The sequence below is a fragment of the Chenopodium quinoa genome, unplaced genomic scaffold (genome assembly GCF_001683475.1).
Source record: "Chenopodium quinoa cultivar QQ74 unplaced genomic scaffold, ASM168347v1, whole genome shotgun sequence".
NCBI lineage: Eukaryota > Viridiplantae > Streptophyta > Magnoliopsida > Caryophyllales > Amaranthaceae > Chenopodium > Chenopodium quinoa.
The window spans coordinates 886,819-955,054 of record NW_018744072.1 but is presented as its reverse complement, the minus strand read 5'-3'; the positions used below and the strand labels follow the sequence as shown (position 1 = coordinate 955,054).

At 40.5% G+C, this 68,236-nt stretch overlaps 1 protein-coding gene and 1 long non-coding RNA gene across 3 annotated transcripts in view; both read left to right on the top strand.

The window, feature by feature from the left end:
• LOC110691285 overlaps positions 1-3,144 on the top strand; it is a 6,717-nt gene extending 3,573 nt beyond the window's left edge. The window contains exon 6 of the mRNA XM_021868207.1: positions 3,031-3,144. Within this exon, the coding sequence (XP_021723899.1) occupies positions 3,031-3,144 (114 nt within the window). The remainder of the gene's footprint in view (positions 1-3,030) is intronic.
• A 22,307-nt stretch (positions 3,145-25,451) lies between these two features.
• Positions 25,452-29,840, top strand: LOC110691203. Of its 2 annotated transcripts, XR_002505254.1 has the most exons (4): positions 25,452-27,145; positions 27,310-28,144; positions 28,238-28,601; positions 28,694-29,840. It is a non-coding gene; the product is annotated as an uncharacterized LOC110691203 (long non-coding RNA). The 2 variants fall into 2 exon arrangements; XR_002505253.1 differs by having other exon boundaries at positions 28,238-29,840.
• The last annotated feature ends 38,396 nt before the right edge of the window (positions 29,841-68,236 follow it).

Genomic DNA, 68,236 nt, shown 5'->3' with positions numbered 1-68,236 from the left:
TGAAGTGTTGTACATGTACCTAGCCGCCTCGGATCATGCCCTCAGTGCCGTTCTCCTAGCTGAGCGAGACGGCACACAGCTCCCGGTCTACTTCATAAGTTATGTCCTCCGGAATGCAGAGCTCCGGTATCCCACGGTTGAAAAGTTTGGCCTCGCTCTATTTATGGCTGTCAAGAAGTTAAAACCATACTTCTTGGCACATCCTGTGGTGGTCTATACCGACCAACCCCTCAAGCGGCCAATGACAACGCTGGACTCATCCGGTAGGCTTCTGAAATGGGCAATCGCCATCCAAAGCTTAGAAATCACCTTCGAGCCTAGAAAGGCAGTGAAGGGTCAGGCGTTTGCCGATTTTATTGTGGAAATGACAAGGCCACCCCAGCCGGATAGCACAGATCAGGTCTGGAAGGTGTATGTAGACGGGAGCTCTACAATGAACGGCTGTGGTGCAGGCGTAATTTTCAAATCCCCGGAAGGGGATACTTATGAATATGCACTACGGTTCAAATTTCAAGCCTCGAATAACGAGGTAGAATACGAAGCCCTGCTAGCCGGTATCCGCATGTGTAAGGCAGCAGGGGCAAGAAAGATTGACGCCTGCTCAGATTCTCAATTGATTGTTAGCCAATTCAATGGTGACTTCGAAGCCACCCATCCGGCAATGATCAAATATTTGCAGGCGGTCAGAGAAGAAGCCGGGACACTTGACGAATTCAAGCTGAGTCAGGTGCCCCGGTCAGAAAACAACCAGGCGGATGCGTTGTCCAAACTGGCCTCATCCGCCACATCTGATACGCCTAGGTCAGTCTTCTGGGAAGTCATGGAAAAAAGAAGTATTGAACATGATCCCATTGGAGTTCTAGACCGAAGCTCTACCTGGATGGACCCCATCCGGAATTTTCTAGCACACGGCATCCTGCCGGATGCTCCTACTGAGGCGACCTTGTTGAAAAAAACGGGCAGCCAGCTTTGAAATGTTCCAAGGGGAACTCTTCAGGAAAGGATATCTCCAGCCGCTCTTAAAATGCGTAACCCCTGAACAGGGAAAAGAGGTCTTGGAAGATCTGCACTCAGGCTTTTGTGCATCGCACATAGGCGGCAGGTCCCTAGCCAAGAGAAGCCAGGCGGCAGGGATACTTTTGGCCTACTCTTGAAATCAGATGCCATGGATTTGGTGAAGAGGTGTGACAAGTGCCAGAAATTTGGCCGGCTCATCCACCGTCCGGCAACAGATCTGACGGCTATCTACAACCTGGTTCCATTTGCAAAGTGGGGCATGGATATCTTAGGACCATACACGCCAGCCTCAGGCGGGCGTAGGTACATCTTAGTGGCTGTAGACTACTTCACCAAATGGGTGGAAGCAGAGGCGGTCAAGGGCATAAAAACAAAGGACGTCATCTCCTTCATATGGAGAAACATTATCACCCGGTTTGGGGTGCCTATGTCCATGGTCTTTGACAACGGTCCTCAGTTTGAAACTTCGATACTCAAGAGTTGGCTAGGGGATCAAGGAATCGCCCACTGCTTTGCATCCGTAGGCCGTCCTCAAGCAAACGGTCAAGTTGAGGCCTTCAACAAATTCATCTCAGACGGCATAAAAAAGAAGATAGAAAAGGCTGGTGGTCTATGGGCAGATGAATTGCCACATGTTCTATGGGCCATCAAAACAACTGAGAAAGGGACAACCGGTGAAACTCCATTCCTCATGACATACAGCACTGAAGCTGTCCTGCCAATTGAATTGTATGAGCCAACACTTCGAGTCATGCTTTATGACGAAGAGGCTAATTGGGAGGCCATGCGGCTAGCATTGGACTCTCTCCCGGAGCGTAGGGGCAATGCTGCCTTGCGTCATGAGATATACCGTCTGAGAATGACGAGAGCCCACAACAAACGGGTGCACAAGCGGCCTCTAAAGGTGGGTGACTTTGTTTTGAGGAAAAATGGAGGCAACCGGTAGGGCAAATGAGCAAGGAAAACTAACCCCAAATTGGGAAGGGCCCTACCGGATTACTGAAGAAGTCAGAGGTGGCACCTACCGCCTGGAAACTCCAGACGGTAGACAGCTACCCAGAACTTGGAATGTAGATAACTTAAAAAAGTACTACTTTTGATAAATTGTAATAGAGTATTAATAAAAACTTTATTCTCAATTTGTATCATGTCGCAGCTGTGCAATGCGCAGCCGGCATTTATTGGTTTAAATACTTGTATATATAATTGTTTGTAATTGTGCAAAGCACAACCGGATACTCGTCCAGATCCTTCAAAGACCCATGCGTAATACGCAACCGGGCACTTATAAAACTAAACCGTCTGTCCAAAAAGACAGACATCCGGCGATCTGAATTTGGCTTCAGTCGTCAAAGAGAACATCTCCCATCCGGGTGGTACATTGTTCTAGGATCATAACTCAACACCCAGTTGAATGATTCCCCAAATCCAAGATGCAGCCGTCTATTACCCAAAGGTAATACAGACGACGCTTTAAATCTTGGAGCCCCAACGTAGCCAGCTTTCAAAGAAAGTCCTACAGGGGCATGCGCATAAAATGCCTCAACACTTTAAACCGTCTGTCCAAAAAGGCAGGCATCCGGCGATCTGAATTTGGCTTCAATCGTCGAAGAGAGCATCTCCCATCCGGGTGGTACATTGTTCTAAGAGATCATAACTCAGCGCCAGTTGAATGATCCTTCGAATTCAAGATACAGGCGCCTATTACCCAAAGGTGATACAGGCGGTGTCTAAAATCTTGAAGCCTTACAGGGCAGCGAATAAAAAAAACAAAATATAAAGTTGAAAAGGGACAGACAGCCAGTCTGTATCAAAGTAGTACATCGTCTTGTATATATAATTGTTTGTACTCAGAGTTACATGGTCTTGTTGATGTTCTTTTATAAGTTAATCTTTGTCTCGTATACTCCTCTTACTCATATATCCGTCTTGTACTCAAGTGTACATCGTCTTTACTCAAGTGTCATTCGTCTTTACTAGATAGTAATTCTTGTATATATAATCTTTGTATAGTTTCCGGTCTTTACTCAGTGTACATCGTCCTGTATAATAGTAATCCTGTTGTATAAGTGTACATCCGCTTTTCATAGTACTCCGGTCTTGTACTCAATAGAAGTCTTGACGTAGTACATCCGGCTTGGCTCGAAGTAGTAATCCGCTACAGCCATAAACAATAACTATGCACAAACCCTAGCCGTCTCATTTGAAGACCCTATAGGCGGTGTTTAACGCTCAGCCCCTGTAGCCGGTCTTTACTTAAAGACCCTACAGGCGGTAGTTTACCAAAGGCCCTGTAGCCGATTTTTACTCAAAGACCCTACAGGCGGTAATTTACAAACAGCCCCTGTAGCCGGTCTTCCTTTGAAGACCCTACAGGCGGTGTTCTAGCCAAAGGCCCCTGCAGCCGGTTTTCATCTGAGGACCCTACAGGCGGATCTATGCATTACCAATGTAAACGGCTTCGCACCCGGCAAATGCTTTTATGCAGCCGGTTATCAATATGGACGGCTGCCTCCTCCAAGTTGGAACAACTTGAAGCATGCACCCGTCCAGGGGCAGACGTACCCAACAGTTGTAAAATTTTTGCAAAAAATTGAAAGAATTGAAAGCAAAGATAACTTGAGAAAACCGGTTGTACCGGTTAATATATATCAATAAATGTTACCCGGATCAAGGTCCGGTAAAAACAAAGTTGAAATATTACATGGCATACAAGCCAGGGATGAAACAAAAAGATAAAAAGAAAAAATTACTGCTGCTGCTGCGAAGGTTGAGGTTGCTCAGGCTGGTCAACAGACGGCTGGCTATCGCCGGCTGGGGGAGCTTCAATGGCCTGGCCTTGGGTTTCAGCACCCTTAGCCAGCACTTCTTCTTCTTCTTCCTCCTCCAGCTCCGCCGCACCCATTCGTCAAAAGGTGCCGGCTGGTCCAACCCGAGAACTTGGGCGTCGTATACTTCACTCGCGTATCTATAACGCAAGTCGAAGCACGCGTACTTCGTCCCGGGTAGAGCATTCCCCACGCCATCTTCATCCGGGCCTCACAGTCCCGTTCATTCTCATCGATCAGGCGGGTCTGCTCAGCCTCCAGCTTGCCCCTGAAGACCTCTTGAGCTTCAGCAAGCTCTTTCTTGGCCTTGGCCGCCTCCTCCTTCAGCTCGTCATAGCCCTTTTGAGCATCCGTCAATTTCTGGACGTCTGCCTCAAGGGACTTAATTTTCAGCTCGGCATTAGATGCCTTTTTCTCGAACTCGGCTGCTTTCTTATTAGCAGCCTCAGCAGCAGCCGTAACATTTTGGAGAAGTTCCTCCTGTTTCATCTCCCGGGCTTTAGATTCAACTTGATACATAATAGAATTATACTGATGGACGTCTACTAAGTCGGCTGCCCTTCGTTGGGCATCCCTTACCTCCTCTTGCTTGCGGCGGAGAGGGCCCTGGAGCCCATCAATCCGTAACATCAACTGCAACCCAGCCGGCAAAAAATAGAGTTAGTATCCGGTTAAATGAAAACTTACTTGAAAGCAACTCAGCTGGCACTTACCTCAGCCGCAAGAGATTGCAGTTGGTCAATGTTGACCTGCCCTACACCCGGGATTGCCTCCCTTTCAGACCGGGTGAGGTTCCGGACCATTCTCTTGGCATAATTTTGCAAGTCAGGCCAACGAGAAGTTTCTGCATTAACAGATTGACCGGTTAAGTAACGGGCATAAGCACCGCCTATATTTTGCCGGCTGGCTGCAGAATCGCCCGACTGAGTAGCCTGGGACTTGACTCTGGCAGGTCCAAGCGGCCAGGGGTGTTCAAAGGGCGAGGCCATACCTTGAGATTGGGGCTGAGGGGTTGAAACACCCCCAGCCGCATTTGAGCCGGATGCTACAGCAAGCACCCGGCCAGAAAGAGCCTCCGGCTCCTCAGTTTCATTGCCTCCCGTCTGGGAGCCAGGAGTTAAGCCCCGAAGGCTTTTCCCTCCAGAAGTAGATCGCTGCTGTTGAGCAGGCGGTCTGGCCCCAGAGGCAGGAGGAGGAATGGGGTTGGTTCTTTGGCGGGAAGAGGCCAGCTGAAGGAGAGCCTCGCCGGGCCTCTTGGTCATCTGCCGGAGGGACCTGGGAACCCCCCTGCTCCCAGACTGCAAAGGAAAAGAGTTACAAATATTAGCAAGTTGATATGCATCCGGAGTAAAGGGCCTGAGCTACAACTCATGCAACCGGCAAAAAATGAGAGAACGCATCCGGTACTTACCCCTTCGTTCCGGGCTGCAACTTGAGCCCTCTTTTTGTCGAGCTTTTCCATGCGGAGCTCAGCCGCTGGTTTAGCCGGTGTCATATCCGGGGAAACCATCTCTCTACCTTGTTCTGCAAAACAAAAGAAAAAGGTTAGAACAGTCAAAGGATAATACAGGCGATGAAAAGGCCGGTTGTCTATGACGTACGTTTGGTAAACATCGTACTCAGACCGCAGGCGGAGAGAAACGCCTCGTCTCCAAACCAGTCCGGATGAGGGACCCAAAATTTGGGCACGATGATATGGGTCCCGTCACCAAGGGGCATGGTTGTTTTCTTGAAGAGCCCCGGCTCCATGATTTGATCCCAGGCCTCTCCCGGTATCTTTGGGAGGGCGCACTTCCTTCCAAGAAGCAACGACTGCTTATTATAGGTGCGCAGCCTCCGGTTCTATTGGAGAGACGGTGATGACACCAGATAAAATTTGCTCTTCCAACTTGACCACTTGGACGGCTTGTCCAGGGTCATCATGTATTCCGGATGCGTGGTCAGGGTATACCACGCATTCCAGCCGCCTGGGGCACGGCTCATGTAGTGCATATGTGCAAACGCCTCCCAGTTAGGCGTTACATCCTGCATCTCGCAGGCGGCAATATATCCTAAAATATTCACCCAAGAGTTGGGTGTAAGTTGCCAAACGCCTAAGTCATTCCCCCTCAGTATGGCTTTAATTGCTCGATGCAGGGGGAACCGGAGACCAGCTTTGAAGGCCGCCCCATAGCAGCCGAAATAGTTGTCTGCGTGGTCCCGGTTGTCATCCCAGATAACTGTTGCCTCAGCCGGCGGCACAACCAGATCCCAGCCGGGCCCTATTGGTTTCTTTGCCAGGAAAGCCGGCAAAGTGGCGGTTAAGGTGACGATGTCCCTGGCGCTCATTGACGCTTCATAGGGATTATTCATAGACGGCCATTTGAAGGCCTCTTTGTCAACCTCTTGAACATCCGGCTCTCCGGATGTTGTGGCGAAAGAGGAAGAGGCGGATCTTTGAGCAGTATCCTCCTCGCCAGACTCAGACATCTCCTATATCCTATCACTTGGGGTACTGGGTACACCCGGTTGGTCATAGGGGACGTCTTCAACCGGAGGTCCGGCTGAATCCTCAGACTGGTAATCCGGATCAACCGCCGTCCATCTTGTTTGGGCCATTCTGTCCTGCACAAGAGCAGAGATGGTCAGATTTCTATCACAAGAATGGACCAAACACCTCCAGGCGGCATCCCCAGTCCTAGACTCAGCCGTACTTGGTGACCGGTTGACATCAGTTCTAGGTTGGGCCAAGTGTGTGTTGGGTGAGTCCATTTAACTACCTAGTCAGCCGGAAAATTGACAAGAGAATGAAAGGATTACAGGCGGTACCTTGATACTGATGTAATTGAAAGTTGAAGGTTGATTGGAAGCACAGCAGACGGTCTCAGATACCTGCAAAAAGGATCCAAGTGATCAAGATTCAAAAACTCACCCAAAACACCCCATCCGGTTTGGTCAACGTTTTGGTCAGACTTACCCAAAAACACCCCATCCGGTTTAGTCAACGTTTTTGGTCAAACTTACCCAAAAACACCCCATCCGTTTAGTCAACGTTTTTGGTCAAACTCACCCAAAAACACCCCATCCGGTTTGGTCAACGTTTTTGGTCAAACTTACCCAAAACACCCCATCCGGTTTAGTCAACGTTTTTGGTCAAACTCACCAAAAACACCCCATCCGGTTTAGTCAACGTTTTTGGTCAAACTCACCCAAAAACACCCCATCCGGTTTAGTCAACGTTTTTGGTCAAACTCACCCAAAAACACCCCATCCGGTTTAGTCAACGTTTTTGGTCAAACTTACCCAAAAACACCCCATCCGGTTTAGTCAACGTTTTTGGTCAAACTTACCCAAAAACACCCCATCCGGTTTGGTCAACGTTTTTGGTCAAACTTACCCAAAAACACCCCATCCGGTTTAGTCAACGTTTTTGGTCAAACTTACCCAAAAACACCCCATCCGGTTTGGTCAACGTTTTTGGTCAAACTTACCAAAAAATCTTTATCCGTTTTTGTCAATACCAAAACACCCATCCGGTTTGGTCAACGTTTTGGTCAAACTTACTCAAAAGCCCCCCAGACGGCTAAAACCGGATGGGGGTGTATTGAATGCTTTTGAGAAAATTACAAATAACTCAAAAGCCCCCCAGACGGTTAAAACCGGATGGGGGTGTATTGAATGCTTTTGAGAAAATTACAAATAACTCAAAAGCCCCCCAGACGGTTATAACCGGATGGGGGTGTATTGAATGCTTTTGAGAAAATTACAAATAACTCAAAAGCCCCCCAGACGGTTAAAACCAGATGGGGGTCTATTGAATGCTTTTGAGAAAATTACAAATAACTCAAAAGCCCCCAGACGGTTAAAACCGGATGGGGGTGTACTGAGCTTTTGAGAAAAAATTACAATGGCTCAAAAGCACCCCAGACGGTTAAAACCGGATGGGGGTCTATTGAATGCTTTTGAGAAAATTACAAATAACTCAAAAGCCCCCAGACGGTTAAAACCGGATGGGGGTGTATTGAATGCTTTTGAGAAAATTACAAATAACTCAAAGCCCCCTAGACGGTTAAAACCGGATGGGGGTGTATTGAATGCTCTTTGAAAAAATTCAGAATCCCCCAAATGTCCTCAGATGGTTAAAACCGGTTGGGGGTATATTGGGGAGCCTTGGAAAAAATAGGGTCATTCAAAGATCCCTCGGCCTGTCATAACCGGATGGGGTCCTTTGGTAGCTTTGAAGAGGCAACCCACAAATCCCTCAACGGCACCCCAGGCGGATTATACCGGATGGGGGTCTGTTGAACAGATGTGATAAATTTTCCAAAGATTGCCGGTTGTGCAAAAATACATAAATCCGGTTGCTATCCTAATCTATGGCAAGCTAACCCTCCCCGGTTAAGTATGCAACAGGGAATTGAAATTTACCTCAGCCGGAAGAGTGCGGGTGCTCTGATTCTGGAATTGATGCAAAGCCGGATGTGAAAAGCAAGGAACGATTGTTGATTTCTCTCAGCCGGTATCAGAGCTCTCTTGATTTTTTGGAAGTTTTCAAATGTTGCAAATGATTGAGGAGGGGTTCCTTATATAGGGGTCAGGGAAGGCGAATCGCCAACTCCCTGATTCAAAATTCAAAAGTTGGGAGGATGACGAACCGTCAGCCCCCTTCCAAAAAAAAAAAAAAAAAAGTGGCGGGAAGGAGACCAACCGTCCCCTTCCCTCATAGTGACAATTGTCACAGCAGCGTGGCATGGCAGGCCATGTCACAGATGCCACGTGGCACGCCACGTGTCATCTGTGAGGGGCAAATGATTAGGGTAAAAAAAAAACCTAGCCACGTGGCCCAATCAGAGGGCGCCACGTGTCAGCCCCCAGAAAGGGCAAGTGGGAGCCAATCCCAGGCTGACACGTGGCACGTCTTAATTGGTGGGAATACAGTTCCCCAACCCTATAAATAGAGGAAAATACCTCATTTATTGGGCATTCACAAATTCCAAAACACAAAACACAACTATCAACAAGCATTTATTCTCTCTGAATTAGAGAGAAAATCATTTATTTCCGCACTATTCACTTCGTACGAATCCTAACTTGATCGTCGGAGGCGGAACTCCACCCAACCGGAGTTTCGTTGTTTTGCAGGTACACAGCCGGTCAGCAAGCCATTCTCGGAATTGTAACTCTCCCGCAGGACACATAAAAAACCCCGAAACATCTTCTACTTCAAAGGCAAAAATGTCTTTGAATTCTTTTAATAAATTGTGCAAGTCTGCACCCAAGCTCGCCAGAGTAGCCGTCCCAACCTTAACAGTTCGTTATGGCCGTGTGTCGTCCAGAGTAATATCAATGTGTTCACCAGCTGGCTGGGGACGGAGCTCATCCAACTGGTCCCTGGTCAGTGATTGCTATTGTTTTTCTTTTTCGACGGCCAACAACTAGTCGGCCTTTCTCTTTTTTTCCGCCTGGTGTAGGAGCAGACGCAGCTTCTTTGACCTTATCTAGGTTTACCAGTTCGTCACCCTGGCCGGATGCAGCCACAATGGGCTTTACATTAGAGAGATAACATTCTCTAGCTGTCAGCCAGACGGTCCAACAGTTGCTTGAGGCTATAATAGTCGTTGGTGTCATGGTCAATTTCCTCATGGAAATGACAATATTTATTTTTGTTCTGGTTTTTGGCAGAACCTTTCATAGCAGCCAACTTCTCAATGGTCACCCGGTCTTTGATCTCCATGAGGATGGAGTAACAATCTTTGTTAAACTCATACTTTGGGGTTAGAACTAGCCGACTTTTTCTCGATGAGGTCCTTTATCTCCCCCCTGAAACTTGTCATGAATCTCATGAGTTCGTCTGAGGTGATGGGGACTGTGTCTTCGGCCGCTTAGGGTTGCCCAAACGGCTGTCCCACTTGGACCTGCTTGATCATTGCCCCATTCCCTTCTTTCTATGGGACGAGTGCGTCTTGTTCTGAGTGAATCGTCGGCAGCCACATATGTTTTGACTTCAAAGTCGTCATCAATGACTTGGTCTATAGACCTGAGCGTCGGCCATAGGCCGTTTCTCATTCGGAGGCGGTACAGGTTCTTGTGAAGCCATCTTAGAAGTACTATCCCCATAGACGACGCCAAATGTTTTGGGGTTTTCTCTGTGTCCTTTGGGAGAGTTACAATTCCAAGACTGGATTCTGGCACCTGTACCTGCAAAACAACGGAGACTCCGGTTGGTTGGAGTTCCGCCTCCGACGATCAAGTTAGAACGTGTTCGGATGTAAACGTGCGAAATGTAAATGGGATCAGGCTCCTCTTGGAAAAGAAGTGATCATCCGGCTATAGCAAACAGCCTCAATATCCGAGTGTAAACTCTCAAGTGTATTCAATTCTGCAATCAATGCTCTCTGAACATTTGTGTATATTTCTTCCCTCGTTCCCCAGGTGGGAACATCTCCCTTTTATAGGGTCTCGAAGTACGTGCCCAGTCCTAGGTTATGGAAACCTAGGGCTGTCTAGGCTTCCTTGGAGTTTGGGCCTTTGAAGGCTACCATTCCAAGTTGGCAATTTGCCTGCCACGTGTTGTGTTCTGAATCGTCCACTTTGGACTTTTCAATGAGTGACACGTGGCGGACTCTGGCTAGTTTACGTGGATGACACGTGGAAGGTCTTGACTGGTCCACGTGACGGGGTAAAAATCCCTTAATCAACAAGGTATTAATTTCTCTTTGTAATTTTGGATTGTTGGAGACTTCCAAGTGAGTGATTTTGTGTAGTCGTGGCGATTTTGAGATCATATTCAAGGTAAGTTCGCTTACTCGGTAATTATTTAAGTGTGTAGAAGCATCCTAGGACTTGTTTAATTGATTCCAAGTTAGTATCATGATAGGTATTGGTTGGAATTATTGGTTAGATTGATTTTGGTGATTGATTTGCGAAGCATGAATTATTTGAGGTGATCTATTGATTAGAATTAATTATGATGGTATGTTGAATATGGACCACACTTTTATTATTGGCATGATCAAGAGCATGTTTAATTAAACTAAATGTTTAATTTGGTTTGGATTATGAAAAGGGAATTTTATTGTGGTTCATATAATTTTTATTGATGTTATAAGCATGAGAAATGAGCTATTTAAGTGTCTATGTACACGAGGATTAAATTATATTTAGGTGCCTAAGTGCACTTAAGGTGTTCCAAACACCGAGGGATAGGATTCGTGGTGCATTATGCGCTTAAGGTGTTATTCAACGCCGAGATAGTTTAAAAAGGGTTTAACATTAAATTAAATGTGGTCACTAATTATTCAAGAATTAAATTGGTATGTTTGATTGCTTGAATGCTTTATGATGGCTGATTGTGTTGTGGATTGAGAGTCATCATCAAGTCTAAAATATTTAAACAACATAAAGTAAAAGATATTATGCACCAAAACTCTTGAAACGTATATACCTCGAGTATGAATATATGGGGGAGTTATGGGGGTTTATATTTAACCATAGCTTTTACTGGGAGTACAGGACGCTGTATTTTCCTTATTATTATGGGCAGGAATTCCGCCACTTACAAGTAGTTCTTTTATACTAGCACGGTTAGCTCCCGTGTTAATACCCCTTTATTGGGGCAGGTTAGGAGGGAAGCTCGTTCAATGCATAATTAAACTTAAATAAGCAATGGAAATGTCTATTGAGTGAAATGTGTGTTGTATGTTTGTAAACAGGTGCAACAAGGTAAGTTGTGATGCTAGAATGTATGCATGTTAGAGTGAATTGTTTACGCTTATGTACTCAGCATTGCTGATTGTGTGTATTGTATGTTTGTTGGCCTTGTCTTTATCTTGGTCCTACAACGATCCATTTCTAATGCCGAGCAATGGGGACAAAGTAAAGAGAAGCTTTTTAGGTGATGGAGCATTTTCATGATGGGAATGAGTGAAGAACAAATCTTGTTTAGTTTCCACAAGAATATGATGTGTTTAATTTGCTTTTGGTTATTATATATTTGCTTGTGAGACTAATGCAATGATTTTAATATTTGTTTGGGTTTTGAAAAGGGCCTACAATGGTTCTAAGTTATAGGTTGACTATGTTTGACTTTGGTTGACTTTACTTTCGTTTGGTTGACTTTTAAGTTTTGGTTTTATTTTTGAATAGTTTTTAAAACAAGTCTTCCGCTGTGTGCCTTTGATAATTGTCTTAGCCGATTTCACGATGGCGAAAATGTTTTAGAATTTCCTATTTTATATTTTAAAAAGGGCAAAGCAGGTATTTTAAAAAGGGCAAAGAAAGGAATTTCTAAGGTGTTAGTATCGTTGTGTGTTGAATGAGTATCGGTGTCGGACACGAATATGGATGTTAAGTGAGGTGTTCATGTATCCAGTATCCTAGCTTTTAGCCCAACAAAAAATTCTACCTTAAACTATATTTAAACTTTAATTTTCTCAGTTTTTATAAGTGAAGAAATTAACAAAAATCATATTTACAATTATTGATATAAAAGCAAATATTTGACACTTTATCTTTAAATCCATTTCTTCAAAAATAACTGAAAAATACTCGGTACGAGAATTAAATTGAAAAAGAAACGTGTAACAAATATATGATTAATTTTTAATCTTATTTATTATGAACTAAAAAAATTAAAATATATATTTAAAAAAATCCGTTATATATTAGAAAAAATAACGTCTAACAAATGTGCAATTAATTTTGAATCATAATTGTTATGAACCAAAAAATAAAATTAATAAAAGAATAAATTGTCATGGATATTTTTATCGTACATATCTCGTGATTTTTTTTATTATTATGATTACAAAATCTCACATTTTGTCTAAACTTAATATTTACTTGTACATGAATTTTTTAACCTTAGGGAAAGGGAAACATACATCTTGAATAGGATAATTTTATGAAAAATCATTAAATTGTCAAGCTACAATCATAGCGCAAAAAAACACTTACGATTAGGGGTGAGAATGGATTGGATATCTGAACCGTTAACACTATTGATTCGGATAACCGATAGCCATTAACACTAAAAATGATATTCATGAACCGAACCTATAAGTTCGGGTGCCCAAATTTCGGGTACCCGTATTTTTGGATCGGTTATCGGGTACCCAATATGATATCCATCTATAAAAATTTGGACTTTATAATTTAGTTATTATGATAGCATTCAACACTAATTAACAACAATATCACATGATTTTGGCCAAATTACTAATAATATTACTAATCATTCAAATTATGAAGTTATTATGAAATTAAGTAAAAGTTTAGAGTTTGGATAAATAGATTTAAGTAGAGGAAAAAAAATTGTTTATCGGATTGGATCAAGTAACCTTTAATTTTAAAAGTACCTGATAACAGATTATCAGATCGGGTGCTCGAACAGTTATGGTTATCAGATCGGGTACCCTGATTTTCCGATCGGTTACGAATCTGGTTTTTGATTTTTCTGATAATTTTGCTCAAGCAAGGTTTGGTGTAGTTGGTTGAGGATTCACGTTGCAACCTTGAGGTCACAAGGTAGAAGTCTTTCAACTATAGGGATGGGGATCTCGTTTTCAAGTATTTAGCCCGGCAAATACTAAATTATATATATATATATATATATATATATATATATATATATATATATATATATATATATATATATATATATATATATATATATATATATATATAATATGGTGAAAGTTGAGATCTGATGAGTTATTTTAATCGAGATGAAATAATCATTGTCTTGCACTTTCATATATTAGGTGCATCTTTTTTGTTTGTGTTTTGGTCTCTAAACAAAGTTTTATCACCATTGGGCTTATCCTTTTATATTTGATCAACAACGTGATAGGTTGATTTTCAAGTAAAACTTTTGTCTTTTGAAAAAAGTTGGTATTTACCACGACCTTTGTTGTCATCAACATGGTTTCATCATACCAAATTGATGAACTCGGGCTAATCATTCCAATTGATGAACTCGGGGCTTAATTGCTCTTTTTAATATTTTAAATCTTTTAAGCAAGATTGAACTCATAAAACAACACATTGTAGAAATCATTTTTGCTCTTTTTATACTTCCAAATTTATGTAAGAATTGGATCACAAGCGCTCTGTAATACCTCGTATTTTTAATATATTTTATAAATTATATATTTATCTAAAATATATATTTTGGGGCAAATTATCTTAATCATGAAATTCAAATAAAATGGGTTTTACATTTGATCGATAATTACTCTACCAAATTACATATTAAGCTCAATCATCCTTTTATTTCTTCGGGCCAATTATTTCTCCCTCATATTATCTCTTATGAGGCCCAAATATCTCTATTTTACCCTACATGATGAATAGTTCTTGAATCCCTAAAATTTCCCACATACAAAAGTAAAATGGTCAAAGTGGACTCTTTTTCCTTTTTCTTCCCTTTCTTTTCTCCTTTCCTTGTTATTTCACGTAGGATTGCACCCATGGGGTTCCAAGTGCTGTTCCTCCCCACGCTACTGCTGCCGTTGGAAGTCACCAGTCGGCCGGTCGGCCACCTGCCGGCGACCCCAGCCGGCCACTGCCTTCCCTTCTCCTCTTTTCCTTATCTCATTTTTCTCTTTCCCCTTTATTTCCCACGTGAGACCACTTCTCAGTTCTCACGGTGCTCTATTCCTGCGTGGCTGCTCTTCCACCCGCCGAAAATTGGCGCGCCGCCTGACGACGTGTCCAGCCGCCACCCCTCACCACCGTTATCATCATCATCACCCCCTTTCTCATCTCTCTCCTCTTTTGGTTTTATTTCTTTAATTTGTATAATAATATATTTGTATTGGTTTTGGATTTTTATTATAGAAACTTGTTTAATTAGTAACGAAATTTATGTTTTGATGGTAAAAAACTATAATCTTAGATTATTACACTTGTTTTAATTTTTAGATTTCATGATGTTTCAAGTTAGGGTTTTAATTTATTAAAGATGTAATGTTTAGGGTTCTTTTATAAATTAATTTGGGGGTTTTACAAGTTTCATGTTTCAAATTATAATTGGGCATAAAAGTATATTTTTAAGAAGTTTTAAAGGGTTTTTGATTAGTTTAAAGTGCTGAAAATTGGTCTTAATTATTACTTTTGATGGTTTTATAAAAAGGGTGTAATTACCCATTAAAAAGGGAGTTTAACTAAGGATTTTAAAATAATTTTAAGATAAATATAAGTTGTTTAAAGTGAGTTTAAGTTGCTGGAAAACGTGTATACAAGGGTAATTAATGTAGTTTTATTGTCCCTTTGTGTAGGAGACTTTGTCCGGAAAGTATTTTAGGGTGTATGGCCCTTCTAGTAGCATTTTCAAGGTACGTACGCGTACTCGATATTATTTAAGCGTGTAGAAACATGCTAGGATTTAATTTAGTGATTCCAAATTAGTATCATTCTAGGAATTTGTTGGAATTGGTGATTTGAATTGGTTTGATTGAATTGGAATGGTTGTGATGAAATATTTGTTAGGCATGATTGGTTAAAATAAATTATTTATTGGAATTGGTGATATTGGACTATTGTTATTGAACCATACTTTTATTATTGGCATGCTTAAAGGCTTATTTGATTAAACTAAATGTTTAATTTGGATTGGAATATAAAAAGAGAATTTTATTATGGTTCTTATGATTTTTACTGATGCTATAAGCATGAGAATTCAGCTATTACGTGTCTTAGTACACAGGTTTGAAAGGAAATACGGTGCCTAAGTGCACTTAAGGTGTTTATACACCGAGAGATATGTTTTGCGGTGCTTTATGCGCTTAAGGTGTTTCAACATCGAGGTAGTTTAAAAAGGGCTCAACATTAAATTGTATGTGATCGCTAAATATTCAAGAATTGAATTGGAATGTTGATTGTTTGACTGATTTATGATGTTTGATTGTGTTGTGGATTGAGAGTAATCACCAAGTCTAAAATATGTAAACAACGTAAAATGAAAGAGATTATACATCAAAACTCTTGGAACGTATATACCTCGAGTATGAATATATGGGGGGAGTTATGGGGTTTTATATTTAACCATAACTTCTACTAGGAGTACAGGACGCTGTAGTTTCCTTTTTATTATTATGCACAGGACGTCCGTCACTCATAAGTGACACTTTTGCCTACCTGGTTAGCTCCCCGTGTAGTTTACCTTAATTTATTTGGGGCAGGGATTTGGTGGGAAACCCGTTCAATGCTTAATCAAATAAATAAATAATATAATTGTTTATTGTATGAATGGTATGTTGTAAGCATGTAAATAGGTGCAAAAAGGTAAGTTGTGTGATGCTAGGATGTAAGCATGTTAGTGTGCTTCGTTTACGCTTATGTAATGAGCATTGCTAATTGTTTTGTGTTGTATGTTTGTTTGGCCTTGTCTTTATCTTGGCCCTGCAACGATCCATTTCTTATGCTGAGTAGTAGGGACAATTAAAGAGAAGCTTTTTCAGGTGATGCGGCATGTTCATGTTGGGGTTTAAGTGAAGAGCAAAGCCTATTCTAGTTTTATCTTGAATATGTGATTTTTATTGTTTATTGGTTTATTATTATTGATTGTTGATACGAACGCGTCGGTTTAAATAGCTTTGGTTTTGAAAAGGGCCTACAATGGTTCCAAGTTGTAGGTTTCACTTCGTTTGACTTTGACTTGACTTGACTTTTGTTTGGTTGGACTGTTGGACTTTGACTTTGTTTTGAAAGGTTTGAAAATGTCTTCCGCTGTGTGTCTTTGATAAATGTCGTAACTGTTATCACGGTGACGATAATGCCTTAGAATTTCTTATCTCATGTTTTTAAAAGGGTAAAACAGGTATTTTAAAGGAAAGAAATTTCTAGGGTGTTACAAAGTGGTATATGGGAGCTTTGGTTAGATTTTTATTACTATTAAAGCCAAAAACGTGTTTTAAAGTACCGATGTTTTAGCTTGGCAAGTGCTTGTTTTAAATGATCAAATGATCCAGTTTTAAATTATTATAAAATTTTAAAGTATTATTTTATTTATTTAAGGATTTTGGTTTGAAAATTATATAATATAATTAATTATTTTTCAATTTTATTTAACTTCAATTTGATTTAACATTTAATTTTATTTGATTGGGATTTGAATGTTTGGTTGATTTTTTATTTTATTATTATTATTATTATTATTATTATTTTGGGGAAAATTTTCGAATTTAATTAAATATATGAGGAATTTTGAAAATTTTAGTGCGTTATTTGTGCAGGTATGAAAAGGACTAAAGTATGTGATTATTTGTTAAATGTTTTAAAAGCATGCAGTGAGATTGGGTAGGAAAAGTTTGGGCATATAGGCTAGAATTTAATTTCTTCCTTATGTGCATATTGATTCATTATGGTGTTTAAACATGTTTAATTGTATGACTACGTGAATGATATGAAAGCATGTATTATAAGTGGATTATATATATGTGCAATTGGAAACTGTATGATTGAACACCGAACTTAAATTTTTGCAAGAACTGTATTTCTCTTCTTTTGGGAAGGGTTGTTCTGGAGTGAGCTATACCCATTTTCTTGCAGATTTCCTAATGTCTTGCCTAGTGAGCTTTCTTGAATGAGTATCATTAGTGGAGATTAAGGAGCATGAGAGCCCATTTACCTATGTTAAATTGACCCTCAAATTTCCTTTGTTCCTAATTGACTAGTTGAAAAGAATGGTGTCCTTCGAACAAGTGTATTATTCCGATAGAAGGTTCGGAATTAATCAGGAAAGCTAATTATTCAGTGAGGTCAAGTGATCGGAATGCCTAGCTGGAGGCCGCTTCCGATCAGTAATATTAATGTATAACTAATATTACAGCTTGCTCTTGACTGAACCTTTCGAGTCACACCCAATCATGTAACCGAACTGAAGCGACAAATTAATCCGAAGGATTAAATGAGTCGATAGAGATTTTAAGAACTAAGACGTCGGATTCCCGAGCTTAGAGCGTCGAAGCCGAGCATCAAGCGTCGAGTCGATTTTAGGAATCGACGAAGACGAGAAAATAATCAAATGACGTATCGTGCAAAAATTACAAGCATAACACAAGCCCTACCCATGCCTCGGATTGAAGGCAAATGACTAGGGGCCGCAAGCACCAAACCGCCGCAACCCTTGCAAGGCCTAGCTAGGCTGACCTTGCTTGCGGGCTGACTACGGCGACCTAGTGGCCTGCGCACTAAGGCAGCCCTAGCTAGGCCAGCAGCAAGGCTGACGCTTGCGGTGCTGCTGCTAAGGCTTGGCTGCTGCTGCTGGGCCTGCGGCAGCTGGGGCTTGCCGCAAGAGGCCAGTAGGCCTAGCCTTGTGGCGTAAGGCTGGCAGCGTGGTTGGCCTTGCTGCCCAAGGCTAAGCAGCTGCCTTTGCTGACCGAGTAGGTTGGGGGCAACCCCTTGCCTTGTTCTCCAAGGCCAAGGTGGTCCTCCCACCTACTCCCTTTCTTGTGTAATGACACTTGTCATTTGATTATATATAATTTAGAATTAAATTAATTTATTCTTTTTAGCATTTTACCAACTATCCCACATAGAAAGATGATGGGAAATCTTGGGAACATTTTCCTATAAATACCAATCGTTGGGTTTTGGGAATTTCACTTGAGTTGGTGAACTCTAAGGGATCTCCAAAAGCGAGAAAACCTTGGTTCGTAAACTTTAAGTTATTTTGGTCTAACCTTGTCTAAGCTACGGGGTAGGGGCCGATTCCGGTTCGGTGAGCGAGGGTGTGAGCCGTCGGAGGTTTCTCACTTGCGGAGCTTGAAGCTTTCCAAGTTCAAGCTCTTTGAGTGAGCGAAGCATGCGTCTAGGTGAGTTTCTTTCTATCTCTTCTCTTTATGTGTTTGTGTTTTGCTTATTTGCATGCTTTTGTTTATGTTGTAATTATTATGCATGCGACCCGGTTTTCAGGTTTTGTTTCCGCGCGGTGTCGGACACCGTAAAACCCAACAGCGATATAAGAGCCTCTTGCATTTAATTTTTACAACTAAAAATTAATTAAAATGATTTAAATGGATTAAAATTTTTGGTTTAGCATCTTAATTAGATTAGGGCCTGGTTTATTTAATTAGATTAAAATCGTATTTATGCTATTTTTGGCCTATGAACCCTGATTTTGACTCAAAAATAGTGAATTTTGGGTGGAATCGACGTTCAAGATCATTCTTTATCCACAAAGTGTTTAAAAATGACCTTCCAGAAGCCAAAATCCACCCAGAAAATGGTTTTTCGAGGGGTTTTTTCGTTTGGAATGAAAAATTTAAAACCTTTAAACCTTGATTAATTATGGCATGTAATTGTTGGATTATGTGTTTGGTTATACCATTAATCTTCTGCAATTTTAACCCGTATTAAGCATGCTTATGAAGTCATATTGGTGCTTAATTTGGTGAGCTCTTAATTTTACATAAACTTGAAATTTCACATTTTTGAAAATTAATTGCTTGGAGTGTGGATGTTTATGGTGATTATAAATTTTTGAAGCCCCAAAATGTTAAAGATTCAATCTTTAATTGTTTATTTGGTTGGATCTTAACTTGCTAAAATCCATAATGAACTAATTTTTGGTTTTAATCATTTTGGAAGTTGATTAAAATCTTAAATGTTCATACTTGTGCTTGAAATATTATTATTCTTCATATTGGAAGGTTACAATATTCAAATGTGCATAAGTAAATATTGGATAAATTTTGGCATTGGATGATTGATTATTTATTCAACTATTTTGTCAAATCTCATTATTAATTTATGTTGGTTAAATTAATTGTGAGAATAGCCCTCAATTTTTGTAGCATCAAGTTGAGCCAAAAATAATTCAAATAATGGTTCTTGAATTAATTTTGGTTTTTGCACTAAAATTGAATTTAATTAAGTTGGACTTGTTTTATTTTCAATATTGCTCAATGTTAGTTCTAAAATCAATTTAGAATTTATTTTAAAGTCACAAACAAAAATTCGGAATGAAATTCCGAGGCATTAGCATGTGAAACAAGGCCCAAGCCTTGAGCACCACCCTTGGCTACCAGGGCTGCTTGCACAGCCCGCATGTTGCTGCCGAGGGAGTGCAAGTGTGCGGATGCGTGTGGCTGGGAGCGTAAGTGTGTGCGGGGAGGGCTAGCAGGCTGGGCTGGGGTGCGAGCACTCGCACCATGCCGCAAGGCCCGGAGCTGCTATGGCTAGCAGTGGCGCACGCCAAGGCAGCCTTGGTGCGCAGGCCACGTGCGTGTGGCCAGCCTTGCGTGCCATGCTTGGTGCCTAGCCAATCCCCTAGGCTTTTTGGCTCGGGGCTAGGCACTTGGCATCGATTTTTGCAATTTTGTGTTTTTTAATTAAAATGAGGCTATTAATGGGCTATGCCAAAGCAATGCATTACTACTTTCCTAGGGAAGTAAGGTATACTAGGTATACGCGTTAGTTTTTGTTAAACTCAACGATATTAGTAAGGAGTCCTTAGATGTCATGGCGATGGAGGTAAACGTCAAGAAAGCATTAGATGCGACGTTTTGTCGAACCAAGAATAGCTTAGAGTTATTAGCAATTGGATAGCTTACCTTAAAATATTAAATGTTAAGACAAGCCAAAGCATGCTTAATCACTTTTTGATTTTTAGGGTCTTGGAATCCTTTTATTCTCGCCTAAAAGGGACAATTTTAAATGTGTGGATAAAACTCTTAATAAGATTGAAAGTTTTCATGTATGCTTTAAATTTCAAACTTATTGGTTTTATGAATGGTTTCTCATTGCAAATTCTTTCGTTTATAGAAAAATGTTTGCTACGAACACCAACAACAACCAGTTTTCTCTCTGCTCAATTCTCGATAAGGAGAGATTGAATGGGACAAACATCCTTGATTGGAAAAGGAATTTGCGAATAGTTCTCATGCAAGAGCTAAAGGAATATACGTCCTTGACGAGAAAATGCCCAACGTTCCTAATGAGGAGGTCACTTAGGCTACCCTAAACCGATGGCACGCTGCCAATCGGGATGTCAAATGCATCATGTTGGCCACAATGTCTCCAGATATCCAAAAGACTTTCTTTGAGAAGAAGACAACTTTTGAAATCATTTTTGAGCTTCAGACCATGTTTCAAGAGCAGGCCTAAACTGAGAGGTTCGAGACCATAGGCAAATCCTTGAGAGCAAGCTCAAGAAAGGAAAGCCCATCAGCCCTCATGTGCTCAAAATGATTGGATTATTTGAGAACATGGAGAGACTTGATGCTGGGCACTCGAACGAGATGGAAATTGACATTATTCTCCATTCGCTACAAAAAGGCTATGATTAGTTCAAGATGAACTATAATGCACAGCATGGAGAAAACCCTCACCGAGCTTCATGAGATGTTGAAGCAGGCTGAGTAAACGCTCAAGGATGAGGGGAAGCATGATATGCTTATGGTCAAGAAGGGCAAGCCATTCAAGCACTCGCGCAAGAAAAAAAGGGCTACAATAGGAAAGGTAAGAAGACCTTTCCACCTAAGTCAACAGCTACCAAGAGCAACAAGGAAAAGAAGGTAGCGTCTTCTCAATCTGATTCCGAATGTTTCTACTGTAAGAAGAAAGGACATTGGAAACGGGATTGCCTCAAGTTCAAGGAGGATAAGAAGACGACACCGTTACTTCTGGATTAGGTATTTTTTTTATAGACCTTAACTTTACTAGAAAAGCATCATGGATATTAGATACCGAATGTGGCTCACACCTTTGTTCCAATGCTCAGGGACTAAGGAAAAGTAGAAGGCTAGTGAGGGGTGAAGTGGAACTCCGGGTCGACAATGGAGCAAGGATTGCGGCCATATCCGTTGGGACACTCAGTTTGTCTTTGCGCTCCGAGCTTGTTTTAGAACTTGAAGAATGTTATCATGTTCCAACATTACCAAAAAAATTATTTCAATTTCAGCGTTGGATGCCAAGGGTTTTGAATTTCGGATAAAAGACAATAGTTGTTTATTTTATCTTGATAATGTTTTATATGGTACGGCAAATTCAAAAAATGGTCTTTATGTGCTTTGACTAGACAAACAGGTTTATAATGTTAATGATACAACCAAAAGGGCTAAGACCGTTGAGTCGAATCAAACCTACTTGTGGCATTGTCGTCTTGGCCACATTAACATCAAACGCATCAAAAAACTTCTTCATGAAGGGATTCTAGATTCATCCGACTTAGAGTCGTTTGAAACTTGTGAAGGATGCTTACTTAGCAAGATGATAAAACAGCATTCTCCAAATTGGGAGAAAGGGCTAGTGACTTATTGGGTCTTAAACACACGGATGAATGTGGACCAATGAGCACAACCGCAAGAAATGGTTATCGCTATTTTATCACATTCACGGATGACTATAGTAGATATGGCTATGTCTACCTTATGTTGCACAAATCTGAATCCTTTGAGAAATTCAAAGAATTTCAGAGTGAAGTGGAAAATCAGCTTGGAAAGAAAATCAAAGCCCTTCGTTTGGATCGAGGTGGTGAGTATTTGAGCTACGAATTTAACGACCATCTGAAAGAACATGGTATTCTCTTATAACTAACACCTCCTAGAACTCCATAATGTAACAGAGTGTCCAAGAGGAGAAATCGAACTTTGTTAGACATGGTTCGATCCATGATAGGTCTTAGCGATCTTCCTATCTCTTTTTAGGGACACATACTTCTAACCGCGACACTTACACTGAACCGCGCTCCGTCAAAGGCTGTCAAAAAGACTCCTTATGAATTATGGACGAAGAAACCTCCACTGTTGTCTTTTCTTAAGATTTTGGGTTACGAAGCATATGTCAAAAGACTCATGTCTGAGAAGCTTGCACCAAAATCTGACAAATGTTTCTTTGTGGGATATCTAAAAGAAACAAAGGGGTATTATTTCTACAACCAATCTGAGAACAAAGTATTTGTTGCTTGAGATGGTGTCTATTTCGGGTGTACTCCTGTGGGAATATCCGAACCACTAACTGCATTGCTGGAGTCTCAGGCTGCCTGTTGGGATCTCGGACTGGACAGCTAGACCCTCCGTTAGTACCACTAGAGGACCAATAAGAGAGAACGTAAATTGCCCTCGGGGGTGGTTTCGAGGAACCCCCTTCCAATGGCTAAGTAAGTGCTTTCCTTTTGAGAGAGTAGAAAGCTTAATGTGCTTAAAGAGAGAGAGAGGGAGAGAGATTGATCAACCCCCTTTATGCGGCATATGTGGGGGTATTTATAGTGTATGATTGTCTTAATTTTAGTGGTCAACTTGTGGCCGACTTACTCTGGTCAAGATGGAAACCGGAGCCTGTGACCGACTCACCCTGGTCGAGTTAGCAGCCGGAGCCTATGACCGACTTCCTCTAGTCGAGCTGCCAGTCGGAGCCTGTGACTGACTCACCCTGGTCGAGCTGGCAGCCGGAGCCTGTGACCGACTCTCTCTGGTCAAGCCCTCAGCCGGAGCCAGTGACCGACTCACTCTGGTCGGGCTGGTAGCCGGAGCCTCTTTGGCCAGTGGGGGTCGACATAGGTGACTTTTAGACTCAGCGGTCTCTCAATGGTAGTCGAGGCGCGCCATCCCTGGAGGAACTGAGATGGTGATATAGTTTAATAAGAACTACCCTATACATCTAGCCCTCCCAAGATATGGTATGAGGTGACTCATGCCTGCTCTTTTGGTCGTCGCTCACCTCTAGAGTGAGGCTGGGAACAAGGGAATAGCTTAGCAAGAGGCTATCCAACAAAACTAGCCCCCCAGGGGGTGGTATGAGGTTACTCATGCCAGCTCTTTTGAGGTAGTAACTTAATCGGTAATTACTCAATAGGTCGTCTGCTTGAGGTTTCCTTCACACAACTAGCCCCCCAAGTCTTACGAGTGCTTCCACGGTTCTAAGACTTAGAGAGATTTGTTGCCAGGTGATAAAGTTGTCGTTATTGTTTACGCAAAGGACCATAATTACGAGCTTGAGCGAGGAATTTCAGTTACTCCCATTGAAGACTGAGAATTAACGAGCTGGAGCAAGGAGTTTTGATTACTCCCGCTGAAGTTTGAGAAATTATGAGTTTGAGCAAGGAATTTCGATTACTCCCGCTAAAAGTTCGAGAAAGTACGAGCTGGAGCGAGGAATTTTGATTACTCCCGCTGAATTTTGAGAAATTACGAGCTTAACTTAGATGAGGGATTTCGATCACTCCCCCTTATTAAAGACTGAAAAATTACGAGCTGACTTAAGCGAGAAATTTTGATCACTCCTCGCTGCAGGCTGAAAAATTTCGAGCTGAGCTTGAGCGAGAAATTTTGATCACTCCCCGCTACAGGCTGAAAAATTACGAGATGAGCTTGTGCGAGAAATTTTGATCACTCCCTGCTGCAGGCTGAAAAATTACGAGCTGAGCTTAGGCGAGGACTTTTGATGATTACCCGCTTCAAGCTGAGAAATTTGCTCTAGTGTGCTTGTTTTGCACTTGCTCACACTTTTGGAGGTTTATCATTCTCTAACCATTCACTTTGCTAAGTGAGGGCTTATTCTTTTACTACTGTGCCTGCTGAGTGAGTGCTTATCGTTTTACCGCTCAACCTACTGAGTGAGTGCTGCCTTTATGCCACTCACTAAGAGTGGTGAGGGCTTGGTTTCATGCTGCTCGCTTAGAACGGTGAAGTGGGGAAAAGCTAAGAGTGCCTTGCTGCCATTCCACTCTATCCTTTTTGATTCCGCAAGAGTGTCAAAGAGAAGTACCTAAGAGATCCTTGGTACCCTTCACTTTTATCTGCAATGTGTGACCGAACAACTATCTTCCTGCTTGTACTTAGTTCAGGGAGCGAACTTTGAACTAGAGCTGACGAAACTAACAAGAAATGACAACAGGACATGAACCAGACACGAAAAATCGGGTTAATTTAAAACACGGGTATGAACATGACATGACACGACACTATTGCCAGCTCTAGAAAATACTTGTCGTCCCCTTTACAGAAGCGAGAACAATGAGGAGTTGTTGGACTTTAATCTCTTAGCTGGACCTGGTTAAGACCAGGTCTTGGCTGCTTTCAGTGTGACCTGGTTAAGACTAGGTCTTGGCTGAAACTTGACATGCTCAAGCTGGACCTGGTTAAGACCAGGTCTTGGATGAATCTTGACATTCTCCGGCTGAACCTTGACATTCTCCAGCCGGACCTGGTTAAAACCAGGTCTTGGACGCTGTTTTTTAATCTAGTCTCATTTTGAGCAAGAAATTCTTTGGCTCCCTACTTTGATGAGCAAGACTTGATATCAAGTGTCTCACTTTGATGTGTAGGGCTCTATATTAGTTGTTGCTTGACTTGGTGCTCTTTTCAGCAATATGTCACTCGGTTAATCCTTTGTATATCTGTTTTACACAAATATTTGGCATGAAAGAGAATTAGTATAAATAAATAACAGAGAAGTCAATGAGCTACTCTTTTAAAGTAACTTCTAGGATAGAAGCATTTTGTATAGCATAAGTTATTCTTTTTTGGAGCAGAAGTAGTGTATTGGAGCAGAATTGACTGTTGCAAGAGCCAGGTTAATTAATGATATGACTCGGGAGGAGTCATCCCACATAACTAACCCTGAGATGGGGTGTTGTAGAGTCGTTCTTATACAACTAGCCCCCCCAAGTCTTAGAGGTGCCATGGCAATTCTAAGACTTGAAGGAGACCGTTGCTTCTTGGCGGCACGGAGATGCATTATATAGTTGAAATATTCGATTTTTTTGAAAAAATTCTGGCTATTCCACGAAAACCTCTGATTTTTCTGTTGACCAATCTGATTATTTTAATTTTCTGTTAAGGTACCTGATTACTCTGCTGAAAATTCTGATTTCTGACTGAAAAATCTTACCACTCCGCTGAAGATTCAGATTCTTCTACTAAAAAATCTGACTGCTCTGCTGAAAATTTTTCGTCTTTCGGCGAGAAGATCTTACTACCACGGTGAAAAATTCTGATTACAGCTGGAACATTCGATTTTCTTACTGAAAAATTTGACTGACGCATGAGAATTCTGGAATTTCTGCTGAAATTCTGACTCCTCTTACTGAGAAACCTTATTGCTTCGCAAAAATTTCGAATTCTCTTCTAAGTAGTTTACTAACTTGCTGTAAATTTTTATTTTTTTTTATTTTTTTGTTTTATGAAAAGTCTAATTGGCTTGCTGAAAATTTTAATTTTCTGGCTGAGAAACCAAGTTACTCCGCTGAAAATTTTGATTTATCTACTGAAAAATCTTGATTGGTTCGATGAAGAATTTATTTTCTAGCCAAAACATCTGAATATCCCGCTGAAAATTCCAATATTTCGATTGAAAAATCTAGCTGCTCTGCTCAAAAGTTTACTTTTTCTGCGCGGGATTCTGACTACCTTGATGAAAAATCTTGGTTTTTCCGACAAGAAGTTCCGATTGCCTCGCTGAAAGTTCTGATTTTTCTACTGAAAAATCTTGATTTTTCGGGCTGAAAACTTCGATTGCCTTGCTGAAGATTATGATTTTCCTGCTGACAAATCCTGATTTTTCGTTGAAAAATTCTGATATTTGTGCTGAAAATTGTGATTGCTCCAACAAAACTTTGGAATTTTCTACTGAAAATTCTGACTATTTCCCTCTTTTATGGGTTTTGATTGCTTCTCTCCTGATCTAAATGCTTATAGTTCATTTTTGAAATTCTTGATAACTAGAGACTTGTTATTGTTGATATTTTCTTCATGCATTCCCAAGGTGTGGAAGATTCTCTTTGTCCTCTTTTCTTCATTTGAAGCCTTCTTTGCTTCATTATGGATTTGCAGATGAACCGAGCTGCTTCTCTTCACGAGGTATCTTATTATCTACTAGCAAACTTTGAATGAGAACCAGTCCCTTTGCGAGTTTGGTGCCATACATCTTGTTCCTAGTCATCAGCTGCTGCTGTATGCTCACAACAGTTATTGCCTGAGCTGGCTGTAGCGATAGTTCTTTCTGATCGTAGAGCTTCTTAATCTGGCAGAATTTGTTGTATAGCTTCATTTGGGTTCAGGCTTATTGTTACTGATTCACTTATTTAAACTTTGCGAATTCCTATGTGCTTTTCATCCTCTCCACTGACTATTATACCAAATTTTGTAACAAACCGGGTGGCAACTTACTGTTGCAAAGCTGGACTTTTGTACTCCGAATTATTATGCAGGCTGGTAGGAAAATGCTTTGATCAGACTACTTCCATCGATCAGAATAGAGCAGGGACCTTTATTTCCTCTATCTTCAAGATCATGACATCCTAGGGGGTCAAGTATCGCTTTGACATGTTATCAATCACAAATATACTCTTTCTTCCGCTGAAATAGCTATCGAAAGAGGTAATAAAATCTTGACAAAGAGCTGATCAGTCAAGAGCTGATCAGAATTTGATTTCCACTGCTGTGCAATTCCTGTCTTATGATAAAAATAATTGAGTCTGCAGCTGCTATACTGCTCCTAGGGAAATTGATGTTAATGGTGATTGATAACTTGCTATATGCAGGGGACTGCTGTCCTCATGTTGCCGAGGGTGTTTCGTTATCACAAGAATCAGCTCGCTAGAGTGCTTGATTGCACATGTTATAATTTATGACATCGTCAATTCAAGTTTTTGCATCTGAAGGTTGCCAAAATCCATCAAAACGAAGTGAACTATCTGAGCAACACCCTTGGCATTTTACAGTCATGACCTTCCCTACTGAAGAGGTAGTGCTTTATAAGACCAGGAACAAATCAGTATATTAATGCTTAGTCTTATCAGAATAAATGAGTGCTCACAGATCAACAGATTTAAGACTATAGGTTCTCGCAGGAGCTTGTGATCTCCAGCTTAATTGCTCTACTTTCTAGGCACTTCATGGGCATAGGACGAGCTAATGTTGTTCTTGGTGCCAGAAGTTTTTCCATCCATTCTCCATCAAAATTGCTCTAGAATATTTATTTTAAAGGAGAATGTAACCAGAAGAGATGGCCAAGATCACTAATAAGCATAAACTGTATTGAACCTGTCTATCCACGAGCTGTTGTGTGCTTGATGTGTACTTGCCTGCTTGATGGCACATACCATAAAGCAGCTACACCAGGTATTTTTGAAGGTCTAGCAACATTTTTCAAACCTTTAGATCCGAAACTGTTGTTGCTTTCCTATCTACATATTGCTGACAGGACGACTAAGTAGCTTGTATTACCAGACCATTTGAAGGTTTTCTGGCAGATTATTTTCTGAGTTTTTGACCCTTGCATTGTGATCTTATTGTATTCATAGTCACTCGTTGCAGAACTCTTATCATCTGAACTTGTGCTTAGGAGGATTTCCATGAAACTTATGAGTAGTTGAGGTAAGAAGATGTCACTTTAACACTTTATAATCCTCCTTTTACTCCAAGCTCTGTGCACAACATCACAAGTCTTCTGCTGCTAAATGATTGCAGTACCACTAAGAAAGCAGTCCTGCTTTCAAAATTGAGCTGATGCTGATGCTCAGATAATAGGCCGCAAATATGTCCATTCTCCCTCAAAAATGCTACGGAATATTTATTTTGAAAGAGAATGGAGGCGAAAGAAGATGCCAAGATTGCCTGTAAGTTTCTGCTAGGTTGAACTTCTTATCCTCGAAAATGCTGCGTACCTGACCATCAATATGGTAGCTTGCATATTCCGGATTGAAGGATTCTAACTGCTCGTACTCTTGTAATTTGGATCCTTATGAAGATAGGAACACCTTGCTGAATATCTGACCGTTCAGAGTCACTAGACAACTTTACCAAAAGCTATGTTCTGTTGGTGGTACCTCTGGTATTTCCCACGCAGCTACTAGTATGTGAAATTTTTTCATACGCACAAGTCTGCTGCTTGAGGACAATTTCCTTTGAATAATTTTGCTGCAGGTCAGGTTTTATGATCCAATTCGAAAACCTTAATCATTAGCAGGCTGTACATGGGGCTCTTAGCCTGCGAATCATTTCCTGTGAGCTAATCTGTACACTCTCTGCCTTTTATCAACCTGCTTCTGCAAGATCAGGTCATGTTTTTGGTGAGATGCCGAATTACTTCTTACTCATCAAAGCGGTAGGGCTCTTGATTTTATATTGGCTTATACTTTGCTCCCTTTACATTGTGAATTATGAAATCACAACCATAATCTTTGTTGCTGCTTTCATTGCTCGAATATACCCATCATGGAACCTGTTTGTTGTTATCTTATCAATAAGACGTGAGGGATGTGCTGTTGCTGATAAGTGGTTTATTTGACCACTTATTATGGTGATTTTAACCCAATTTTGCAATCTTTTCCCTTATTTTTCTTACCCGTTTTGTATATAAATGTTGTATCGTGGCTTTGCCACCTCTTTGTATGTGTTTGTCCATGATTTGCAGGTGTTATGACTTACTTTGACAAGCAATCAATGCTCGTAGAAGAGCTTAGAGCAAGGCAATAATGAAGGGAGAGCCCGCTCCTAGAGGAGTGGGCGTGCACCTCTCCCGGAGTAGGCGCTCCTCCGTGACAACAACATTCTGACCCTGTGAGGAGCGGGCGTGCTCCCGAGTTGGAGCGGGCCCTCCTAACTGTTGTGCTAGAATCTGCCTTAATCATGAAGCAAGGAGGACCCGGCATGCACCCTCCTTGGAGCGTGCGCTTCTCCCCTACAACTTGAATCTTCCATCTGCTGAAGAACAGGGGAGCGGGTGCTCCTTGCTGCCATCGTCGAATCTGCCTCTATCTGAAGCTAAGAGGAGCGGGCGTGCAGATTTCAGGAGCGGGCGCTCCTAGCTGGAAATCCATTTTCTTTTGATGGATTAACCTATGCAATTCGGGGAGTATAAACCCCTTTAGTTCATTTTAAAACAGACATCAGTAGCATAGTTCTTAGCAACTTTCTTCTAGTTTGGAACAATCATCTTTGGTATTTTAGCTTAGAAATCCTCAAATTAATCGTTATAGTAGCAAGTTTCAAAGATTATTCTCAAGATTCAACCTTTGTACTCAACATTTGAAGCTTCAATTAGTAACTTCTTTCACATTTCTCTATTTAATTTCTGATTTCATTTTGCTATTGCATGTCATTTAAATCTCTTTAGTTCTTGATAATTTGTTGTTAGATGTTAATTTTATCATTAGTTAATCACTTTCCCCCAATTGTTGAACTAGTTAGAATCCTAATCTTGGTTTGCATGTCACTTGAAATGAGTTGTTAGTAGTCCTCTTTGCTAAGGGTTGGGTGAAGCTCAACCTACTGGTTAGTTAAGTAAATTTGGGAGAAGTATTGATGTTTGATTTGTGATTAAATTGATTGTATGAAATTGTTTGTTAGTTCTTAATGATAGAATTAGCTACCCTTGAATTAGGTTAGGAGCTAGATGGCATGTTATACTTTGTTTGACATGGAAATATAGATTAAGTATGTCATTACTTATTGCAATTTGATTATGTATCTTTTATTGCTAAACTAATGAGGGATCTAAGTTTAGTAGTGTGAGTTGTTTTCCTAATTGCATGAGGTTGGTCTTACATATAGTCCTTGCTATCTCTTGTCTCTTTTACTCCCAATTTGCCATGGTTGAGTGGATCCCATTCCCTAGTGCTTTTATTTACTTGATTTAGAACAATAGTTTGTTGTTTACTTGACAAACACCCCTTTCAACAAAAGACTTCGAATTAGCTTGAGTGTTAAGTTCTTTAGCAATTATACCCTGTTTCTTATGGACCGAACTCTTACTTATCATTGTTCTTGGTTTGTGAGGTGTTTGCTTATAAATGTGTTTAAATGAGTGTGGAATGTGCGACCGTTCTAACGCCCATCAAAATGGCCCCGTTGCTGGGGAGCGGTGTTGTTAATTGCTAATTGATTACTTGAGTCTAGTTCACCATTAAAGGAAAAATACAAAAAGAGTTCGTTTCTTTTAGGCTACACTTGTATCCTTGTTACTAATTGCAATTGTTGAGTGTGTATGGGCTGAACCCATAACAGGATTTTGGTACCTTACGATCCCGAGATTGAACAAACTTATAGAAGGAGAAGGAGATCCGGTTTTAGGCTGTTAACTACTTCCCCAGCTGGAGAGTTCAACTCCGAGAAACAACAAGATCAAATGGGTGATCCACAGCCACCACCTCAAAGACCTTTGAAGGAGTTGGGAACTCCGGAAGCTTATAGAGCTTCAAGTGGGATTGCTCCCCCCAAACACCCCGGCCAACGACTTTGAGATCCGGCCTGCGATGATAAATTTGATTGAAAGGAGGCAATTTAGTGGAGCAAAGCACGAGAGCCATATTGTACACGATCAAGGTGAATGGGGTCGCTCAAGATTTTGTGAGATTAAAGCTATTCCTTTTCTCCCTAATAAGAAGAGCCCTTGAATGGCTTGAAAAGGAGGTGAGATCCAATTCCTTGAGAACTTGGGATGAAGTCACCACGGCTTTCCTAGGGAGATTCTACTCTCAAAAGAAGACGGCTGAAGCAATGGCTTTGATCCAAGGATTTCGACAAAGAGCTAGTGAAACCATATATGAGGCATGGGAAAGGTATAAAGAATATCAAAGGGAGAGTCCTCATTATGGTATTCCCACATACCAAGTTCTTCAAATTTTCTATAGAGGCTTGATCCCCCAAGGGAAGACTAGTTTGGATGCGGGAGCCAGTGGGCCGATAATGAACAAGACGGAGGAGCAAGTGATAGAGATCATAGAGGATGTTGTGAGGCACCATATGGATTGGCAAGAAGGAGAAACGGAGTCCTCAAGCAAAGGTGGAAATGCGGTTTACTCCGTCAATCACCTCAACGCTATCAACAATTTGACATCTCAAATTGCCAACCCTTGGCAAGGAGATGACATCGATCAAGGCAAAGCTTGAATATTCCTCTTCACACCAATAATATCCCTCCCAATTTAAGGGGAGAGGTATGAGTTATAATCCTTCTGCTTCTACCTCTAATAACATGCTTAATGGGTGTCTCTTTTGTGAAAATTGTGGCTCATATGATCATGATACTTCTTTTTGCACTTATGATTCTCAACCCTAACCCCAATATGAGGATGGTAAATAACTTGAAAATGAACATGCCAATGCTTTGTCTTATGATAATAGACCTAGAAATGACAATCAAAGATATCTACCACCTAATCAAAGAGGGTAAGGGGGAAATTCCTATAATCAAAGAGGAAATGATTATGATTACCATAACCAAAATTCATGGGGTAATAGGAACCAAAGGGACCAAAATCCCCAAGGTAACTACAACCAACAAGGTAGTTATGGTAACCATAACCATAATAACCAAGGGAATTATGGGAATCAAGGCCAATATCACCAAGGAGGGAACTCTAATAATAGGAACAATTGGAACAACAATAACAATAGAGGTTTTTCTAATCCCTCCAATTTGAATGTGAGAGGTACTAGAGCTCCTTAAGATAACTACTATGCACAAGCACCTCCACTTAGATCCAATTTAGAGGAAATGATGGAAAGCCAAACTAAAATGTTCAACACTTTCATGACCTCTAGTGATAAGAAATTTAGTGAACTAATGACTCATAATAAAATGCTTGAAACAAAAATTTCTCAATTGGCCACTGGTTTAAAGGAAGGGGCTAGCACTTCCAAACTTCCACTCTAAGGACTAGATCCCAAGAGACCCGTTAATTCTATATCAACTAGGAGTGGGAAGGTGTTGGAAGGGAGTGTCCCTAAGAAAAACAATGAGAAAGTGAACATGAGTGACCTCCTCTTGAGAGTGATTTTGTGCATGAAGAAGAGAAAGCCTTTGAGAATGAGAAAGATAATGAGAGTGAAAAAGAAAAGGAGAGTGAAAAAGAAAAAGAAAAACAAAAACAAAAAGAAAGAGAAGAGAAACCAAACAATTTCAAAGACTTCCATATCCTCATAAATTTGTGAGAAACAAATTAGATGTGCAATTTGGAAAATTTCTTGAAACATTGAAGCAAATTCACCTTTCAATCCCTTTTACCGATACTATCAAGCAATTGCCTAACTATTCTAGGTTTTTGAAAGATATTTTGTGTGGAAGAAGAAAGTGTGATTTGGTGGAAACGGTGAATCTCACCGAGAATTGTAGTGTTATTATCATGAACAAGATGCCACCAAAGTTGAAAGATCCCGGTAACTTTTCTATCCCTTGTGAAATATATAAAATACAAATTGATAATTCTTTGTGTGACCTTGGGGCTAGTGTTAGCCTTATGCCATATTCGTTATATCAAAGACTTGAGATAGGGGAACTTCTACCCACTAACATTACCCTACAGTTGGCCGATTGATCAATTAAATTTCCAAAGGGTAAGGTAGAGGATGTTCCTCTAAGGGTGGGACAGTTTGTAATTCTGGTGGACTTTGTTGTATTAGAGGTGGATGAAGATGTTATCATTCCAATAATTCTAGGAAGACATTTTCTTGCTACTCGGGTGCTTTAATTGATGTTAAAAGTGCTAAAATTACACTAAAAGTAGGAGATGAGGTGTTAGAATTTGACTTGAATGAGAGCATGAAGTATCCAAGCTCAACTTTGGAAAATTTTATGATGATTGGTGCTATTGATTCCATTGTAAATTCTATGCATGAGCACTTTCTCACTTCTAACAATGCCCTTGAGAATATCTTATTGAACAAAGGAAAGATAGGGGAACAAAGCAAGGAGATGACACTATATGAAGAAATGCTTGAAGGAAGTACGGAAGAAAGCATTGAGCAAGTATGCATGGGAACCATGAGCCATGATGCATTGGAGATAGCTACAACAAGAGAAGGTAAGGGTGTTCCGACGGTAGAACTCAAACCTCTACCATCACACCAAAGGTATGTGTTTTAGGATCCCAACTCAACTTATCCGGTAATTATTAATTCCTCTTTGAACAAGTGCCAAACTCAAATGTTATGTGGTGTATTAAGAGACCACCAAGGTGCTTTAGGCTATACCATTGACAACCTCAAAGGTATTAGTCCAGCTTTATGTATGCACCACATAACACTTGAGGAGGGTGCTAAGCCTTCCATTGAAAGGCAAAGGAAACTTAATCCTAAAATGGGGAGGTGGTGAAGGAAGAAATCACCAAACTCCTTGATGCGGGAATCATCTTCCCCAATTCGAGTTCTAGATGGGTTTCCCCCGTTCATGTGGTCCCTAAAAAGGGGGGAATAACCGTAGTTGAAAATGAGAATGGTGAGCTCATTCCAACTAGAACGGTGACCGGTTGGAGGATGTGCATAGATTATAAACTTCTAAATGCATCCACTAACAAGGATCATTTTCCTCTTCCTTTTATTGACCAAATGCTTAAAAGACTAACAAAGCACAAGTATTATTGTTTTCTTGATGGTTATTTGGGTTTCTTTCAAATCCCCATAAACCCGGATGACCAAGAAAAGACAACCTTTACTTGTCTATATGGTACTTTTGCATATAGGAGGATGTCGTTTGGACTTTGCAATGCACCAGCAACCTTTCAAAGGTGCATGATGAGTATCTTTGGAGACATGCTTGAGGCCGAGATGAAAGTGTTCATGGATGATTTCTCGGTAGGAGGCCTCTCATTTGAAGATTATTTGTCCAATTTGGGAAAATGTTTAGCAAGATGTGAGAAGGTCAACTTGGTCCTAAATTGGGAAAAATGTCACTTCATGGTTGAAGAAGGAATTGTCCTCAGTCACAAGATATCAAGCAAGGGAATTGAAGTGGATAAAGCAAAATTTGAAGTGATTAAAAAATTACCACCTCCGATCAATGTAAGAGGAGTGAGGTCCTTTTTGGGGCATGCCGGGTTCTATAGGAGATTTATCAAGAATTTCTCCCTTATTGCTAGACCTCTCAATGCTCTTCTTAAAAAGGAATCCGACTTTATTTTTGATGAAAAGTGTCTTCATGCTTTCAAAAAAATTAAAGGAAGCTTTGATCACTTCTCCAATTGTGCAAGGGCCAAGATGGGATTTGCCATTTGAGCTCATGTGTGATGCTAGCGATGTTGCTATTGGAGGTGTGTAGGGACAAAGAATAGAAAAAAAGCTTCATGTCATCTACTACATGTCTAAGACTTTGAATGAAGCTCAATGGAACTACACCACAACGGAGAATGAGTTTTTGCCATAGTACATGCTTTTGAGAAGTTTTGGAAGTACCTCATTGGTTCCAAAACTATTGTCTACACTGATCATACGACTCTTAGGTACCTTGTGGCAATGAAAGAGTCCAAGCCTCGTCTTCTTCGTTGGGTCCTATCACTCTAACAATTTGATGTTGAAATCTGTGACAAGAAAGGGGCCAAGAATGTAGTTGCGGACCATCTCTCCCGTTTAGAGAATGTGAAAGCAAGTGATGATGAGGTCCCCATATGTGATGAATTGAGAGATGATGTGCTTTATGTCTTGAATGAGAAATAGCGTCCTTGGTTCGCCGAGTTGGTGAACTACTTGGCATGTGGGGAATTTCCTCCAGATTTCTCCAAGAATCAAAGGAAGAAACTTAAAAGAGAAGCAAGACATTATGTGTGGGATGACCCCACCTTTACAAAAGAGGAGTAGATGGTTTGCTCCGAAAGTGTGTTTCGAATGAAGAAGTGCAAAATGTGCTAAAGATGTGCCATTTCGATCCTTATGGAGGCCACATGGGGACAAACAAAACAGCCTTGAAGATCTTGCAAAGCGGTTTGTGGTGGCCTCACATCTTTAAAGATGCTTGGGGGTTTGTAAAGACTTGTGACCGTTGTCAACGAACCGGCAACATATCCAAGCGAAATGAGATGCCTCAACAACCAATACTTGAGCTAGAGGTATTTGATGTATGGGGTATTGACTTTATGGGACCATTCCCTTCTTCTTATGGGAATCAATACATCCTTGTGGCGGTTGACTACGTTTCAAAATGGGTTGAAGCCATTACCTCCCAACAAATGACCACAAGGTAGTAATGAAATTGTTCAAGAAAGTCATATTTCCGAGATTTGGGGTTCCTAGAGTGGTGGTAAGTGATAATGGTTCACATTTCGTGCATAGTGCCTTTCAAAGGATGATAAGAAATCATGGAGTTCATCAAAGGTTCGGTCTTACCTACCATCCATAAACTAGTGGACAAGCGGAAGTTTCCAATCGTCAAATCAAGTTAATCCTTGAGAAAACGGTTGCAAGAAATAGAAAGGATTGGTTGGAAAAAATTGATGATTCTCTTTGGGCATATAGAACGGCATACAAGACCCTAATAGGCACAACTCCATATCGTCTTGTTTATGGAAAATCTTGTCATCTTCCGGTGGAGCTTGAACACCGAACTCAGTGGGCCATTAAGAAGATTAATTTCGATTTGGCTAGTGCGGGAGTGCAAAGATGGAGTGATCTACATGAGCTTGAAAAGCTTCGATTGGAAGCCTATGAGTGTGCGAGCAACTACAAGGCTCGCTTAAAGGAATTGCATGATCGAAAAATTGAGAAGAAAACATTTCTTGTAGGCGAAAAGGTACTTCTCTACAACTCAGGAATGAAATTGTATCCCGGGAAACTTTTATCAAGGCGAAGTGGTCCTTTTGTTGTCAAAGAAGTGTTCCCTCATGGAGTCGTGGAAATTTCAGATTTAGATGGACTGAGATCGTTCAAGGTCAATGGGGCATCGCCTCAAGCTTTACTATGAGGGTGCTCAAGTTGGTTTGGTTGAGTTATTGCAATGTAATCTTACCTCCGGAGTGTGGAGGTCATCAAGCTATTGACGTTAAAGAGGGAGGCAACCCGAATATTAAAAAAAAAAAAAAGAAGAAAAAGAAAAAGAAAAGAGAGTGAGAATAAAAAAAAAGAATGACTGGAAAAATAGAGAAGAGAGTAGGTTTAATATGATTTTGCTAACATTTTCTTGAAAATATGTTCTTGTGGTTTTTGATGTAGGAATTTAAAGCAAAAAAGAGTCGAAAAAAGCAAAACAGCAAAGGTGTCAACAGCTGGAAGCGGGCGCTCCTACAACTATGAATGCCCGCTCCAAGCGCAAAAAAAAATCAATAAGCTTCAAGACAGGGAGGAGCGGGTGCTCCTGAGAACCTGCACGCCCGCTCCACCTGCTCCGTACAAAAAAAATTGGTCACAGGCATCAGAAGGAGCGGGCGCTCAAAATGAATTGCACGCCGCTCCAAACTGCTTCAACCAAACAGAAGTGTCAGGTCTTGGAAGGAGCCGATGCTTCAACTTCACTGCACGCCCGCTCCCCAAGTAGCACATTTGAGGCGGGAACTTCTCCAAAATTAGGAGCAGGCGCGCCAACGTCACTGCACGCCCGCTCCCCAAGTAGCACATTTGAGGCAGAACTTCTCCAAAATTTGGAGCGGGCGCTCCAACGTCACTGCACGCCCATTCCCTAAGTAGCACATTTGAGGCAGGAACTTTTCCAAAATTAGGAACGGGCGCTCCAACGTCACTACACGCCCGCTCCTCGAAGTGCAAAAGGAAACAGGAAGTTCAGAAAGATTTGGAGCGGGCGCTCCAACACGCCTACCACCCGCTACAGTCTGGGCTGCTGAATCAGAATAAAAGATCAAGGCTAGGAGCGGGGCGCTCTTTGTAACCTGCACACCCGCTCCAAGTGTTGAAAACGCAATCAGGAACTTGTTTAAGATTTGGAGCTGGCGCTCTTGAGGATCTGCACGCCCGCTCCTAGTAGTGCAATTGTGGGAAGTTCAGAATGTTTTGGAGCGGGCGCTCCACAAAACCTGCACGCCCGCTCCTAGCTGGTAAGCATAATCATAATCGAATTCAAATTGCGGGAGCCGGAACGGGCGCTCCACCCTCACTACACGCCCGCTCCTAATTGGCCAGGCGAATTAGAAGCTTTTTACAAAAGCCAGGAGCAGGCACTCTGACCTTACTACACGCCCGCTCCTGGCAGTCTGAATAAAAAATACAGAGATTCTTTTATCTCTTTTTACCCTTTTTTACCCATTTCCCACCGTTCATTCACCATTATCATACTCTCTCTCCTCCTTCCATCTACTTCTCTCTCTAAAAACCCCATTTTCTCCAACCTCTCTCTTCAAAATCTTCATTTTCTCATTAAATTTCTCACTAAAAATTCACAAATTCTTGTTCTTCACTCAATTCTCTATCTATCAACACCAAATCTGTCCAAATTCATGCACTAGATTTTCAAACCCTAGAAGACCACTATTGTTGAAGTTTGGAAAGCTTGGTTTATTGAAGAAATTGGAGCAAAAGGGGAGCAATTTGAGTAGTCTTGGAGGAATTTAAAGTACTTTCATACTCTAGTTGGTATAACCTTCTTCCCTACTTCACTTTTCCTCTTAAACCCTAGTGGTTTTTCTTCAAACTTCATTATTCTTGGTTATTTTTGATGAATTGTGTAATTTACTTCATGATTTGTTGAAAATTGGAGAATTTTTGTGCTTCATATGTTAGGGTGATTGATATTTGTGGTAATGCTTGGATTGCTTAATGAGTGATTGAATTTTGTGATCTTTGTGAATTTGAATTGTGTGTTAGTTGGAATTGTTGTTGATTGTAAAGTTTGTGTTGGAAATCTTTGTGGATTATGTTGGAATATATATCTTGTATTGTTGAAACAAGTACTTGGTTTTAATTAGGGGTTTTGAAGTTAGGGAGGTTGTTGTGTAGTGATTTTGGTGTTTGTAGTGAGGTGTTTTTGAGTGAACCCCTTTATCCTTTTTCCCACTTTTTGTCAAAAATGGTTCTAAGATTATTTGGAGGTGCAGGAGGGAAGAAAAGAAAGACTTCCGGAATCCAAATAAATGAAAGCCAAAATCTAGAACAAAACCAAAATAACGCTCCTCCACCCACTAGAATCCCCGAGATATTCAGAAATACCATACCGAGCTCTCAAAGCGAAAAATCCTTCCCACAAGATTCTATGACCAGCACGCTTGCCAACTTTTAGGAGTAGATGAAGGAGGCGTGTGGCTGATAATTTCGGATGGTTAAACTTCCTCAAGAAGAGGGAATTGACCTACGAATCGATCACACTCGAATTCCTCTCAACCCTTACCATGCGCCGGATAAGCGGTGAGGGAGAGCCTCTCGAGTGTGAGATTAAGTTTAGGCTTTTTAACCAAGAAAAGACCCTAACCTTAACTCGCCTCCATGAAATCTTTGAGTGGCCCATCTTTAACCAAATCGATACTCCCGATAGTTTCTACCTTTCTAGCTATGAAGAGCAAAATTAGTGGAACACTATTGCGGAATATCCCAATTTCACCACTCGGTCTAGCAATGCTAGCCATATCGTCCACCCCGTACTCCGTATATTCATGAGAATTATGGGGTATGCTTGCTTCTCAAAGCAAGACCTAGGGAAGCTAACTAAAGAGAGATCAAATGCCTCTTTATAGCTTCTCGATTTGAGGGGAACCTCGAGGGGAATATAAATATGGGATATTTGTTTATCCAAAGGTGTCTAGAAATTAAGAGGAGTACGGAGTTAAGGGGAGAGATAAAGTGTGGGGGAATGATCACGATAATTGCCAAGGTATTTGGGTTTACCAATTGGGTTGAACAATTGACCCCGGTTAATGGCTCCAATGTCCTTGACATTCAAGGACTTTGTTCAACGCACATGCTTGTGGAAGTCCGTGGTCGTGTGACCAAATACTCTTGGTTGGTCAAGGGTAAGCACCATTGCTTGCTACCCAATGCGGCGGTGATGAACACCGTGGGGAACACTTAGCAAGTGCCAATTGAGCCACTCCCCACGGGTGTTCCCGATCTTGACCAACCATCCCAACCTCGCCGCCATAGCTTTTCCACCGTTCCTAGGTTTATGGGCGGCTCCTCCTCCTCCTCTTCCTCTTTTGATCTAGAATCTCCTTTAACCATCTTAACTTAACCAAACAAAGAATTTTTCAAGAAAACGAGTACCAAATCTATGTGGCAGAAATGTCTTATCAAAACCAAGTTGAGAGGGGAGACTTTCAACCCTATGTCAACTACCTTAACCGCCCGGTTCAAGAAGGGCTTGTTCCGGGTTGGAACAACAACCAACCCACCTACTCTTATTGGCAAGGGCCTCGTAGCTCCATTTTGGAGCTACGATCCTATCCTCCCTATGATTATACACAACCCGGGGGCTGTGATTCTAGGGGGGACCCTTCTTATTACCACGTCCCCGAGACATGTGGTAATATGACTCCCGAGGAGATCGGTAACCACTCCTTAAGGGGATACTTCGGGTTTCCACCTAGGTATGATGGTGGTTGGGGCACGAGTAGTGCACCGGATTTCGGCCACTATTGAAGTTGCCCCAACTATGATCTTCCTCCCTACGTGGATCAATCCTCTTATACCGGCGATGTAGACAAAAACTACTATTATTTGCCATCGCCGCCAAGAGAGGATGATGGGAGTAGCATGTAGACATTTGCATCTATCGTTCCCTTCTCTTCTTACCCATCATTTGTAACACTGAGGCCGGTGTCGAATTTTAGCTTGGGGGGGGGAGATGTTTCTCATTGTGTACACTTAAGTGCGAGAACGGTAATCAAATGTCTAGTATGGGGGGAGGTCTTGAGGTCTTTGTGTATAGGGTGGTTCATGGTTTTGATAAGTTATGTGCTTATATGTGACGCTATTTTGTGCCTGTATTGAGAAGTTTGAGTTTGTATGTTGAATGTTTGGCATGTAAGGCTTGGCTTAGCCTTTGAAACTTGTGGTAGGATTCATATTGTATTATGTTCTAGATTGTGTGCCTACTTTATGTTGATTGTTGTTCTATTCATGATGATATGACACGCCTAGGCTAGAATGATTGCATATTGGTGTTTTTGTCTCACTTCTCTACTGTATGTGTGCATTAGAGCATTTTTCTTCTATGATTAGCTTTGGTCTATTTGTGGTTGGTTATTTTGATGGTTGAATGCATGGTATGGTTGGCTTGCATTTGGTCTCTATTGATGATGATGTTGATGATTGATGAGGTTGTTTCTTCCCCTAAAATCCAAAACCTTAACATCCAAATTCTCTTCTATCTCCTTTTTTTTCTTATCCCTAATATCCAAATTCTTTATCTAGTTTTCTTATCCCCCTTCTTCTACTTCAAAAAAAATAAAAATAAATAAATAACTTGGAAAAATGAGATTTAAAATAAAAATAAAAATGGATTGTATATGGTAGATACTTGCTTTCTTTTTGTAATAAAATTTCGAGCATGGTTTAGATGCCCTTGGTTGAACATATAATTGGCTAGTTTAGGCTAGTGTGAGAATAACTTTACCGAATGTACGAGACTTAAAGTCTAGGTTTTTGGTAAGATGGTGTCGCCTGTCTCAAAGAAATTTGAACCTCGAAAGGTAGTATTTGATCCCACAATTGTCCCAAAAGTGAGGTTTTATGTTTTAAAGCCACCAACACTTTGAATGAGTGGCAAGGATCCTCCTTGAATTAGTACCTAGATCAAGAAGTTGAGTCTCAACTCCTAAGCTGGCGACTTAAACTACTCTTGTTACTAATGAAGGTTGTTTCATAAGGTGTATGTGCATAGTGCAAGTTAAGGCATTCAGATTTAGTTTTATCATATGTATTTCCCTTGTTCATTGTAAATAATAGTTGGTTTGGTATATGAAGCTTTCTTTTTTTTAAAAAAAAAAAAAAGATGTGACAAATAGCCACCACCCTAGCAAATAAACAAGCTTGAGGGTGCATTTTTGCTTAAGAGTGTGGTTATATTTTGTATTTGGAGATCGAAGTTAGAACCCTACTTAGGGTTGTTCTTAATGAGTTACATTTTAGCATGGTATCAAATACAAGCTCTTCTAGTTTTCTTCCATGCCTTAACTTTGTGATGAGATCCTCATATTTTTGTGTATTATAAGAAAGAGTAGTTGAAGCCATCGTCGGTGGAGCGAGTTGGTTCACAAGCATATGGAGAGGGTACTTTTTCATTGAGATGTCGAGTGTTTTAAAACCTGCTATATATATGTTTTTCCGACTCCTTCGAGGAGTCATGAGACACTACCATTAGGGGGAATTTGAACTTTGTGATGGGGACGCGGTAAGATTTGTTGAATAGGCCTAAGTTGAGTATTTTCAGGAAGGTTAGCTAGACCTTGGCTAATCATGACCGTGGTTGATCTTAGGCATATACCTCATGCTCGAGTTTTATTGCTTAAGGATTCTTTTATCTATGCATGTGCTTTTGAGCAAACTAATCTTTTGGGTTGTTTATAGGCGATGTGAATTGCTTGAGGACAAGCAATAGTCTATCTTGGGGGGATTTGATAAGTGGTTTATTTGACCACTTATTGTGGTGATTTTAACCCGATTTTGCAATCTTTTCCCATTTTTTCTAAACCGTTTTGTATAAAATGTTGTATCTTGGCTTTGCCACCTCTTTGTATGTGTTTTTCCATGATTTGCAGGTGTTGTGACTCACTTTGACAAGCAATCAAAGCTCGTAGAAGAGCTTAGAGAAAGGCAACAATGAAGGGAGAGCCCGTTCCTGGAGGAGCAAGCGTGCACCTCTCCAGGAGCAAGCGCTCCTCCATGACAACAACATTCTGCCCCTAATCTGACTCGTGAGGAGCGGGCGTGCTACCAAGCTGGAGCGGGCGCTCCTAGCTGCTGTGCTAAAATTTGCCTCAATCATGAAGTAGGGAGGAGCGAGCATGCACCCTCCTTGGAGCGGGCGCTCCTCCCCAACAACTTGAATCTGCCATCTGTTGAACAACAGGGGAGCGGGCGCTCCTCGCTGCCATCATCGAATCTGCCTCTATCTAAAGCTAAGAGGAGCGGGCGTGCGGATTTCAGGAGTGGGCGCTCCTAGCTGGAAATCCGTTTTTTTTTACGGATTAACCTATGTAATTCGGGGAGTATAAATACTACCCCTTTAGTTCATTTTAAAACAGACAGCAGTAGCATAGTTCTTAGCAACTTTCTCTTAGTTTGGAACAATCATCTTTGGTATTTTAGCTCAAAAATTCTCAAATTAATCATTGTAGTAGAGCAAGTTTCAAAGATTATTCTCAAGATTCAACATCTATACTCAACATTTGAAGCTTCAATTAGTAACTTCTTTCACTTTTCTCTATTTAATTTCTGATTTCATTTTGTTATTGCATGTCATTTAAATGTTTTTAGTTCTTGATAATTCGTTGTTGGATGTTAGTTTTATCATTAGTTAATCACTTTCCCCCAATTATTGAACTAGTTAGAACCCTAATCTTGGTTTGCATGTCACTTGAAATGAGTTGTGAGTAGTCCTCTTTGATAGGGGTTAGGTGAAGCTCAACCTAATAGTTAGTTAAGTAAATTTGGGAGAAGTATTGATGTTTGATTTGTGATAAAATTGATTGTATGAGATTGCTTGTTAGTTCTTCATGATAGGATTAGCTACCCTTGAATTAGGAGCTTGATGGCATGTTATGCTTTGTTTGACATGAAAATATAGATTGAGTATGTTATTACTTATTGCAACTTGATTATGTATCTCTTATTGCTAAACTAATGAGGGATCTAAGTTTAGTAGTGTGAGTTGTTTTCCTAATTGCATGAGGTTGGTCTTACATATAGTCCTTGCTATCTCTTGTCTCTTTTACTCCCAATTTGCCTAGTTGTCATGGTTGAGTGGATCTCATTCCCTTGTGCTTTTAATTACTTGATTTAAAACAATAGTTTGTTGTCTACTTGACGAACACCCTTTTCAACAAAAGAGTTCGAATTAGCTTGAGTGTTAAGATCTTTAGCAATTATACATCGTTCCTTGTGGACCGAACTCTTACTTATCATTGTTCTTGGTTTGTGAGGTGTTTTCTTATAAATGTGTTTTAATGAGTGTGGAATGTGCGACCATTCTAATGCCCATCAGTTGCACACTGACTTTCTAGCATATGTAGCAGCACAAATCAAAGAACGAGCCTTTTCTCCGTTAAATTGCAATCGTGGGTACCTCCACTGCTTTGTAGTTCTCATTCTTTGTAGCAGGTGCACTAGCTTATTGCTTTTGTACAATATTCTGTAATAATAATTTTGCTTTTTGTACTTCTCAAAGAAGTTGCAAACTCTAAACATAGCTGGTCCCTTGCGCTTGATTGTTGGCTTTGCTTATTTATTATATCATTCCATCATTTCTCTTTTGCGCACGACCATTTCAGCATACGCATGAAGATCGCACTCCTTATTATCATTAGTGAAGATGAACAACAATGTACGAAATAAATGTCCACAACTTTTGAGCATAGGAATTAATGAGAGATGAAATAAGCAGGATGTCTGTGTCTTGGAATGTCAATTTTAAAGACTCCGGTTATCAAGTATAACGGTCTATTTCATATCAACTCCAGCTACGACAATATGCTTTTAATTATCTGTCACGATCTGATTAATTTCTTAGGCTGCTCAGAAGACTCATAAGTAGTACTAATTTCTAACACCCAGCTCTGAAAATGTCTTTTGGGCATTTTATCAAACACCTAGCATGCGTATTCAACTTGTCGAATTTCATTAACATTTTAACTAAGCGATTATCCACATTAAATAGTCTTCTAAATTTACCCGCTAATAACCATGTCCTTACTACAGAATACAGATTGTCTTCTCAAATCCAATCAAATAAAGAGTCAACACATGCTTTTTTAAAAAAAAAAGATGAGACTCGAATTTGGCAACCCAAAATATGCAGATTATAAGAATGCAAACTCCCAAATTACTAGCTCAATACCAACATTAATTATCATATGATGCAGCTTCAAGGCAACTTAAAAGGATGACCCACTTTCAATATAATTCCTAATCATGCGTCTTCTATAACACATATTTACTCAATTTGATACAACATTATCATGGCTTATGACATTCTACAGAATTTCACATAGAATGCAGCAGATGTAGCGCTTAACTATGCCTTTTGTGTGAAAAATATTATAATGAGAGTGGAAAACTTTGCCTGATTTTATGTTTTGGAAATGATCGGGAATTGTGGGATAGCTCCATCCTATAACCGATTGATGTTGAAGTAGAGAAGATGAAGGCCTTGAGATCTTAGTTCTTCAATCTTTTTAGATCTACTATTTTTGGCTTTGTACTAGTACTTCGGTGCTAGATCCGGGTGAATACGTGGTTGGAATTTGTGATCAACTTTCGACCACCACCTCCGTTGGCGACGGCTTAAGCTTATCCTTTGCTCTCGCACTTGCTTGCCCTTAAAACTCAGTCGGCTAGCTTTTCAAGGTCAGATTTGGTTCGACCCCTCCTTCTAGCGCCAATTATTTCGGGTGTACTTCGGTGGGAATATCTGAACCACTAACTGCACTGTTGGAGTCTCAGGCTGCCTGTTGGGATCTCGGGCTAGATAGTTGGACCTTTCATCAGCACCACTGGAGGACCTACAAGAGAATAAACGTCAACTGCCCTCGGGGGTGGTTTCAAGGAACCCCTTTCGATGGATAAGTAAGTGTTTGCCTTTTGAGAGAGTAGAAAGATTAATATGCTAAAAGAGAGAGAGAGAGAGATTGATCAACCCCCTTTATGTGGCATATGTGGGGGTATTTATAGTGTATGATAACCCTAATTTCAGTGGTCAGCCTATGGCCGACTTACTCTGGTCGAGCTGGCAGCCAGAGCCTGTGACCGACTCACCCTAGTCGAGTTGGCAGCCGGAGCCTGTGACCGACTCACCCTGGTCGAGCTGGTAACCGGAGCCTGTGACCGACTCACCCTGTTCAAGCCCTAACCGAAGCCTGTGACTGACTCAATCTGGTCGGGCTGGCAGCCGGAGCCCCTTTGGCCAGTGGGGGCTGACATGGGTGACCTTTAGACTCAGCGGTCTCTCAATGGTAGTGTAGGGAATATTTCAACTCTCAAATTTGAGCCCCACTGTGATCATGCACTTAAGCATGGTGGCTTCCAAAGGGAAAGAAGTTAGAGATAAAAGAGTCGCCAACAAGTTTTAGGAACTTGTAAACCTTTCACGGGTGTAAAGGTTACACCTCATTCAAGATCACAGAAATCGCTAACTCCATAGTGATCCGGAATCATGACTGGATATTCGGGGATGATGGTATGAATCCAACCTAAAAGATATTGAACCCGCCCTAAATCGGCCTCTACTTAATTCTTATGATATTCATGTGCGCTTTCTGATCAACATACATACAACAAACTAATCCTAAACCTGTTTAATCTACTTTGGTTGATTATTATTGCACAAATAAAATCTATTATCGGCGGTCACTTGAATTAAAATCATTTTAGGCCTAAAATAAAATTATTAACTATCTTATTAGGCGTGATTCAAGTACAAATTCCGTTTAAACCTGCAAGAAAGGGCGTGATCAAGCCATAACAATAAATCATGAATAATCAAGCAATGTAATTAATTGTTAACACAACAAATCATCATCATCATAATAAAGCAATATCCCCAAAATAATATTAGCAAGTTCCTAGGCATGGTACTAAACAGATTAATAACAAACCCTAACATGTCACTAAATAATAAAAATTAAAGCTTTATCCTAAACATGATACTAGAAAACATGATATTAGAAATATAAATTAACACCCTAAACATGATACTAGCAATCATAAAAGCATCCTAACATGACACTAGGAATTATAAAAGCACCCTAACATGATACAAGGAATTATAAAAGCATCCTAAGCATGATTTCTATATCAAAAGAATAAAGATAGTAAATCTACTCACTTTGATGCCTCGTATCTCTTTCTATCAAAACAATGCACACGTTAGTAACTTCAAGAAAGATTAATCAAACAAACCAAATAGGAATAATTGAAATATATATTAGGGACCAAACCCTTAGAAATATCAACCTTTCACATCGAGGTCAAAGACAACTTCGAGAAGGGCTTGGAGTATTCAAGTCTCGTAAAGGTCGTATGGTGTAGGATGTGTTTAGGCTAAGGGAGAGAGAGAGAGAAAAGCTTATAGCTTATAGAGGGAAGATGATCATTGTTTATGAATGAAAACGGAGGAAAATGACCCTCTTTATAGGAAAAAACGATGGAAAAGATTAGAAAAAGAGTCAGAATCCAACTCGGGGTAAAACTCCTTTCATTGCGTAATGATAGATCCATTGCGTCGCGATGCTTATATCGTTGCGCGATACTTTTATAAAGATAAGATCTGTACGGAATCCGACTTCCAATCAAATTGGGTTAGTCGAATATATGTACTTATCCTTATTTTATCAGAATTAAATCTATTTAAAACAAGTGTTTTCTCCGAAGTAAAATCCTTAAACTTTATCTTTTCAAAAACAAGATAAATTAGAACCTTCTAGAGGATTCTAGAAGCTAATAATAAATCCTAAGGGATTTAGGACCCAAAACAACCTCCTAGATAATTCTAGAAGCTTATGATAAATCCTAATGGTTTTAGAAATAGAGTTAAGATAAATGGACCCTCCACAGATCATTGGGTCCGCAGATAATTCTCGGTTTGGACCCGGTTTATTATTTTAGCCATAACATCCTCATCATAACTCGAGTTTGGGCTTATAACATATCTTTAGAAAGCTCTTTTCAAAAACCATCCACCTACACAATCAATTGACCCAGATTATGGAACAAAATAAAATGGTTTGGACGTTTTTACTAAGTGGACACGAAAAGGAATTATTCTAAGGACAGGAAATGAATTATTTTGAGTTTAAAGGAACGAAATAAATGATTTTGGATTAAAATAGTTAAAGAAAGGTTAGAAATAGTCAAGGTTTAGGAAATTCACGAGACTCTTCAACTCTTCACCTAACTCGATAATCAAAGACGTGAAAGGTACTCATCACTGGGTTTGGTTTTGGAGAGACAAAATCAGGTGTCTACAAAATCCCCCACTTTGACCGAGTTTGGAGAAATGTAAGTTTCGAAAACAAAAGTCAAAGTATCGATAGGGACGGAGAATGATTCAGAAATAGCAAGCCGGGGATGGTCATTCCCTGAGTGGAACGGGCACACCTTGTTTTTTCAGCCTCCCCTTCATATTTCCCAGCGCGTTCGACTAGGTATCACCGATGAGCACGTTCGTTGTCAAAGCTCAGGCAATGACAGCATTTCATACATTTATCGCCATTATATTGAGGGAAATGATGCGATGAGAGCTCTCTGGGAGTCTTGCAGATTGACTCCACTTCTACGGGTTGTTATGGCTGTTCATCCTTGGCGGGAGAGCCATCATATTGTTCAGGGTGTTGTGGAGTTTTTCTGGGACACACGAACACTTTTCACTTTCCATGGGGCGAGATGACTATCACCCCTCTTGACTTCACCATCATTACCAGCCTAGAGTTTAGGTCCATTCCACTCCCAGCAGACGAAATGCATAGTCTGGTGTCTCCCGAGACTCCAGAGCTGCTAGGCCCTATTGTCCACCGAGCCGCTGCTGAGGCTCAACATTTAAATTCCATCATGAGGACAGCCCGTAGGGCGTTACTTGCTGAGGCTTTCGATGACGATGCGGCCACCCTGGAGCAGCGGGTGTGCATTTTTTTTTTCTCATTCTCCTATCGGAGTCTTTTTCTCCTGACAGGGGAAGCCGTGTCTTGCTGCACTATCTCTCCTCCGTAGGCGATCTTCAGCTGATCAGCACGTACAACTGGGCCACCCTTGGCTATGCTGAATTTCTTTTGGGATTGCGATTGGCTTGTCGTCAGCTGCAATATAGTTCAGAGATCACTTTTCTAGTTTTTGGAAGATTGTAGAGGTATGCGTCCTTTTAATGAGTATTATTTTTCTTCTTGATATTTATCGAGTCTTAAGTTTTTTATCTCTCTATAAGTTTGGCTCTACGAGTACTTCCCCTCTTTGGCGCTGGCGAGGCCTCAAGCTAGAGGGCTCTCGATCGCCGCCAACTGCTAGGGACGCCATGCTGGCTTAGTTACGACTGCTTCTGTTAGAGCTGCGATTTTTGAGGTGAAGATTCTATCTTTTGTTTTCTTGTTTCTTAGGATTTCATCACAAATCCTTGACTCATTCCTTTTTGTTGTAGCGCCCTGATGATCAGTATCGCCCATGGACTAATTTGGGCAGTTTTAGGTTGGCTTCTCAGTATACTGCTGAGAGGCGTTTTTTCTGGGGTACCTATGATACAATATGGTACCTGGGCGAGAGGGTGGCCATTCAGCACTCCTCAACTGTTCATGTAGTTCCCGCTGACCCTCCTGGTGAGATGATAAGTCAGGAGCGACTTTGGATCCATGCTGCTACCAGAGCAATTGGCGAGGACTGGTAGATACATAGTTACCCTGACCGTCCTTACGCGGAGGTGTTGCTTCCTCAGCTAGCTCCGTCACCCTACCGCGAGGAGGAGGTTTGTCATTTCTGACTATCAATTTCATTTTTCCGGTAGCCCCCAACGGTGTCTTACCGTGTTTACTTTACTTTTTGCAAGAGTTGGAGGAGCTCGCAGAGTTTGTGCCTCCGCAAATGTCCATCACTTATCAGGGGACCTATGGACCTGTTGAGGAGCTAATTCCTCCAGCCCCAGAGGAGTGGCGATTAGTATCCCAGTCTATTCCTCGTCACCATACCTGGGTGAGCTTTCACTCTTCTGCTCATTCGGTGTATATATTTTGTGTTTTGCTGACTTTGTCTGTTTTACAGGTGGTGATACGGATAGCAGTGGCCATGAACGCTTTCCGGTACCAGCTGGTGGGATGGAGTCGCGGAGCGTCGTGTCGACGTACTGATGGCATTGTGCCGAATGTCTTTGTGCATTTTCTTTTATTTGTTCATTCTTGCTTTTATATTCCTGACCTGTTTTATTATTTTTATTTCAGCCTGCTCCTCAGCCACGCACTCGTTCGAGGCCAGAGAGCTCGAGGGAGCGAGGCGTCGGCGTACCTCTTTGGAGATCCCTGGTACAGAGGAGGCGCGCAGCCAGGCAGTGGCTGAGGATGAGAGCAGCTCATCGTCAGGGGATGTAAGGCCACCTGGTTATGGTACTCCAGTGCTCTTTCCTCACGAGTCCCTGAGTGCTTTTGGAGTTGGTCCATCATCTCGGCCCGGTGGTAGGGCGTACAAGGTTGGCTCATCGTGGCAGCGGCCAAAGCCTACTCCTTTTGCTGGTGGGAGTTTTCAGTATGGGCTACACGGAGGTACTCAATGGACAAGTCCTACGGTCACGATCCCCACGACTGGTGGTGCTGATACTGAGCCGGCATGGACTCCACGCGGCTCACCGTTCTATGATACGTTGGGTATTCCTCGTCCTCCGGCACCGTAGTTGTTCCTGTATTTATTTTAATTTGGCTGTGTTGGACTTTGCTCATGCGTTGTATATTTTATTGACTCTTTATTAAACTGATGTATATACATTTAGAATCTATTTATGTACATTTTAGTCTTTTCATTTATTTTACATTTTATTTATGTGCATGTGAGTGTGTGAGTTTGTGACAAATTTCACGTAAGAATTCCGTCAATTTTATTATCGTTGAAGGGTATCCGACTTTCTCCCCCAAAAGAAAAAAATTGAAAAAAAAATGAGGCAAAAAAATAAGTTTAAAATTAATTAAACTTGAAAACCTTAGAAAAAGAAGTTCTCAAAAGGATAAGTTTAGTGAAATTTTGTAAGAGAGAACAAAATTGGATAAGGTTTGAAAAAATCCGGAAAAAATCAAAGTACGAATTTGAGTCAAAGTTGAATCCATGTGTACAGAACGTGCTTTTATATCGCCAACACAGAATTTCATTGCGGCGCGATGTTCCTGACGCGGCGCAATGATTTCGAAAATACCGAATAAGACTCGATATCTGCTTCGATTTTGCTTATAAAAAGCCCCAGAATACACCATATTCGGTACAATTTGAACCATTAGCTTTCTAAATCTTCTATTCCCAACAAGTAATCATGTCTAGGAATTTTTGTGACACAACTCGTGAGTGGTGCCGATCTTTGACCGCTAAGGAGAGAAAAGAGCTTGTTTTTCTTCATATGGGGGGTTTATTTAGCATTAAAGGGGTAGATCTTGATAGTGAATTTATTCATACCACCATAGAATATTGGGACCCCAACACCCATTGATTTAGGCTAGGTAATGATGAAATTAGCCCCCTGGCGAAAGAATTTGGTGCTATTCTTGGTTTTCCCTCCATAGACCTTGTTGTAATTCCCGCGGTGTATGAATATTACTACAAAGATTTTGAGCATTATTGTAATCTGAGGGAAATGATTTAAAAACCATAGTTGATGGTACTGAAGTTGATCTAAGAAAATTTGCATCTTTTTATTTTAATAGACCAAAATCGAATTCTTTTCATATATATAGGAGAAGAGCCTTCCTTATTTGTATGTTTAGCCAATTTCTACTTACTAGTGGTAGTATGCATGTGGGGCAAGCTATTTTAGCATCTGTGATGGAACAAGTTGACGCTGGGAGAAACCCTATGCCATTAATCATTGGAGAAACAATGCTAAGCTTTGATGAATTAAAGAAGGATCCTAAAGCATCACTTTGAGGATCTCCAATATTATTACAGTTAGAAAATTAATACTTTTAATTACAGATATACAAAATATTTAATTTTGTAAAGTAATAACAATTTGTCCCTATTCTTGCAGATTTGGCTAATGGAAAGACTTGAGTTAATCAGCCGTCCTGACAATATTGAAAAGTACACTCCTAATTGCCTTGTAAGAAGGAAGAAACGCTTCTCCGTAAAGATGGGACGCCGGGAGTGGAGTAGAATCTTTGAAACTCGCGACTTCTCTATCAAGTGGATTATTCCTTGGTGGAGAATTAAGAAGATGGTTGGGGTCAACAGTCAACCCTTATGTCGTATCCCAAGCTTGTCTAGGTTGACCTTTTACTACCCTTCTAGGGTAAAGAGACAATATGGTCTTGCTCAAACTATTCCTTCTAGAGATTTTCGTCGACCATATGAGTACCCTGTGTCGCAGAACGTTGAAAGATTTGATGATTATTGGTGTGATAGACCCTTATGGAATGTTGTCTCTAATAGAGTTCCTCCTCCCTTGTCTAGGGAGTTTAAACAGTGGTTACTTGGTTGAAACCAAAAGGATAAGAACAAGGCTCAAAACACAAGTTCTAAAGGTGCAGAGAAGACAAATATACGGGACCTCTTGGGTGACAAGAAATCTCCTACTAAAGAACGTCTGGGTTCAAGAGTTGAATCCAAGGCTCCTATCATGCCTAAGAAGAAAAGCGCTGTGGGGGGTAAAGGAAAAAGAAAGGTTAACCTTATAGAAAAGGAAAAGAAGGCTTGGGTTGAAAATAAAGTTGGTGTTTTTGATAAAGGGGAAACTATTTCTTCTAAGGTTTCGGTTAGATCATCTAATGGTTCCCTATTGGTAAAGGAGCTAGAAGATGAAGAAAATGCAGACAAGAATTGGAAGAGGGCTAGGAAGGAGAATATAGATTAGAGTATTACTTTACCTTCAATTTATTAGATAAATTTTAATTTCAAGTTAATTTTATTTTCAAGCTTTTATTTCATCAACAATGTAATTTTATTTTATTATTAATGCAATTTTTAGCTTTTAATTAAATTAACTCTTAGTCTTCAATTATCTCTTTGTTGAAAACAATCATAAGCAATGGAAACAACTTGAGTATTTTAAAAAATAATTCGAGTTTGGAAGTCGAAAAATCCCCAAAATAAGCCGAAACCTTCGCAGTTGATCGCAATTTTGAAACGGTGAAAACCTGACTTTATCGCGGCGCGATATGTTCATCGCGGCACGATTTTGTTGACACAACGCGATAGTGTTATCACGGCGCATTGGTTAGTGATGCGGCGCGTCCTTGGCGCGGCGCTCTGAATTTTGTTTGCTTCCAATTAGGTACCCGATTTACGGAGGTTGGATGAAATGGGTGAAAATGTTACATGGTATCCCTCTGCCAATATGCTGGCAGTTGGATTTGGAGCTTTCCTTATCAAATTGAGAGTTGCATCCGACATTTATTTGTTGATTATATACAAAATTTTGAACAATTATTAAATTGGACTATTCTTTTTGGGAATCTTGAATATCGATCCAATTTTACGTTTTCAATTGTTGATATGTTTAAAAAAAATTGTTTACATTTTCACGTAATTTGTTAATCTTTAAGTAAATTGTAAAAGTGATCCGAATTTCGGAATTCAGAAAAGTTTCGAAATAAGAAACGACAGCCGTCATTTTTTGGCTTGATTGATAAAGCCAAATCTTCCATCGTAGTACAATAATCTTACCGCGGCGCGATAGCTTCCGACGTGGCGCGATGATGTTGCGCGGCGCGTTGGTTTCTAATTTTTCTGCGACGCTTGATTTCTGCGATGCTGTGTTGAAGTATTGTCGTAAAAGGCGGGATTTTGAAAGGTAAAAGTGGCCGCAACCTTTAAAAGGGTTGCCTACGTATCCTTGGTAAGGAATTAGGCCAAACGTAGCTCTCTTGGGTATAGAACTCAATTAAATAACAGGTAGAACGTTTTTAGTTGGTCAAAATTTGTCATGTTCGAAAATTCGTTACCACCCATATCCGTTAACTTAGCTGCTGCTCCAGATAGGATAGTTTTGACAATATATGGTCCTGACTAATTAGGTCTAAACTTGCCTCTTGGGTCTAGAACATTCTTTCTAAGTGCTTTTAACACCAAGTCTCTTTCCTTGATGTTTTTTGTCTTGACCTTTTTGTTGAAGTGTCTAGCCATGCGGGTTTGATAACATTGGGCATGATGCAAGGCTTCTAGTCGTTTTTCATCGAGTAGAATTAACTCTTCATATCGTGCACTTGACCATTCAACCTCATCAAGCTTACTTTCTAGTGCTATGCGCAAAGAAGGTATTTCTAGCTCTACAGGTTGTACGGCGTCCATTCCGTAAACTAGAGAGAACGATGTCGTTCCTATGGATGATCAGATTGACGTGCGATAACCCCAAAGAGCAAAGTGGAGTTTGTCAGGCCAATCCTTGTAGTTTTCTGTCATCTTTTCAATGATCATTTTTAAATTCTTATTGGCTGCTTTTACTGCGCCGATTGCTTGAGGTCTATATGGAGAGGAGTAGTGATGTTGAATTCCATACTTTTAGTGTAGGTCTTCACGTTCTGCTTGAAAGTGAGCTCCATTGTCACTTATCATTTCATGTGGGACTCCATATCTACATATGATGTTTTTTTTGGTAAAGAGTGCTACATGTTTTGTAGCGAGTTTTGCATAAGATGCTGCCTCGACCCATTTGGTGAAGTAATCAATGGCGACGAGAATGTATTCATGACCTCCTATTCCAGGGGGAGTAATCTTTCCAATGATATCTATTCCCTGAGTTGTGAATGGTCATGGAGATGTGTAGGTGTAAAGAAGAAACAGTGGAACGTGTTGCAAGTTAACATATATTTGGTATTTTGCACATCTTTTCACATATTGATGGCAATCTCTATTCATGGTAGTCCAGTAATATCCTTGGCGTATTACTTTTTGGACTAGCATCTTACCATTCATGTGTGTTCCACATGCTCCTTCGTGAATAATTTTCATTACCCTTTGAGCTTCCTTTTTTCCTACACATATGAGAGCTCTGCATTTAGGTGCTCTTTTATGTAGTTCATCATTTATGAGCACAAATTGTGATGCTAAAAGTCTTAAGGCACGTTTCGCTCTTTCGTCAGCATTACGTGGATATTCCCCTTTGGTGACATAATTGAGGATGTTTATATACCAAGGTTCTTCTTCTTCTTCTTCTTCTTCTTCTTCTTCTTCTTCTTCTTCTTCTTCTTCGTAGGGTTACTTCGTCATCCTCAATGACTTGAATGTAAGCCGGTTTATGCCGTTTTTCTATAGTTAAAGGCATTTGTTCAATTTCCTTTGGAATTGTAATCAATGAGGCTAGTCTTGCCAAGGCATCAGCAAAATGGTTTTCTTCTCTTGGTAGATATGTGTATTCTACCTTTTCGAGTTGATCAGTAAGTGTTTCCAAATAGGTTTGACAGGGAGCTAGACTTTCACTCCTCACCTTCCATCTTTTGGAAATTTGGTTAATTATAAGGGATGAATCCCCAAATATTCAAAGTTTCTTCACTCCTAATGCCAAGGCTGTTTCGAGGCCTACCACACACGCTTCGTATTCCGCAGCATTGTTGGTAACGTTGAAGTCAAATTTGATCGAGATTGGGACATGTTCTTCCTTAGGTGATACTAGTAAGACTCCTACACCACAACCTTTCTAATTGGATGCGCCATCAAAGTATAATGTCCAAGTATCATCCTCCGTGACCATTAATTCTTCATCTGGGAAGTCGTCCCCCTGTGTTGGTGTTGAATCCTCAATTGGGAAGTCTACTAAGAAATCTGAGATCACAGATCCTTTGATGGCTTTTTGGAGCATAAATCTTAGGTCGAATTAAGCTAAGTTGACTATCCATCTGGATATTCTCCCATTAAGTGTGGATTTCTCAAAGAGACACTGAAGGGGATCCATTCGAGATACAACATAGACTGTATGGACGAGCATATAATGCCTTAACTTGCTTGTGGCCTACACGAGTGCGAGGCACGGCTTTTCGTTTGGTGTGTAACGAACTTCGTATTCAAGCATCTTTTTACTTAGTTAGTAGATGAAGTTTTCCTTTCCTTCTACTTCTTGTGCTAGCATAGCTCTCATTTTCTCCTTGGTGACCGTCAAATATAGGCGAAGAGGAATTCCTGGTAGTGTTGGTGCTAATATAGGAGGATTCACAAGGTAGGCTTTGATCTTATCAAAGACTTCTTGACATTCATTATCCCATATTATTGGTACATTTTTCTTGAGTTTCTTGAAAATTGGTTCGCATATCGTGGTGAGCTTTGATATGAACCTGCTAATATACTGCAACCGGCCAATATATCCTCGAATTTGCTTTTCGTTCTTGGGCGGTGGCATGGACATGATAGCTTTAATTTTAGTGGGATTTATCTCTATTCCTCAAGAGCTAATGACATAGCATAAGATCTTCCTTGAGGTAACCCCAAATGCACGCTTGGTAGGATTAAGCCTCATGTTGTATTTTTGAAGCCTTTCGAAGAATTTTCTTAGGTTGTTTGGTGTCCGGGGCAATCCTTTCATTTTACAATCAGGTCATCTACATAGACTTCGACCTCTTTGTGCATTATGTCATGAAGTAAGGCAGTTGCTGCTCTTTGGTACGTAGCACCCACGTTTTTCAACCCGAATGGCATTAGCGTATAGCAGTAAGTACCCCATGGTGTCATGAATGTTGTTTCTTCCATGTCTTCTTCCGCCATAAGAATTTGGTTGTAGGCTGCGTACCTATCCATAAACGAGAGAAGTGCGTGATTAGCTGTATTATCTACTAAGATGTCGATGTATGGTAAAGGGAAGTCGTCCTTTGGACTTGCCTTGTTAAGATCTCTGTAGTCGACACACATTCTTACTCTACCATCCTTCTTGGGAACTGGTACCACGTTGGCGACCCATTCTGGATATTTGGATACCTTGATAAAACCTGCAATTATTTGTTTTTGAACTTCTTCTTTTATTTTAAGAGCTACGCCGGGTTTCATTCGACGTAACTTTTGTTTTACAGGTTTCATTCCTGGAATTAGTGGTATAATGTATTGAGCAATTTCTCTATTTATTCCTGGCATATCTTCATATGACCAAACGAAAACATCGATGAATTCTTTAAGTAGATTAATTAGTTGAGTTATTTCCTCTTTATTTAGAGTTAAGCCGATTTTAACCTTTCTCTTAACTATAGGATCCATTGAGATGCTAACTGTTTCAGTTTCTTCAATTATTGCTGTTTTATTCTCAAGTGTTTCCATTGCTTTAATTATTTCTTTGTCATTTTCATTGTTAGCAAAGAAATACTAGTCATCTTGGGTAAGCGAAAAGCACGAGGAGTAAGAGGAAGAAGTCATATTATTGAATTCTTGAACCATTACATTAAAAAGGGAAAGGTCTGACGGGACCTGACTACTAACTATTTTAAGAGTAGGTGCTAAACTAGGTGGGATAGAGGATCGAAGGTGTGACTGCTAAGGATTTAGGAGACTTATCAATAGAAGACTCGGACTCAGACTCATCAAACATGGGTCCCTTTCATGTGGTTATGGATTATTTCCTTCCATTTGGTGTAGTCACCTTCACGGTCTTGTGCCATCCCTTGAGTAATCCTTCTGCTGGGGTGATGAGCTTGGAGGTATCAATGTTTTCACTTTGTAGCACTACTTGGATAAGCGCGGAGTTGTCGTCAACACGCTTAAGCTTATTCCTATTAGGTTTTACAATAATTCAAACAACAAAGAATTACTTAAATATCTGTGGGAACAAAATCTAAATTGTGTATAATAACAATCAATTATACAACAAACCAAATACTATTCAAAGTATTACAACCAAGCACCAAAAATACAATGTATTTCAGAAAAACACAAATAAAAACACTAATGTAAAAAATCCAAACTTGCCTCAACACCAAGCCTTGAAGATGATGAACATGAACATGAGAAAATGATGACCACTTGAGTCTCAAACCTTGATACACTGTCAAAGGCGAGTATACACTTTCCTAAAGAGGTTTATTTCCCTCACACGGTGCTTGGGTTAAACCGGAAATCCTCTTTGAGATACAATTGACAGCAAACATCATTCTTAGCACTAGAATCGAAGAACAATTAATAATTCACAATGAAGGCTAAATTTCAAGAGTTTTCTCACAATAGTTTGCAAGAAAATTGAGAGAAAATTGTAGAGAATTTCTTTAGGAGAGGAAGAGAGAAAATGTTCTGTCTCCTTTCGTTTTTCATCATGAAATTCTCTTTTATAAGAGAAATAATCGTCAACAAATAACCGCAGAACTGGGAAGCACCGCGGGCGCGACTCAAAAGGCGCGGGCGCGCCTCCTAAAGTAGCGGGCGCTCCACATGGAGGAGCGGGCGCTCCTCATGAAGGAGCGGGCGCTCCACTTTTTGGAGTGGGCGCTCCACTTTTTGGAGTGGGCGCTCCACTTTTTGGAGTGGGCGCTCCTCCCAAAATGCCTGCAATGAATTTTGAAGATAGTGAGGGGTGCGATTTTAGCGCAGTCTTCAGCGCGGGAGCGCCACTAGAGGAGCGCGGGCGCGCCTTTAACAGCGCGGCCACGCCCCCACTTTCATCCAACATGCTGATTTCCAGAGAGGTGCGCGGCTTAGGCGCGCTCTCATCGCGGCCGCGCCTACCAGGCGCGGGCGCGCACCATACAACACTCTAAATCATCAACAATTCTTCTCGCACCCAAAGAGGTGACCCATGATATTAAAGTCAAAGCATGGAGGTGCTCGTTCCTTATGAATAGGAGCTGAAATCTCGTCTAGAAAATTGTAATCTAAGAAGATTTTGAACCCTGGTTGTCGTATCCCATTTCTGAAAAGTGGTTCTAGGAATTCATAGCATGGGTAATCTTCTCCCTCTTTTAAGAATTGTCCATTTAGAGTGAGAGGGTAGTGATCCATTGGGATTGCCTTTTTCTGAGTGCGAGCTGTCCTTCGTGCATTGGTTCTTTCCCGGGCTCGCTTAAGATCTTCTAGATTTGGCCTTCTAGAGTTGGTTCAAAACCAAGTCTAAAGGTATCTAATTTAGGAAGGCAAGATAGTCCCATTCGTTTAGCTGTCTCTTTCTTCCTCCCTAGAGTCATCTCAGGAAAATGTCCTTGTCTTTTAAGGATAGCGTTAACTACAAGGTTTGAATGGGGCTTGTAGTCAAGAGGGGTCTTTTCATCTTCTTTGATTAAAGAGACCTCTTCGGCGATAAAGCCCCATAAATCTTCATCATTCTCATCGTGTTCCACATTAATGATTTGTTCATCAACCGCTTTGATTCTCATAGGGGAAGCATCGATTGTGACGGGAATTCCTCCAACTATAGCCTTGACTTGTTGCTGGAGAGATGAAGGGACGACCTTAAGGTCATGAAGCCAAGGGTGTCCCGACAATAAGTTGAATGAAGCCTTGATGTCTACTACTTGAAAAGTAGTGGTATGTTCAATGACTCCTGCAGTGACATTCATGGTGATGGTTCCAAGAGCTGGCGACGAGTATTGTCATAGGCCCTTGTTCCTTGTGTGGATGGAGACAAATCTTCATCCTTTATTCCCAACATCCTTGCAGTTCAAAGTGGGCATACATTGATTGTTGAACCATTATCTATAAGGGTCATTGGTACATTCATTCTTTTGCAAACCACCGTGAGATTCTAGACTTTATTGTTTTTGTCACCTTCCGGGGTTAAATCCTTGTCAGAAAAGGTGATCAAATTAATGGGACTAAGGAGATCACTTGTAAGGAAGTTAGCTAACCCTTCTGGAGTGGTCTTAGAATCTATCCCTACTCTTGCTAATGCGTCCATCACTGCAGCTCTATGATAAGATGAAGCTAAAAGCTTCCAAACATTCATTTCGACCTTAGTCTTCTTGAGCTGCTTGACAATATCATTGTCTTCTATAAGAGGTGCTGGAATTTATTGAGTGGTAGGGATAGGGTTGTTTGTGACTGGTGGTTGCACCCTTCCGGACCTTGTAAGCACAGTAATTGGGGATGCTTCTTCCTCGTCCCAAATATCATCAACTGGGTAAAGTGCAGCAAGTGGTGGTTCTTCCATATCTTTGAGGTAGATGTCCTCATCATCACTGTCCCAAACCCCATTAATACTGACATTTGATCCAAAATATCCCTGTTCGTTGGGATAAGTTTTCCACTATCTATGAATCCTTGAACAAGATCTTTAAATTTGAAACAATTTTCTATTGTGTGCCCTCCAGATATATGGTATTTGCAGTAAACCTGTCTGTTCTTTTGAGGGATTCAAATGGTCTTGGCTCAAGAGGTTTGATTTTTCCCATCTCGAAGAGCATGTTGCACATTTTCTCATAAGGGACACCAATAGGTGTATAAACTTTGTTATTCCTTTTCATTGGTGGTGTAACTACGTTGAAAGTGAATGGTTTTCTCTCAACGGTGTTTGAGAAAGGAGTATGGTTCTCTTTTTCAAGAGCACGCTTATTTTTAGCTTTCTCTACTTTCCTGCAAATAATTTGAAGTTCGAGCCTTATCTCCTCTGATGTGTTAATAAGGGCACACACTTCTCCTCTAGTGGCAGCCTGTTCACCAATAGTTAAGGGTTTAGCTTCTTCTTGAAAGTCGTTCATGGCATTAAAGAAAGTCTCCTCTTCCTTTTCAATGGCATGAACTTCCTCAATTAGTTTAATGAGGAGCGATGGATCCATAGGATCTTGTTCATCAGAAATTGCTAAGGAATCCGAAAGTGGAGAAGTGTTGATGCTTGGCTTCTTGCTAGCAGGAGGCACTGGGAGCTTGTTGTTATCAATTAAGTCTTGGATAGCTTCTTTTAATTTCCAGCAGCTCTTAGTAGAGTGGCCCCTACCTTGGTGATATTTGCAATGTGCATTCGAATTCTAGCTAGCTGTTCTCTTTTCAGGTGCAGGATCTTGAATAGGTCTAATATGAGTGATAAGTCCATTGGCATGAAGACGGTCAAAAGAAGTATCATAGCTCATCCCAATAGGAGTGAAGTCTCTCTTAAACTGCTTCTTTTGCCCTTGATTATTCATGGCGAGGACATCATTTAAGTTAAAGGTGCTAACATTGTTACTAGAATGGGTGGCTTTGGAAGAAGAAGGATTGTCGTTCTTCTTTCCTTTCCAGCCATTATTGTTGCTATTGTTAGCAGCTTTCTGTTTTGCAAGATCATCTTCAATTTCAATGCCTATATTATAGACAGCTTTGAAAGTATTTAAATTGCATTAATATTTCAAATACTTTTGATGCTTGTCTTGGAGGTTCTTAATGAACATCCTTACAGATTCTTTCTCGCTTGGACCTTCGATGATTTTAGCGGAAGTTTCCCTCCACTTATTATAAATAGGAATAAATCCTTCATTTTCTTTCTGTTTAAGAATTTCAAGTTCCCTATGATCAGTTTCTACTTGGATATTACATTTGTATCTATCAATAAAAGCATGTATAATGGATTCCCAAGTAGCGATCTTCTCTTTGTCTATAGAGTAGAACCATTGCTAACATATTGTTTCAAGAGAAAGTGGGAAGAGTGAAGGGAAAACTCTCCTAAATTCCCTTGATGTCCATGATTGTTTCAAAAGCTCTTAAGTGAAAGTAAGGATTATCAGTTGGCTTGAACTTAGGGATGTCGTTGGCAGAGAACTTTTGCGGAAGAAGTTCCTTATCCACTAAGACCCCTTTGGAGCTAATCCCATGGTAATTGTAGTCATTATACGTTTGACTCAAGCTTTCTTCTATGCGCTTGATGGTCTCGACTGGTACTTGCTTGCTAGGGTCGTTAACCTGAGTGGTGAGCCCCTTAAGCATCTCGGAAAGTCCCCTGATGGTTTGTTTAAGTTGGTTGACTTCTTCTTGACTGGCCATTGTTCAGAACTTTTTCATGTGTCAAATCGGTCTATCGAAGAGTGGTACTTAAACGAAGGTGTTGTCTTTGATTAAACGCCCTTCTCTCCTTGACCAAGTGCTGTAAAATTAAACCATTAACTCTTTTAATGACTTGACTTGAATTGACTTTTATTTTTATTGGGGTTGAAAAAGCAAAAAGTGGGTGCATATTTTGGGAATCAAGTATGGGGATTTTATCAAATTTTAAGCAACATGGTTTGCATTGGGAGGATAATATCCGACTTACCCCCACTAAGAAAATGACGGAAAAGCGAACCCAAGACTCTAGACATGGTCATGACATATATAAAGTGTAGTGCATTGACTAGTGAGTGGAAGTGACAAGCTCAAGACTCGTGTAATGACCATGGGACAATGTGATTAGACTCAACCAAAAACCAAACTAAGACCTCAGTGATTTAAATTAATTAATGAAAAAAGTTTAAACTCATCATGGAGACTCAGAAAGAAAAATCGAACCATCGCGAAACGATGGAACCATCGCATCGCGTTGGTTCTATTACAGCGCGATATAAATATCACGTCGCGATAGAACTAACGTTCTACGTCACAAGTTAAACTTTCACACTAGAACTTGAATGTCAGTTTAACTTATTGTCGGTAATTCTTTCAAAAGGGAAGCCTATAGTCTTGATAGGTCGAGTATGTTTAGACTTTACTAATCCAACTTAATTAATTAATTAATTGAGCAAAGTCCGTCTTTAGTCATTAGTTAGCTGACTAAGATTTTATAAACACAAGTAAACACAAGAGGTTAGTTTATCACAAGCAAGATATGCACAAGTAAAGAATGCACAACTAGTCAAATAGTCACAATATGAGCAACCATAGCTCTAGTTCTCTAAAGTTCAAGGATTATGGTGGTCAAATAAGGTCCATGGTTATGAGTCTGGATGCATCACGCGGAAGCCTTACCTTTGGAAGGCTTGGCGCGTATGGATGGGACCCCGCAAGTTAGACTTGCTTCCATGGTTTGGTGAATTCACAAACTCGGATGTACCAATCGTTGCACGGAACGTTCGATTGGGTTGATGGAGCGTGAATTCCCAGGGGCTAAGACCATATGTAAAACACATATGGGTTAAGAAAAGAAGGAAAAACTTAATCTGGAAGTAGAATCGGCGAAACAGTACTAGAACGGTTAAAACAAGAAGGCAGATTTTTAGTTCGATGTTGGAAGAACTCGGCGCAAGAAAACAGGGTCCATCGCACTACGATAACCCCATTGCGTCGGGATGGGCAATGTCGTCTCGCGACAGTTCCTACACTTCGCGGCAACTTTCTGTGTTCTTAAGATTTTCCGATTTTCTCATTATTTTTTCGATTCGAAATATGAAAGATATTTCCCATTTTTCCTACGTGTAAAAATCCTATGTTTTTTACGCATTTCGGATGGTCTTTCCAACACAGACCTTTTTATGCTTATGCCACAATGTTAATCAAAATTACGCATAATGAATATCTAGAATTTTTCAAGTCTCATCCACTCATTCTAAAGTCAATTGCCAAAATAAATTATAGGAATCAAAATTAGAAATCCTCCTCAGTAGAGTTGCCAAAAAACTGTAGGGAATATTTCAACACTCAACTTTAAGCCCCACTGTGATCATTCACTTAAGCATGGTGGCGTCCAAAGGGAAAGAAGCTAGAGATAAAAGAGTCGCCAACAAGTTATAGGAACTTGTAAACCGTTCACGGGTGTGAAGGTTGCACCCCATTCACGATCACAGAGATCGCTAACTCCATAGTGGTCTGAAACAATGACTAGATATTCGGGGATGATGGTACAAATCCAACCTAAAAGAGATTGAACCCACCCTAACTTGGCCTCTACTTAATTCTTATGATATTCATGTGCGCTTTCTGATTAACATACATACAACAAATTAATCCTAAACCTGTTTAATCTACTTTGGTTGATTATTAATGCACAAATAAAATCTATTATCGGCGATCACTTGAATTAAAATCATTTTAGGCCTAAAATAAAATTATTAATTATCTTATTAGGCAGGATTCAAGTACAAATTCCTATTAAACCTACAAGAAAGGGCGTGATAAAGCCATAATAATAAATCATGAATAATCAAGCAATGTAATTAATTGTTAACACAACAAATCATCATCATCATCATAATAAAGCAATATCCCCAAAATATTATTAGAAAGTTCCTAGGCATGATATTAAACAGATTAATAACAAACCCTAGCATGTCACTAAATAATAAAATCAAAGCTCTATCCTAAACATGATACTAGAAAACATGATATTAGAAATATAAATTAACACCCTAAACATGATACTAGCAATCATAAAAGTATCCTAACATGATATTAGGAATTATAAAAGCATCCTAACATGATACTAGGAATTATAAAAGCATCCTAAGCATGATTTCTATATCGAAGGAATAAAAAGTAAATCTACTCACTTTGATACCTCGTATCTCTTTCTATCAAAACAATACACACATTAGTAACTTCAAGAAAGATTAATTCAAACATACCAAATAGGAATAATTGAAATATATATTAGGGATCAAACCCTCAGAAATATCAACCATTCATGTCGAGGTCGAAGGCAACTTCGAGAAGGGCTTGGAGTATTCAAGTCTTGCAAAGGTCGTATATGTGTGATGTATTTTAGCCATAACTTCCTCATTATAACTCGGATTTAGGCTTATAATATATCGTTGGAAAGCTCTTTTCAAGACTCATCCAACTACACAGTCATTGGACCCAGATTATGGACCAAAATAATCTGATTTGGACGTTTTTATAAAGTGGTCACGAAAAGGACTTATTCTGAGGACACGAAATGAATTATTTTGAGTTTAAAGGCACGAAATAAATGATTTTGGATTAAAATATTTAAACAAAGGTTAGAAATGTTCAAGGTTTAGGAAATTCACAAGACTCTTCAACTCTTCACCTAACTCGATAATCAAAGACGTGAAAGGTACTCATCACTGGGTTTGGTTTTGGGGAGACACAATCAGGTGTCTACAGGTAGTCAAGGTGCGCCATCCCTAGAAGGACCAAGATGGTGAGATAGTTCAGCAGGAACTACCCTGTATAGTGTCATATTAAAAAAGGAGCATCTTTCCAAATTGACAAGTGAGAGGAAAATCGAACTTGATGAAGTTCGAGAAGATAAGCAACAAAGTCAACCTGACAGATCATACAATCAAAATTCTTTGGAAGCAGCTGTTGAAATTGGTCAGGGTCAAACAAACAATGGTCAAAGTCAAACCAACAATGTTTAAAGTCAAAATGACAATGCAAATGCTAAATCTATTACCCTGAGTAGGTCGCAAAGCCCAGATTTTAACCAGACAAATACCTCGCTGTTATCTTAAACGAGAATCAAGACATCCTAGTTATGGATGAAGATGAGCCAGCGAAATACAAACAAGCTATTTCGAGCCCGCTCTGCAAAATGGCAAGAAGCCATGAAATCCGAGATGAACTCCATGTTTGAAAATTAAGTATGGGACTTGGTTGATTTGCCCGAAGGTTACACACCTATCGGTTGCAAATGGATTTTCAAGTTGAAAACTGACAAAGATGAAAATGTATATGTATACAAAGCTAGACTGGTGGCAAAAGGTTACAGGTAAATTCACGGCGTTGATTATGATGAAACCTTTTCGCCAGCCGCAATGCTTAAGTCCGTCCGGAATCCTAGCAACCGCATATTATGATTATGAAATATGGCAAATGGATGTCAAAACCGCCTTCCCCAATGGGATTTTGGAAGAAACTGTGTTTATAACACAGTCAGAAGGTTTTGTAGATACGAACAATTCTGGGAAGGTATGCAAGCTTAAGAAGTCCATTTATGGATTAAAGCAGGCAAGCAGAAGTTGGAATCTGCAATTCGATGAAGCCATTAGCAAGTTTGGTTTTATCAAGAATCCAGATGAGTCTTGTGTTTACAAGAAGGTCAGTGAAAGTGACATCACATTCCTTGTCTTATATGTTGATGATATATTGCTCATTGGGAACAGCATTCCAATGTTGGAGTCTGTAAAGGCTTGGCTTGGAAAGTGTTTTTCAATGATGGACTTGAGAGAGGCAGTACATATTAGGCATCAAGATCTACAGGGATAGATCTAAGAGGATGATTGAATTGAGCCAAAGTACTTATATTGATAAGGTATTGGCAAGATTCAATTTGGTGGAAGCCAAGAAAGGCCACCTACCCATGTCTCATGGCATAACTCTCGGCAAGAAATAATGTCCAAAGACACCTGATGAGCGAGAGAGAATGAGTCAGATTCCATATGCTTTGCCTATGGATCGATCATGTACGCCATGATATGTACAAGGCCAAATGTATCGTATGCCTTGAGCGCTATAAGCCGATACCAATCAGACCCAGGAGAGGCGTATTAGACTGCGGCCAAGAATATCCTATAGTATCTGAAAAGGAACAAGGATATATTTCTGGTCTATGGTGGAAGTAAGGATTTGGTTGTTGAAGATTATACTGACGCAAGCTTCCAGACTGACAGAGATGACTTCAAGTCGCAATCAGGATACGTATTCTGTCTTAATGGAGGAGCGTTCAATTGGAAGAGTGCTAAGAAAAGCACGAATGCAGATTCTTCAACTAAAACCAAATACTTAGCAGCTTAGGAGGCAGTTTGGATACATAAGTTCGTTGGTGAACTTGGTGTTGTACCCTCAATAAAGGGACCAATAGACCTCTATTGTGATAATAGTGGGGCTATTGCTTAGGCCAGAGAGCCAAGGGAGCATCAGAAAGTCAAACATGTCATTGGGCGATTTCACATGATAAGGGAATGGAAGTCCAAGGGTGAAATAGTAATTTTCAAGATTGGAACGGACAAAAATATAGACGATCCACTCACTGAAACTTTGCCTCAAGTGAAACACAACAAGAATAATGTTGAGGCAATGGGAATTAAGCATGTCGGAGATTGGCTTTAAATTCCCTATTTATGTGTTTTAATTTGAGTTTTGGAGACTTTAATGTAAAACACTATGTTGAACCATTCATTTATAGAGTAATTAATTTTTCTGTAAATTATTATTCCATTTCTTTTTAGAATTAAATAATGATTCCATTCGATTTGAGAAAATATTCAAAATAGGGTATCAACACAATGCCTTGGATAAAGAAACACCTATTAAGTGAATGTTGAATATATATCGAAATTATCCCTAATCAAGGTCATTTGAAAGTTGGACGACTAATAACCATGTGAGATTAGTGTGTAGTATGATTTATAGCACTGTTTCTTGTGCTATAGGACAAGAATGTCATAAATCATTTGCACAGGTATTAGTTTGGAACTATACCGGATCGACCTATGAGAATACTTTTATTTAACAATCGTCATAATTATATTACTCATTATGGCTATCGGAACCTCTTTCCTCAACCATGAGTATTGTAAGTTCTCTTATTTGAGTACTAGTCCGTTTTAATGTTATCAAACGTCTGTCATACAAGGGGATTATAAAGGCAACACTCAGGCGGCTAGGGCCTCTTAGTTTGGGAAGCTAACAATAAAAGACTGGGAATGTCCCCCATATTAACAGTAGGGAACATGTCTTGGTTGTTTACAAGGCCTCTCGAAGAACAAGCCTATGAAAATGGATGGCCGTGCTCAGATGGATTTTAGAAATCATCTGCTTATTGACAGTTAAACTCGGAAAACGGGAAACACTTCTGGACGTAATAAGGATAACTAAAAATCTTACCTTATAGTTCATGAAGAGACATTGAGTGACATGGGAAACAGGCTATACACAAACAACACACTTGTCTTGAAGGACAAGTGGGAGATTGAAAGGAATGTTGTCCTTCGAACAAGTGTAATATTCCAATAGAGGGTTCGCAATTAATTAGGAAAGCTAATTATTCAGTGAGGTTAAGTGATCGAAATACCTAGCTGGAGGCCGCTTCCGATCAGTAATATTAATGTATAATTAATATTATAGCTTGCTCTTGACTGAACTCTTCAGGTCACACCCAATCGTGTACCGAACAAAAGCGAAGAATTAATCCCAAGGATTAAATGAGTCTATAGAGAATTTACGAAATAAGACGTCAGATTCCAAGCTTAAAGCGTCGAATCCGAGTGTCAAGCGTCAAGTCGATTTCAGGAATTGACGAAGACGAGAAAATAATCAACTGATGTATCGTGCTAAAGTTACAAGCATAGCACAAGCCCTAGCCATGCCTCATATCGAAGGCAAATGACTAGGGGCCGCAAGCACCAAGGCCCAGCTAGGCAAACCTTGCTTGCGGGTTGGCTGGGACGGCCTAGTGGCCTGCGCACCAAGGCAGCGCTAGCTGGGCCTTCCTAGCAAGGCCAGCAGCAAGGCTGGTGCTTGCGGAGCTGCTCCTAAGGCTCGGCTACTGTTTTTGGGCCTGCGGTATACACGTGGGCTTGCGGCAACTGTTGTGGGCTTGCTGCAAGAGGCCAGCGGGCCTAGCCTTGTGGCGCAAGGCTAGCAGCATAGCTAGCCTTGCTGCCCAAGGCCAGGCAGCTGCCCTTGCTGACCGAGTAGGTTGGGGGCAGTCCCTTGCCTTGTTCTCCAAGGCCAAGGTGGTCCTCCCACCTACTCCCTTTCATGTGTGATGACACTTGTCATTTGATTATTGTTCATGTTTTTAATTTAATTTAGATTTAAATTAATTCATTCTTTTTGGAATTTTACTAACTATCCCACATTGAAAGATGATGGGAAATATTGGGAACATTTCCCTATAAATACCAATCATTGGGTATTGGGAATTTCACTTGAGTTGGTGAACTCTAAGGGATCTCCAAAACGAGAAAACCTTAGTTTGTAAACTCTAAGTTATTTTGATCTAGGGGGTAGGGGCCGGTTCCGGTTTGGTGAGCGAGGGTGTAAGCCATTGGAGGTTTCGCACTTGCGGAGCTTGAAGCTTTCCAAGTTCGAGCTCGTTGAGTGAGCGAAGCACGTGTCTAGGGTGAGTTTCTTTCTCTCTCTTCTCTTTATGTGTTTGTCTTTGTGTTTTGCTTATTTGCATGCTTTTGTTTA